The sequence below is a fragment of the Ursus arctos genome, unplaced genomic scaffold (assembly GCF_023065955.2).
Source record: "Ursus arctos isolate Adak ecotype North America unplaced genomic scaffold, UrsArc2.0 scaffold_12, whole genome shotgun sequence".
NCBI classification, from domain to species: Eukaryota; Metazoa; Chordata; class Mammalia; order Carnivora; family Ursidae; genus Ursus; species Ursus arctos.
This window is the reverse complement of record NW_026622786.1, coordinates 41,512,469-41,567,823: the sequence shown is the minus strand read 5'-3', so window position 1 is coordinate 41,567,823 and position 55,355 is coordinate 41,512,469. Positions and strand designations below refer to the sequence as shown.

Genomic DNA, 55,355 nt, shown 5'->3' with positions numbered 1-55,355 from the left:
ATGTAGGATTGGTCCATGAAATCAGGTTCCTAGGATTAGACAAAAGCAAGAATGGCCTAGTGGAAAGGTGCAGTGTACTCAGTGTGTCTTTAACCAATAAAATAGAAAGTAGAACAAAGGAAATGGGGAGAGTATTTTGGGTATGTTTCTCTCAGGCTAACTAGTTGGTTTCTCTTATATGCCTATTTGATTTCTTTTAGGATATGAACCCCTGGAGCTATTGCAGATTAAATTCCACAGGATGTTGGAAATGTGTGAAAATAATCGAGAACAGACAAAATAAAATCTTCATTTTTTTTTTAAGATTTTACTTATTTACTTGAGAGAGAGTGAGAGAGGAACAATCACGCAGAAAGGCAGTCAGAAGGAGAAGGAGAAGCAGGCTCCCCACTGAGCAGGGAGCCGGATGCGGGACTCGATCCCAGGAGCCTGGGACCATGATCTGAGCCGAACACAGACTCTTAACTGACTGAGCCCCCCAGAGGCCCCTCTCGATTGTAATTTGCCATGTTGCTACTTGGAGCAGTAGAATGGCTGATTTGAGCCTATTAGATCACTTGAGGTTTTTGAGGGAAGTTCTGCACTGTTTCCTAGAAATGCTTATTGCTGTTTCTTACTCTCGTTGACTCTTCTGTGTGAGGTTGAAACAGAAGGAGAAAGTGGGAATGGATACAGTGTCATCAACCCATGGGACTGAGAGTGTCAGAAGTGCGTCACTTGTCCAATGACTACTGCAGATGAGGACAAATCTTCCCTACCCGGTGGGAAATCTCAGCCAGCTATCGGAGGAGGTTTCTCTGTGACTGAAAGACAACGGCGTTTGTCTTTGCTGTTGCGGTACGTCTACCAATGAATGCACAGTACCGCACAGCTGTTGCTCAACGCAGGAGTCACAGAGGAGTTTTGAAGGAATAGTGAATTTGTCGACTCATGGCAGAACATTTAAAACACAACCTAACCCGTATGTCAACCAAAGATTTAAACTAGGTTCATATCTGGTTAGTAGGGTGCAGGGTGACTATGGCAGTCATTTTGCCTTGTGGTATTAGTCATGTGAGTTTGCAAGGGAGGAACTGCAGGGGCAAAGTGTCTTCACTAAAACACAAGATAATTCTCCATGGAATGAAAGATTCTGAGTTAAGATTCCAGAATTCTCCTGGAAATCTGATTAGGTATCACGTCGTTCCCATGCATCTCACAAAGTATAAAACAAAGCGTCTGCATGGATGTTAAGGCACCAGGTAGCTGGGCAAAGATAGTGACCAGATTAAATAGTATCAACAAGCCAGTCATTTTTTTTCTTTTTCTAGAAAGAATATGGACAAACGCATTTACCGAAAAATAAATTCACAGTAATCAAATATACCATTTAAAAGATATTCATAGTTTTAGGAAAAAAACCCGATCCTTGTCAAAGACACTGGAAAAACCAGTGAAGTAAGAGGGTTGAGGGAATATCAAGTGAAGTAAAAACAAAGGATGAGAAATAGTTCAGGTTTGCAGGCTTCCTGGGTTGAAGATGGGCTGCAGCGAGAATGTTGCTTTTGGCCTGATCTACTTGACCTGCATGGTGAGGGGCCCTGGCCCAATGACCTTGGTCTGCCCATTACCTATTCCAGCCTTCCAGCTTTTCTGCTTTCTTTACCCCTTCCTACTTTTGAAGAAAAACAAAAGTGCCTCCTTGTTCTCTTTTTGTACCTTTCTTTTTTAACCCTCCCTCTTCATTTTTCTTAAAATACCTTTTTTGATCTTGGTTCAATTTTTAGATAATGTATGTTGCCAGAAGAAAGAAAAAAAGTGAATTGTGTGGCTGAACATGTTATTTCTTCTACTCTTACAGCTTATCTGTCCTGCAAGTAATATTCGAAGACGACCTGCTTTGGTCTTACAGTTTTTATCATGAGCTTGTAAAGCAATGGACTTTATTAAATGCTTTGGGCAAACAAAGGATTTTTTTTTCTCCCTTGCATCCTGGACTTGGCTAAATGACACCCATCACGGAAGATTTTTTAAAGATTTTTAATCATTGGACACTCATCTCTTAAATGGTTCAGTAATATATTCTTGGAATCACAGATGTTGATATTTTTGAGATATTGATTCTGCTTGTGATGTTTTAAAGAAGTTTAAAGAATACCAGGGTCCCAGCAGGCCTACACTTTACAGAATAACCAAGTACATTGATCAGTAACAAAACGAACCCAATCTTGGTGTGTACGTCTTCAATATCAAGTAATCATTGCAGCGCATTACGGAACTCACCAGGGGAAATACATCATACTGAGAACTGTAGAAATCAAGGTGGAAAATCTTAAAAGTGGGATTAAAGGCAGCAAATTCATTTGAAATTTGCTTTTTATTTACAAACCAGCAGTCTCATGAATTGATAAAATAAATAAACACTTAAGAATAATAATTATTTAACAGATTAGGCCAAGGATGCTGTTGCAGTTGGGAGAAACTCAAGCGGCTTTGATAACCATAAATGTTTATTAAATCTTAAACTATGGTTTAGAATCCTGTGTCTGCAAAGCTAGAATTGGAACTGTTTCTGAAATTAACACAGAAATTTATCAAATTCGAGTATATGGAAGATTCCCTAAATCTGACAGATTAAAGAATTCAACCTATCTGTTCTCTGGGAGGACAGTCTGGGCCCCCGCAAGAATGATGAGGACACTCCCTTCCGCACGAATTAATGCAGGTAAGAGAAATGGGACTTGGAGCAGAAAAGGGGAGTGCCTTACCTCAACCAGTGTTGGGGATTATGTTAATCCAGGGGTTTTCACCAAGTTCAATGATGTTAAAGACACAGCGAAAGGCAGGAGTGAGCAAAATGTAAACCAAGTGCAGGATTGTTCCTTATTTCTTGAAGTGTTTATTCTCAAATGGGGAGAAAGCTCAGAGACTTGGGCAACAGTGGTACAGAGTCTGGTATCATGATGATAATAACCTGAAGGGTGGCTCGTCAAGGGCTGGTTAGTTTCTGAAGTCGGCACATGTGGCAATGAGGGAGAATTATTCTTTTTTTTTTTTTTTATTAATAATGATTTTTTATTATATTATGTTAGTCACCATACAGTACATCCCTGGTTTTTGATGTAAAGTTCGATGATTCATTAGTTGCGTATAACACCCAGTGCACCATGCAATACGTGCCCTCCTTACTACCCATCACCGGTCTATCCCATTCCCCCACCCCCCTCCCCTCTGTAGCCCTCAGTTTGTTAGGGAGAATTATTCTTGACGAAGTGTTATATCATCTGTGATGCACAGTATCTGAGGTTTTGTGTATACAACAATATGGTGTACTATGTATATATAATGAATATAGAACTACAGATTAAAGAATATTAATATGCAGGACAATCCTCATCACTATTTACACACTTTTTCTTGCTTTTTCTTTTTTTCTTTTTTTACCAAGCAGGCAGTTCAATCTCAAGTTAACTCTGCAAATGATGTGGCTCTGCTGAAATAATACTTTATTTATTTATTTATTTATTTATTTATTTATTTATTGGGGGGGAGGGGCAGAGGGAGAGGGCAAGAGAGAATCTTTAGCAGGCTTCACACCCAGCGTGGAGTGTGATGCGGGGCTCAGTCTCACGACTCTGAGATCATGACCTGAGCTGAAACCAAGAGTCAGACGCTTAACCGACTAAGCCACCCAGGCGCTCTCATTGAAATAATATTAATAATTATTTCAGTGTAGGTTCCATTTAATGAGTGTCTTCATCTTTACCAAAACTTTGTTGATGCTCTTAGATATTTTATTTCATTTACTACTTAAAACAACACGGTGAGATGGGGATTGTTGAGCAGTTTAAAGATGATGGATCTGACACGGAGAAAAGTTAATCAGGTAGCCGGGATTTGAGCACAGGTCAGTCTCTCGCTGAACCCGACACACTGTCTGTATAACATGGGTGCACATGCGCACTGTATGTGTGTATATAGATACACACACGTGTCCATAGCCCACAGATATATTTTTGGTGCCACTGCATTTTTCTCTCAATTGCGTGACTTCAGAGAAATTGATAAAATATTACGATTAGATTCAAACTGTTCTAGTTCTTACTTTCTGAATTGCTGACTGGGAATCTGTTGGAGAGAAGAACCGAAGTCCTGTGGAAGAATAATGAAGAATAATGAAGAAGCCACTGGTTCCATCCATGCTGATAGCTTGTATAACCCACACTTTACAGAACTTATTGGCTAGAGAGAGATACTAAAAATTGAAGTACCTAATGTTTAATGGGGTTTAATTATGAATCAGGCACTTTATATACATTGCTATGAGTGGAATTTTGTCTCCTCAAAATCTATATGTTGAAGTTCTAAACATCAGTACCTCAAAATGTGACCTTACTTAGAGATAGGGTCACTGCAGATAGCATGACGTTAGCTCTAAAGTGACCTCATAAGGTATGCTTCATTTTTGCCGTGGTAAGTGATCTTTTGACTCTAAAAGTGAAGAAAACAAAAAGTCACATATGATTCATCCTCTTTCCTACTTTGTGTATATTTATGTTTAGAGGCAGTTAGGAGGAAAACATGCTTTTGTAAATAAAGCAAGAGGTTTGGAATCAAAATGAGTTTGAATCCTGTTTCACTATTTCGTGTTGTCATATTTTTATCTAATAATTTGAGGCTCTGTTTATTCACCTAAATGATAGAGATAAAAATCAGTAACCGTTTTTTTTGATTTTAAGTTTTAAGTGAGTGATGGATGAGACAAGTTCATTGTAGAGTGCCCGGTGCATAGTAGGCACCATTATTTCCAGTTTCAAACACAATTAAGATGCATTCATATATCCCTAGCAAGAGATGGTAAACTAGAACTTTATACCTACTAAAACAACAAAAATAAAAAGTTAGTAATACCAAGTAGAGGCAACAATATGGGGGAAACGAGAACTCTAAACTGCTAGTGTGTAAGCAAAATATTTTAAAAATCTGGAGACAATGAGAAAGTGCTTAACAAAACTAAGGAGTTCACATCCTAAAGACCCAGAAATTCTATTACTGGGCACACTGCCAGAGAAATTATTTCACATATGCCTAAAGAGGCATGCATAGGAATGTTCACCGTGACATTTTTTGAAATAGCGAAAACTTAGAAACAACTCTTCTAATGAATAGAGTAGGGAATGGATGAATGGACTGTTCGTGTTGTGAGATACCATGCAATGTCAAAGGATGAATTAGATCTAAATACACCCAAACTGATAGATATCAACATTTCAAAAGTACAGTTTTTGAGGGAAAGGCTAAATGCACTACACTGGATGGGTGTGAGAGGTGGTGGAGAGGAAGACAAGTGAAGTTAGGGGGATAAAGGAGATCAAAGATGTGGGACCGGGTCTGGACCAATTGACAGATGTGTGGTGAACTGAGGACAGGCTATAGCAATCGAATTTTGCTGATCTAAGATTCATACAATAACAATGATCTTTTACATTACTCATCTGCCTCCCTTACACATCTGGGTAAATTTGTTTCGTCACCATTTCTTAAACTTGCCAACAACAACAACAACAATTTATTATCACTGTGATTTTGCCCAAGCACTTCCTTTTACCTAAAACTCCCTCTTCATTTTTCCATCTGTTAAAATCCTATGCATTCTCAGCATGGCACAACCGCTGCCTGGAAGTTTCCTACAATGCCCACTTGCAGGTGTAATTTTTCCATCCTTTGATTGCCTATGGTACTTGACATTAGCATTTCATTGCTTATCTATTGCATTTTTATGCTGGTTTTTATAAACATTTTAGAATTTTTCCTCCTGGAGGAAAGCTTCTTGGTTTCTGTGTCTTTGCATTCTCCATAGCATGGACCCCCTAGAACCTAGGATGTGTTTACTGAATGAAAGGAGACTGGGGAATGAAAATGGAAGGAATATTCACGATAATCCTGAACCAAGTAGGACAAAGACTATTCTCTAATATGACTACATGGGGACCCAGACAAGTTAAATGTTTGTCCAAGTTTCCTAGTCCATCATTACAGCTGGCGATTAAGAGAGGCTAAGTTTACTGATTACTTGCCAGCATGCTGTCTCCACTCATTCACTTCCATGAGTCATATCAGTTCCAGACAGTCATCAAATATGTCAAATGTTAGATTGCTTCCTACTCTGATATGGTTAGTAATATTGCAGAAGAAAGCCCTTATTTTTTTTAACTTTGCTTATATTTCTCTCCAAAGAGTAGTTTATTTTTACTTTTCAATAACTTTCTTATTGAGATGAAAACACTAAGGTCAATTTCAGCATTTCAGATTTACCAAAATGTATGAATGGCTCAGGTAATAAAAATGTTTTCCTTTTAATTTTAAATATGCACATCCATTTTTGTTGTGTGAAGAAATTGTGACTTTTAGTTGAAGACTTCTGACTAATTTATTCTGAGTATAGTGTATTATCATAATAGCGATGTGTACTTCCAAAATATTTATTGAAAAAAAATTATTCAACTCTAATATTATCTTGTGATGATCCCATTTCACTTTAGAGAGAAGTCATCCCCCTAAAGCCTGGTGAAAAAAGCATAGAACAAGTATGGAGTGATTGTCTTATAGTTTGTGACATGGGAGCTGCTTTCTGATTTCTAGGAAGGCTATGCGGAGATGTGAAGAAATATATATTCATACAACACATCCATACTCTGTCAGCTGAATACATAATATACCTCTATATATAATAAAAATTTCCCCCCAATTTTAGACGTGTGACTAATAAGATAATTCATTTAGAATTATTTTTTCTTATTGTTAACTTTTTGCTATTTCTTTTCCTGGTCATTGAGTATAGAAAAGTATTGCTGTATCAGGTGGATGCAAGAGAAATGTTTTCAGCTTAGAAGAAAGACTCATGCTACTTAAATATGGTGAAATACTGGAATAATTGATGCCCATCATTTCGCAGGTAAGGAATTGGAGCTGCGGAGAGCTAGGTGAAGCACCCTCGGGCAAACAGGTGGTGGGGGCGGCGCCCACCTCTGGTGTCTCTACCCTCAGGGTGGAGCTCTTTACCTCTGGCCATTTGGTCTCTCAGTCAAGTGAGCCTTGTCCTTAGGTCTACTTTTTCAGGGCCCTTACCTTTTCACTATTATTTTCCTGACACTCAGGGATGAGTCCTGTAAGCATTCTCTCTTTCTCCCTCTCTTCATTTCTCTCTTCCTACTCCCTTGTTCTGTGCTTCATTTGTTCTACCGGACCTGGGAAATTACTGGCTTTCTAATACATAACTGAACCATTAACACCGCGTTCCGGATATGTGTGATTATGTCCCTGTTAGTCCAGGGGAATTTGCTTCATAGCAGGAGATCACAGCAGTGCTGTATCCCGAAGATGAACTCTCTCCTGACCCACCCTGGCCAATGATCCACACCACCTTTCAGTAAAACTGAGAATCAAGGTCATAAAATGTGTCAAGCACTTAATGTTGATCTAGGCTTTAAGACTCAGCAGTAAGAAAACAGCTAAGTTAGACCTATAGGACACTAAAGAATTGGAGACATAGCTGTGCGTCATGCACAATAATGGCTATGTCAGAATATTTTAGTGACTACTGAATAAGTGTCCAGAATAGAAATATAAAGCATAGAAACAGAAACAGAAAGAATAGAAATAGAAAGCATGAACACACATTTAAGTTCACATGGGTAAAATAAGGTTAAAAAAGTTTCAATGCATTTTTTTTCTTTTACCTTTTTATCTTGACATAATTTCAGAGAGGAAAGTGGCGAAAATAGTGTTAGCTGGCACTCACCGGTGTGATGTGATGTGAAGAGCACTCCAACCTCCCCTCTGTGGCATCTAATCATGAGCAAAACATCAGACAAACTCAAGTTGCAGAACCTTCTACAAAGTACTTGACCAGTGCTTCTCAAAACTCTCAAGGTTGTGAAAGACAAGGAAAGACTAAGAAATTGTCACAGGTCAGAAAAGATTAAATGCAATGTGGAATCCTGGATTGGACGCTGGAACAGGAAAAAGTGGAAAAACTAGTAAAATCCAAATAAAGTCTGCAGGTTGCTCATAATGTACCAATATTGTTTTCATAGTTTTGACAAATGTATCAAGGTCATATAAGATGTTAATATTAGGGAAAACTAGGTAAAGGATATGGGGATTTTCTGTACTATTTTGAAAAAAAATTTTAATCTAAGATTAGGAAATGCTTATTAAAAATATATTGACTCATATTTTGACCATTCTCACCAAGTCTACCTACCAACATAGTCTAACTCATTGTGTTACCATCAGTCTTTCCTGGATTATTATACTAGACCACCCAAATGGTCTCCACGTCTCTACCTTTATCCCCTTCCGGTCTATTCTCCATATAGCAGCTGGAACTTCTCTTGTCAAGATCTTACAATGGCTTCTCATCACCCCCCTTAGTAAAAGTCCTGATCATGGACAATGAGAGCTTGCAAGTTGAAATTACGTCTTTACCTGTATTTCACTCTATCCATGTCGGCCTCCTTGTTCCTTGAACACACTAAGCACTTCTACACTTGCTGTTCCTGGAATACTCTACAGATGACCTTTATTTTTCCCACCTGGAGCTACAGGGGAGCCATACGTGTTTTCTCGTTGACTCCTTTTGCCACGTATATTCCCCCCCCCACACACACACAGATTTTTTTCTCTCTTCTGAAGGTCTAAGCTTTATGCAGGAGCTCAAGTTCATTTCCTCCAAAGCTGACTTACTTATTATCCATTTTTTTGGGAGGAGAGACAAATTGATTTCTAATTCTTGGAAGTTAAACATTGTTTTAAACATAGATTTCACTCATTCCATAAATATTTATTGAACACAGTGAAGAAATAAAAATGTATAAAGTTGCCTCCCCACCTCACTCATTCTTTTACTCTGGATAATTTTAATCAGCAGCCAATTACGTGGTGACAAATCCTATCTTACAAATGACAACAAAATTTCCACTTTTATTAATATTATACAAAAAATATGAAGATTATCTGACTCTTGAGAATGTTGGAGCAGAAGATGATAAAGCTAGAAATAGAGATTTCTGAAAGATGGACATCATGAACAAGACTTGAATTTGGGTAGAAAAAAAAAGGTGACTATTACCTTTGAGAAAGATTTGTTTTGTTTTGTTTTGTTTTCCCTAAATGAGAGGTAAGGATTAACATTAAATTGCAGATGGGGAGAAGAGGTGATTAGAGGGAATGACCACATTTTAATTAAAAATTGCAAAATGTTTTTCTAAATATCAGAAATGAGTCTCATAACTAATTGCTGGGTTAAAAAAGTGTTCAATTTGATTACTCCTTCTCAAGGAGCATATCATGTTTTGGCTTGTTTATGTCCGTTTATTATAGTCTTTGTTTATATTTTTGGCAGCAAAAGAACAGCACCATCAATTCAGAGCATTTCTTGCAAATGATGCAAGCTATTGGACAAAGCATTAGCCACAGATACCGTTTGAAATGGCTTGACCAGAAACTGCTGAGTAATGACTGAGCCAGGAAATTGATTAGAAGATAGATGAGACTTACACTCATCCTCTCAACTCCTCAGTGGCTGAGAGTGGGCATGAAGGATTTTCCAGTGTATTTATGATCTCCACTGTATTTATGATTTAATGACAACCAGAAGGGTGAGTTCTTTAAACTGTAAAGCTTCCTTCATATATTGATGCAATGCCATGCACTGAATAGTGCTTAACAGCTTGCTTTTCTTTTGTTTTACATTAATTTACTCAGCTAGGGCATTGACACACTTACCTTTTTTACTTGACAGCAATCTACAAACCTGAGATTTTAGCAGACATTGATTCCCCCAAATGATTCTACATTCTTCCTACCTAACTGAAACCATTTATTTCTAGAGAAGCTGTGAACAAACAAAACCAATTTGGATTTTCAATATCATCAAATACCACCGGTGGTAGTCATGATAATAAAAAATTAATACAAGATCTAGGAGGCTAAATAAAATATGGATGACTTTCTGAGGGAGCAAATGAAATGGAGAACTGAGACAGTTTCTTGATCATTAGGCCAACATAAGCACTTCAACTTCAATTATATGAAGAGCTCAATTAAAAGAGATTTGCAGAGGAGGAAGGGAAATCATTTAGGTAGTTTCAAGTTCTCTAGAACTTATTCCTATAGCATAATCTAAGTAGTGTGCTGTTAGTCCTGGATAAATTCGGGGAGGCCAGGTGTGTGAAGAATTGATAACCAACTACCTAGTGAATTGGGTCTTCATGTCAACCTGGAAGAAATTGATCACCTCTCGTAATGTTTATCCATTAAAATGATAATTCACCTGGACATAAGGATGATTAAGTTTATGTAAACTTATATTAACAACAACAACAAAAAGGTGGAAAACTCCCAGACCATTCAGTTAGAAGATACAACTAGGGGGTCCTATAGGAAATTATGGCTGATAATTAGGAAGCTATCTGGTTTCTTCAAACAAAATAAAGATTTATATGGACAATTTAAATGTCTAATTGGAAGTTAATCTTATGATTTAAAAAATTTAATTAAATAAAAATTTGGATATGAAGAAAGACATATTAAAATTTACTGACAAGTGTATAAATGTAAACAAAATTAAGAAGACAGTGCTATATTAAAATAGAGCTAAGAACTGGATTGCAAAGATGCAGATATTTGTTTTTTAAGTTTAATCTGCTTTAATATCATCACTAATTTCCATAAGAAGAGCAAAATCGTGTGGGTTAAAGTTCTGAATGACAGAATATTGGATGCAATCTTTATTTCTATAATGTGGGAAAATCCTACAGAGTTAAATGCCTGTGAAGTATAGTTGGACGTATTAATAGAAAATTGGAAAGGAAGAAATAAAGCTAGACTTATTTTCAGATGACATGAATGTCTACATAAAAAATCCCGAAGAGTTTACCGAAAAATCCTTAAAGCAACGGGTGAGTTTAGCAGGGTCACAGAATGTAAAGTGTATACACAGAGGTCAATAATGTTTCTATACACTGGCAAAGAGCAACTAGAATTTGAAATGAAAAAGGAATTAAAATAAGTTAAAAATAAAAGAAAGAAAATGCCTGCCACATAGGAAAAAAATAAAAAAGAATATACCATTTGTAATTGCACCAGCAACATTTAGGTAGAAAGCTAGCAAAATATGAACACAATTTGTATGCTGAAAACTATATACATTAATGAAATAAATAAAAGAAGATTTAAATTAATGGAGAGATATGATGTGTCCATGGATTGGAGATTCAATATTATTAAGATGTCAATTCTTCCCAATTTGATCTATAGATTCATTGTAATCCTAATCACAATCCCAGCCAGCCATTTTATAGAAATTGACAAATTGATTTTAAAATTACATGGAAAGGTGAGAGAATTAGAATGGCCAGTACTGTTCTGAAGCAGAAGAAGATCAAAGTTGAAGGACTCACATGATGTGAATTCAAGACTTACTGATGTAATTACTGTAAAGGGACAGTAATGAAGATGGTGTGGTGTGGGAAGAGTGAGAAAATAGGCATGTATACAGGGCTGGCTTCTATGGGTGTGTGATCTGTGCAGTCAGACAGGCCCTTATCCTCAGAAGCATCCCGTGCTTGGCTTATGTTCTGCTGTCACAGTTCTGAAATTCTTAATAATTTTGAACATGGAGGCTTACCGGACAAAAAATATAAAATCTAATTTAAATCACTTAGCTTCATTTAGTTGATAGTCCAGAAAAAAAAATGCAATTTAAAATTCTATTTTTAGTGCTTTTCTATGTATTGAAGATAAAACAAGAGGAGAAACAAAGGAACCAAGGGTGGGATACACATGTAGGGTTCATTTTAATTTTTTAATTTTTTAAAGATCTTATTTATTTATTTGAGGCGGAGAGAGAGAGAGGAAGGGAGAGCTCACAAAGAGAGAGGGAGAGGGAGAAGGAGACTCCTCACTAAGCAGAGAGCCCTATGTGGGGCCCAATCCCAGGACCCTGAGATCATGACCTGAGCCGAAGGCAGATGCTTAACTAACCCAGCCACCCAGTACCCAGGGTTCATTTTTATTTTCATGTAAAGGTCTGAAGAATTTTTCATGTTGGAAAAAACTTACCAGCCAAAAATGCTGCCGTACCAGCTCATGGATTGTACTACTTCTAGTTGTTTGTAAACTTAGCTTTCACTTGAAGATTTTTGCTGTATTTGTTTTCCACCTCAACTATTTTACTTACCATATTTTAGACACTATTTATTTTTCCTGTTGCCAGAGTAACATGAGCTTTTTACATTTTGAGAAGCGACTTAGAAAGTGATGGTAGCAATTTCCCCAGCCAAGTTTCTTCACAGTCATATCAAGATATAGATCATAACATCACAGCAAGATAGTAACGGCCCTAAAAAGACATATGGTAATAACAATGCTACGTGTTCATTACATTTACTTCATTTTGTTCTGACCATTAGGGGAAGACTAGATTTTTCAACCATGTGCAGTTAGGAGTGAAAACTATGTTCTGGCCAATGGAATAAATGAAATATAGCCGGAAGCTATATATACTCTTGCTGGCTGTTTCCTAAAACCTCTTGCATAATCCTGTACGTCTTTCTTCCTCAAGTGCTGAGAGGATGTCATTACCAAGGTCAACCTTAGGAGCCATGTGTTGAAGATGGCGGAGGCTTTGTCAGCTTGGGTGCCTGCATGACTGTTTAGTAAGGGAACACTCTCCCTCCAGCCCCCTGCTACAATGTATTGGACTGTTGCGTGAGCCAAGACTAAACTTCTTTTGGTTTAACCATTGAGATTGAGGGGGATGCTTTTGTAGTAGTTATTTACCAGAATTAATATTCAGACTAACTGAAGCTTTTAATGAACAAATTGTCAACAAATGAAGCAGTTTCAATTCATTAGCAAAGAAGAAATTATTTCAAGTATATAAAACATTTAGATGATTTTATGAATTGCTTTAATCCAAAATTTAAAAACAGAAAGTTTTCTGTAAATTGGGTCCTGCTAAAAGAAAATGACATTTCAGTGCAGACTCCCAAGTGGTAAGAGCAATGTGTACTATTATTTCCATCTTAGAGATCAATAAACTGAAGCATGGAGAGCCTCATACAAGTTTCTAAGGTTGGTAAGGAGGTAGTGTGGTTGCAGAAATCATGCCTGTCACCCCCATGTGGTATTGGTTTTTATTGCTAGAAGGCACCGTTAAGCGGTTGTGGAGATCGTAGAGCTGTTGACAAATCAACAACCGTATTCTTGTGGCTGTGAAAACATCGAAGCATCCTCGGCAAGAAGAGCACGTGATAATAATGAGTCTCATGATAAATCATTTTGTGCAAACCATTCCAGCTTCAAATTGCTTTTCAATGATTCATTATGCATGAAGAACTCTAGTATCAAGTTTGAGTTTCAGCACTTACAGAAACTTTCCTCTGAATTCATCTGGAGAAACTGAGTTTTCTTTTCCTGCAAATTGCTTTAGTGCTGCTGGCTCAGCATGGCTCTCTATTAGTGCACATTCAAAACAAATAGGCATTTTGGAATCGTCATACCAAGACTGATTAGCAAACCTTAGCAATTCAAATGCAGTGCAGAGATCCAAAGATATGTCAATCATAAACATTTTTTTCAGTTCATGTTAAAATCTTGAATCGGAATTTCTCTCTAATTTATATACAAATAACTAATCTAATTTGAATATAAATAACCCGTTGTAGCAGAATACCCTGTCAACTTTCCTTTATTCGTCAAGTATTTATTATGCACCCATTCTGTGGTAAGGCACTGTTTTAGGTACTGGGGTCGATTGCTCAAAAAACAAACATTCTAGTCTTCGTAGAGCAAATTGTGAATGCTTTCCTCAGGGACCAATCCATTCTAATGCCACTGGAAGAATTTGGAGCTCCATTGGCTTTCCCTTTTTTCTGCAAGAATGCCAAGCACATGGTATTCGCATGTAATGGAATGTTTCAGGGAACGTTACACTAGCGTGTTCCATTTTGGCTCCAATCAGTGACGCTCGTGGTAACCCTCTTGTTGCCTTTGGGAGTATAAATCACTTCTGAGTCACAAAAGCTATTTTCCCCTGAGGAAGAGACTGGTCAAAGTTTGTGTCTTCCTTGGAGGTAATAAAGATTTACTCTTCAGAAAGTTGAAACAATGGAGGGCATGGATGAACCAACCTTTAATATGTGGGTAAAAATGAGATCTCACCAGGAGGTTGCTCTCTCACCAAGAAAAATATAAATAAACCATGTGTATCACATAGTGTGCATATCATGAATAACATACCACGGGTATGGCACCTGGGTGGCTCAGTCAGTTAAGCATCTGCCTTTGGCTCAGGTCATGATCCCAGGGTCCTGAGATCAAGCCCCACATCGGGTTTCCTGCTCAGCCTGTTTCTCCCTCTCCCTTTGCCTGCCATTCCCCCTGCTTGTGCTCTCTCTCTCTCTCCCTATCAAATAAATGAATAAATAAATAAACCCAAACAAAAAAACCATACCACAAGTGACTAGATCGGTAATTTTCTATTGCTTGGTTGTTAGACTTCCCATAGCCCAAACTTCCAGAACATGGCCACAGAGCCAAAAATATGTGAAAATATTCTTTTTAAAAGGCTTATTACAGTCCTAACAAGGCCCCCCTGATGTATCCCCTGACCTCTGCTCACCATGTTGAGCTGCACTGGCCTTCTTTCTGTCCCTTAAACAAGGGGGACTTGTTAGCTCCAGTGGCTTGGCTCTCTCCTGGAAGGACCCTTTCCCAGATCGGAAGTGATGGTTGGTTCAGTTTTCTTAATCAGATCTCTGATTAAATGCCCCCTTCTCAGACAGGCCTTCCTTGAGCAGTCTGACTGAAATACTGTTTTCCACCCACTCTCATGCCTCCATGCAATCAGATCTCTTGTTTATTATTCCCATGGAACTTATTACTCTGCCATCTTGTTGGTTAGTTTGTTGGTTTTTTCCACACCGGTTCACCACTCTAAAAGTTAGGTCCCATTAGAACAGGAATTTTTTCTGTTCTGTTGTATCCTTGGCAGACAGAAGCACAGCTAACCCTTAGAAGGAGTTCAGGAATAGTTGCTGAATAAATGGGTATAAGTTACATTTCATAGAAACGGGCCAGACAGCCCCCGAAAAACTCTGTTTTGCTTGACTTCAAAGTTATTTTGTTTATAAATTTGTTAAACAGAAAAGCATGTCAGACTACCATCATCCAATTGATATTGCTGGAAGTATTTCAATATTTCGGCCAGAATTTAACCTAAAACATAATTTATTCTCACCTTAGTATATGTGAGTATACTAATACATCTAGTTAGAGGAATACAAACACACTGTGAATTCAGCTGGAAAGAGTCAGCAATAGAGGCAGCTTGTGGTTAATAAGCCATGATCTCGAACCAATTCTGTCAAGAAGTGATTATTGGAAAAAGGTAGCACTTTCATAGAGAAATGGCAGCTGGAGGAGAATTTAGATTTAACCACATGGCCTCAATTCTAGGCAAGTATGGTTTTATCACAAACGTTCTTCTACAAAGTTCTGAACATCTGCGCATAGAGCTCAATTCATTTGTGATGCAGAAGTGGAGCAGATTAATGGGCAGCAGACGTTTACTGCGTTGACTTCTATAAGCGAATCTCTTTATCTGTGAAGTAGATGGACTAATTCTTGCCACTTCGGATTTTTGTGAAACTAAAACAAAACTACAGATAATTCTACTGAAAAGACTTTAACAAGGGTAGGGACAAGGTTAAGGGAACCAATGAATGACGTTGAGGAGATTAGTGGCCCAGCAACAGTGGCAAATGGTTATGAGTTGAGGAGGCTAGAAGGGAAAAGGGGAGTGTCCCCAGAGTCCAAGGAGAGCTGGAGCCATAAAGGAGGGTGCAACTGGCAGAAGTTGAAGTCCTGAGAAATTTAGTCACTGCCTGAACGTCCTAATACAAATGGAGGAGGGATAGGGAAGAAATACCCCACCTTCTCTCTTTTCCTGCCCTCTGATCTTCTATTGTTAAGCTACACTACCCGGGGAGTCTATGGATGCAGATCATTGATGTCAGCCTACCTGGGCATAGATTAGGGTAGAGAAAGATGGAAAAGGATTAATCACCTCCAGGGGTAAAAGCTATGTTATAAACATGAAGACACTGAGCTTGTCAAACTACACAGTTTATAAATGGTAAGGTCAGGACCTGAACTCATACTCTTTCCATGATAGCATTAGAATTAATTGACTCAGGGTGAAAAAGAATGGGTCTAGACCAGCATGCAATCAAGAGGGACAATAGTGGATAGATTAGCTAGAATGACAAAAAGAAGGGAAGGAAGGTTAAGGGTGGATTCCAGAATAGACAAAGTGAATAAAAGATAGTCTCTGAGGCAAAGTCAGAGTCTCTACCTTACATCAAAATAATCTCACCGTGATTGAAAGAATGGTAAACAGAATTTGTAAGCAACAAGGATCCTATAATAAATCAAAGGTTAAGTGTATGGTAGGTGTTTAGTAAATACTTGTAGAATGAATGAAGACAAATATATTATAGTGAAGGTCATGAGGTCTGCAGACAGGACCCAGGCTCTACAATTTAAGTAATCAGGAATAAGGGCTTCATTTTCCTTGTCTGTAAAATTGGAGTAATAATGGTAACTACCCCATGGGATTGTATACATTGAATAAATATAAATTGAATAGATATAAATATATGTATGCTCATATATTGCACGCATGCATTGCTCAGTAAAATGCCTAGCACAGAGTGCTGTATAATTGTTATCTATTTTATATTCGAACTAGCTCAGTGTTAACCCCAACCATCATAGGAACATCATGTGTGCAACTTTTGAGCAGACTGTATTGAGATGTTCAGAATTTTCTCAGCACAAAAATAAATCTACTTTGTATATTTTAATTATCTTCAACAGTATGGCCTACATGTCTTTAGTCAGATCAAAATACACATTGACACCACAAATAACTATAGGTCACCACGTGCTCTGATTTGTAATTGAACACTCATTGTATTAGAAGATATAAATGATTTACTATTTTTTAATGTTAAATGAAAGGTGTTTTGTGATTTATCCTCCTTGCTTTCAATACCCTGGACACCAGTGCTTCCAAAAGGACCGACTCGATGGGTGCTTTGTCTTCATTCGGGCCACCCAAATTCTTCTGTGCCTCCTGGCACTTTTTAAAACAAATTTACTGTCTGTAAGAAGATTCTGATGCTGGGGCAAAGTTTCATTTAATTCATCACTCTACTTTATAGCAATATCACATATTTTATTTGCATTTAAAAACAGTGGAAATTTCGGTCTTTTCCCTGGTACATGAACTTTTATAACTTGCATATTTTTGTACCACACTTGTAGCTGTCATTATGGTTTATTTCATAATGGAGTCTTAAGTTGTATCTTTTTCGACATGGAGATACTTTATTCAAACATGCATTCCATTAGGCTTTTATCTTTATTTTCCCCCTTTGACAAAGAAATGCTTTGGGAGATGTCGTTGGTGTCTCCAGCCACATCCTCTCCGCCCACCTTTGATCTTGGCAGTGATCTGGTGGATACTTCCTTGCTTCCCACTTCAAGCACCATCTGTATCTCGTAGCTTTTCTACCTCAAGGCTTTACCTAAAGCCCGGGGAAGCCTGGGATTCTGCCTTAGAGTTGGGGGCTTGGGGTGGGAAAGAAGTGTCCCTAGGTACAGCCCCCAACTAATGTGGATAAATACAACAGCCTTTCAGGAAGGACAGTCATGTTTGTCTCTTCTTCCTCAGCCTTAGTTTTGCAATAAATGGAATAGTTGAGATGAAAGTAACTTGGAAAGGTTACTCTCCATGGAAAGGAGACAGAGCAATTTAACTACAGTCAATTGGTAACTAGTAGGAAAGGCCAGATCTCTTAATTTTTCAGAAGTTAGAAACACTGCTAATTAAACTTTTTGAAATGAAAAAAAAATTCAAAATAAAATGTCTTTCTTTTAGTCTGGATTCAGCCTTAGGATTACCATTTATGAAATAAAATTACAATGCCAGTAGCTGGCTTTCCTGTATGTTAGCCAAACCGGTTAGTATCAAGTATCTAGGAAAAAATGTAATGAAAACGTGCAGGATCTAAATGAAAAACACAGTCTTATTGAGAGATGTGAAAGAATATTTGAAAATTATAAAGATGCAAATTGTCCCTAAATTAACTGCTAAAATTAGCACAATACTAATGAAAATTGCATTTCTTTTTTAGAAACTGAAAGGATTATGAAGTCCATTTGGAAAAATAATTAAACAAAAATCGTTACCAATGAAAAACTGGAAGAGATACTTGCTAAAGCAGATATTAAATGTATTACAAAATTACAGTAATTGAAACCCTGTCGAACCACAATGAGATACCATTCATACCTACTGAGGTGACAATAATAATAAGACAGGAAATAACAACTCTTGGTGAGGATGTGAAGAAACTGGAGGCCTTGCACATTGCTAATGGGAATGTAAAATGGTGAGGCTGCTATGGAAAACGGTTTGAAGTTTCCTCAAAAAGTTAAACAAGAATTAGCATATGACTCAGCAAATCCCTTTCTAGCAATATATGGAAAAGAATGGGGAAGAATTGAAACCGGTATTCGCACAAAAACTCGTGTACCAATGTGTTGACACAAGGTGGAAACCGCCCAAATGTCTGTCAGACATCAGTTTGGGCCAATATTTATAGAATTGTGAAGAGGAAATTTTTGATCAAAGAAAATTATATCCACTCAAATTATAGTTCATAGATGATGCTAATTAAAAGATAAATCCAGATGCGCAATAGTGCAGAGAATATAGCTCCGAAAATATACTTCTCGAGAAATACGTCCAGGCATGCACAAGTCAGCAGAGAAATAAAGGTTTATAATCCAAAAATGAGGAGCTTGAGGTATTAAAGGAATGGGATGAGCATAGAGAACATTTCAATACAAAATAAGTATTTACAATACAAAATAATTCTATAATTATTTTGTATAATTTACAACACAAAACTTACTTTTGACATTTACAATGTTTTAAAGCAATTATGTTAAATATTGCTTTAAAACATTGTAAATATCAAAAATAATTCTTAAAAGAAAAAACATGTAATACTGAAAATAATAATTTGATGTGACTAATATATATTGAACTCACCAGATTATATTTCTGATATAGGATGAGGAGAAGGAAAATTAAGTAAATTCCCATTTTGCATAGAGTGGGGTAAAGCAAATTCACTATTGATTTTGGTGATCAGAAAATTATAGTATTTTTATTTTTTAATCTTAATGTGACTAGCAGCGTATATTAAAGTTGTGTATATCTCTGTGAAATCACTGGAGTAAAAAAAAGCTAGGAATAGTTAGCCTATGAACAAAACACAAAAAATTAACAGTATATTTTCTTAAAAGAGGGACTATGACATAAGAGAACAGTTATTTAGTTATGAGAATAGACCCAAATGGGTTAATCTCTCTTATTACATAGCAATGTTCTCATATTGATTTTAAAGGCTATTTCAACAATAAATTGTGTGTAAAGGTGCATCTAAAGTAGTGACACAGGTGATTAAAAAATGAAGGGATGATGAAAATTTATAAGGTAAGTAGAAACAGAGCAAAAGAAGCAACGTTAAATGTCAAAGAAAGGATAAATCAGGGCAAATTATTAAACATGATAATTTTATATCAAAAAGTATCATTCACAATGACGATATAATAGTCATGAACCATTTTTGCAGAATATGTGTCTTTGAAATATTTCATGTAAAAATGTGTTGGAAGTATACAGATAACGTGATAATAACAATTGTGGAATATTATGAAACATGCAAGTAATGAAACAAATTATATCCAAAGGCCAGATATTTCAAAAACAACATCAATCATTTAAAAATTTGTGTATATTAAAAAAATAAATTATTATGTACAACCACCTAAATTATTACTAGATACAAAATAAAATCCAAACTCAACTTTACACCAGAGAAAGTAAAGTGAGACTATTTCATATCAAACATGACATGTATCCAAAGAGCTACTCCGCAGCACATCCAAAACCTTAAATATTTAATAGTGCAAGCGGATGAAATTTAAAAATAAACAGTTGAATTAAACATCTAACAGATGAAATTTGAGAATGAACAGCAGAAGAGTTATTGAAAGCATTATGGACTGAAGGGAAAATTCTGTAGGAAATGTAAAAGTAATCTCATTCCAAAAGTCAAAGGAAGAGCACAATGCCAAAAATGGTACAGAGTATAGAGCAAATAAGGAACCAAGAACTTGGAAAATAGTTAAAACAAGAAAATTGATAAAATCTAAAAAAATGTTACTTGTCTGAGGGAAGCTCAACAAACCAATGTTCTTGAAAAGCCTAGCAAACATAACTGGATTCAAGAAGAAACTACAAAAATCAATAATGAGAAGCTAGATATAGTAGCACACGTCTAAATTATTTTTTAAAATTAAGAAAATATTATACACAATTCCATGCTATGTATGAAATCAACTGGATAAAGTTGATTATCTTTATTGATTCCAATTCTCCCCCATCGACACACACTGTAAAGAATGAAGAATATTTTACAGCGCAAGAAACCCCGTTGTTAACTATAGGTGCCATGTTGTAGAGCAGATCTTTACTCCTTGTTCGTTTTGCATGACAGAAACTTTGCATATGTCCCAACTCATCAAGAGCTTGCATACATTAGATGCATATTAGTTATATCTCAATAAAGCTAAAAATGTGAACAGTATTTAGTCTTTTATAAGGGCACAGACTGAATTCGACTTCAGAATCTAGATACTATTATTGTTTACTTTGGCCAAAACATTGTTTGATCTATTATTTAACTATTTCGTCTCCAGTCTCTCTCTAATAATAATTTTGCATACCGTATCTCTATCTACCTATATGATAATTTATTTATCATCTGTCTCTAATCTCATCTTTCATAGAGTGTTGTACATATAAGCCATCCAATATTTGCAAAACTGTTTCCTTGAAGCAGTTTGCTAGTTCCTAAGGTGGAGATCATTTGGAATAAACACCAAAATATATACTTGTTCTGGTAAGATACCAAAGAATGAGCATAAATTTTTTCGGTCTTACAGCATTATGCCTCAGTGGTCTTAGCTGGAAATTTGGGTTAAAATAAATGACCTCAGTGGGAAGTCCATGCTTCATTTGTTCTCAGCTTTCCTAAGGCATAAATAATGAAAGACAAATTTTAACTTCTCAGTATTTCCAATGACGTCATCAGGCATAAAAGCATGGCAGTGAAACAGAGCATTAGGAAATGAGCAGGCTCTTTGTACCTCAATAGAAACAGCATCTGTTGGATCCTGATCTCTGCACTCTGTGTTCTTCAAAACAGGTGCTTAATTTTCCTGCTAATAAGTCTGTGTAAATTGAAACATGATATCATCTTCATGGGAAGTACTGATTCTTCCTTCCCTCGAAACAAATATTTGTTAAACTCTTTCAATATCTCCTAATTTTAAAAGCCTTGTATTAAAACTACACATTAATCATTAAGCTCATGGCAACTGAGTGGCCAATATTACTTTTATAAGAATAGAAAGCACAATGAGAATTTGAAACTTATATCGGGTATTATTAACTTAAAGCACCTGGCAGTTTTAAGCACAAAAGAATTTGTACTTGATTTCTTTTTAAAAAAATTTTTATTATTGAAGTATAGTTGACCTACAATGTTATAGTAGTTTCAGGTGTACAACTTAGTGGTTCAACAATTCTGGTTGAACAAGGTTCTCCATAAGTGTAGTTACCATCTCTTGTTACAATATTATTGACTATATTCTCCATGCTGTACTTTTCACCTCTGTGACTTATTCATTTATTTTATAACTGGAAGTTTGTGCCTCTTAAGCCCCTTCACCTATTTCACCCATCTCCTTACTCTTTGGCCCTCTGGCAGCCACCAGTTTGTTTTCTGGATTTATGAGTCTGTACCTGTTTGTTTGATCATTTGTTTTGTATTTTAGATTCCACATATAAGTAAAATCGTATGGTATTTATCTTTGTCTGTCTGACTTATTTCACTTAGCATGCTTCTCTCTAGGTCCATCCATGTTGTCACGGATGGCAAGAGCTCATTCTTTTTTATGGCTGAGTAATATTCCACTGCACCTATATACCATATCTTCTTTGTTCATCTATTGATGGACACTTAGGCTACTTCTGTATCTCAGCTATTTCAAGTAATGCTGCAATAAACATAGGGTGCATCTATCTTTTCCAAATGGTGTTCTCATTTTCTTTGGATAAATATCCGAGAGTGAAATTATTGGATCATATGGCATTTCTATTTTTCATTTTTTGAGGAGCCTCCATACTGTTTCCCATGGTGGCTGCAACAATTTACATTCTCACCAACAGTGTACGAGGTTTCTTTTTTCTCTATATCCTCGCCAATATTTGTAATTTCTTGTCTTTTTGATACTAGCCATCCTGACAGGTGTGAGGTGATACATCATCACGGGTTTGATGTGCGTTTCCCTGATGATGAGCGATGTTGAGCATCTTTTCATGTGTCTGTTGGCCATCTGTCTGTCTTCTCTGGAGAAATGACTTTTCACGTCCTCTACCCTAATCAGATTATTTGTGCTTTTGGTGTTGAGTTTACATATTTTGGATATAACCCTTTATTGGATAAATCATTTGCAAATACCTTCTTCCATTCAATAGGTCGCCTTCTGTTTTGTTGATGGTTTCCTTCACCGTGCAAAAGCTTAATTTTAGCTTGATATAGTCCTAATAGTTTATTTTTGCTTTTGTTTCCCTTGCCTGAGGAGACATATCCAGAAAAAAATGTTACTAAGGCTGATGTCCAAGAGATTACTGCCTGTGTTTTCTTTTAGGAGTTTCATGGCTTCAGGTCTCACATTTAGCTCTTTAATTCATTTTGGGTTTATTTTTGTGTATGGTGTAAGAAAGTGGTCTAGTTTCATTTTTTTGCATGGAGCTGACAGTTTTCTCAACATCATTTATTGAAGGGACTGTCTTTTTCCCATTGGATATTATTGCCTCCCTTGTTGTAGGTTAACTGACCATACATAAGCATGGGTTTATTTCTAGGCTCTCTTGTTCCACTGACCTATGTGTCCATTTTTGTGCCAGGACTATACTGTTTTGATTACTATGCCTTTGTAGTACATCTTGAAATGTGAAATATTAGCTAGAGGTGATATGGACATAGTAGCTGAGCACGTGGGTGGCGGAAGACTAGCGTGGGATGCACGGACTCCCACTGTAGTAGGGTGACAAGTGGACCAGATTTTTAAAGCTGCCCTGGTGCTGTGAGGGCCAACAGCACTGTGGTACCTTTTCTTCCTGTAAGGTCCGGGTGCTTGGCTTTTCTTGAATTCTTTTGACAACTAACCAGTGCCTATGATTCCTACTTCTCTCATTTCCCTGTGTAGCCGACCAACTAGATCCTCATTAACTGAGTAAAACTCTGTATTTTGCAAAAAGCCTAAAGTGCGGGCATGGACATGGACACACACACATACACACACACTCACTTCCTTAAACATTCTTCCTAGATTCTAACCAATGATTTAAAGTGACACTAAACATTTATGAAATCATGAGAGCATTATCTCTAAATTTGAGACAAGTAATGACATGGAAGCCATTCTGAAAGTTAGTGAATTGAATGAGTCTCACCAAGGTTATTTACCTTATATAAGAGGCAAAAAAGGATAATATTCATATTTTAAAAAATAATAGTAAGAGCTGTGGAGTATACAAAAGTTAAGTTCTAGATACTTTGACATTTTAAACGAAGTCATGTTAAATATACTCAAACACATTTAATATTATATTAGCAAAGATATGAAAAAACTGGAGAGTATAACTGCCTATAAAATACCACTTAGCTAAATCTCCACCTATTCTGCCAAACAGGTTTGGCTGCTAGAATTGACTTGACCTATCAGGTTACTGGAAAAAACAGACTTAAGTCAGGCAAAGAACGCTCTGTCTGCCTTATAAAAAAATTGTCAAAGTTTTGGTCTTTGAGCCGGCTTAAAAGTGTTTCTAAAATGGTAACATTTTGTTTACATAATCTCTGTTTAATTAATGTGTTTTATATAAATACCAGCATTGGTTCAAGTAATACAGAAATGAACAACAACAACAAAAAATCCAGTTCCTGATCCCTAACAACAAGAAATTGTTTCTGATTCCTGCAACTTTTACTCTCTGGGGAGGGGAATGAGATAAATCTATAGCATATAAGGTAGATTAAACTGTACTCTCTGTTTAAGGAATGGCTCTTTGGGGACGTGTTAGGCTGTGGGAGTTGAGGTATGCATCATTGAACACTATCTAAATAAAACCTGGGATATGCCTTCTACTGGAATTTCCAAAAATCAGCTCGCAGATGGAGAGAGAGGAGGGAAAGGGAAGGGGCTGAACGAATTAGGGTGACTAGCGTTCTTACGGAGCCCCTCAATGCTCTCAGGTCTAACAGCCATGAAACACCATGTGCATGTTTACCATCTAGCCTTGTACAACCAGAATGGAACCTTTGGATGTGTGCGCCAGATCCGATCTTTCCTCAGTTTCCTTTTGGTTCAGAGAATGACACCTCTAGTCAATTGCTTAAGCCAAACATTTAGGAGTTGTCTTTGTTTCTCTCCTTCTGCCAATCCCAAACACAATCCATCAGCAAGGTTTCCCGGCTTTACCTCCAAAGTATTTTCCCTATCTTTTCATTTATTTTTATCCTGACCATTACCACCCTATACTAATCCATCATAACCACTTGGATAATAACCCAGTTTTGCCACCTTCCCTCGCAATCCATCTGCTTCTTCCCAGCATTCATAATACTGCTTTTAATTCATCAAGCAGATAATATCTTCCACTGGTAATCTTCAGTGGCTCCCTAATGCACTTGGAATTAAACATAAACACCCCGACATGGCTAAGTCAGGTCTCACCTCAAATGATCTTTTTTCAAAGAGGTCTTCCCTGACAACCCTATCAAAAATATCTTTTTTCCCTGTAACTCTCTATTGCCCCAAGCTTGCTTTTATTAGCTTATCAGAACATCTTGCAATGTGATAGTAACTTACTAATTTATTTGTTCTCTTATTTATTTTCCATTTTTATCCCACTGAAAATAAGGCTCCTTGAAGGTAGGAACTATGCTTGTCATATTCAAGGTCCCCATCCCCAGCTTAAAAAGTGTCTAGTACCTTGCAGACACTCCATATATATTTGGTGAATGAATGTTTGAATGAAAAAAATGAAGAAACTTATAAAGGAAGCAAGATTATCATGAGGTACCATCATAAATTAGTCAAAAACAGGTCCTAATTCTCTTTGTGAGGTAAGTTTGCTAGATCCAAAGGCTTGGGTCATGCTGCAGATGTGGGATATGCAGATTTCAGAAAAAAAAAAAAAGAAAGATATTTTAAAATATAGTTGGACAAGATAGAGAAATATAAATTCACTTTACAACTATTTGGATTCAAATTGCTCTGTTCTTAAGTATATTATTTCATCAGATTGATGAATATTATTGAGTTATTACTTTATGCTGGACACATCATGAGATCTGAGGTATTCTGTACATTTGTGTCTGACATAAGGTTTGTGGAATCTAGTTTGATAACTGAATCAGAATGAAAATATTGTAGTAGGTAGAAATAATTGTCTAAACTTAACAAAGCAAATAAGGATTAATGTAGGAATTAGCAGAGTCCTAAATGTGGATTGTACGAGTACTTTAAACATGACGACACTCAGAAAAAAAGCCATCTGGGGGTGTTACCTAGCTGTCAGTGTAAGAGCAGTTAGAGACAGGATGAAGCTGTTAAAAATACCCCAGGTGCCTTCGTGGAAGTTTATATTCTGTCCAAAACCAGAGAATTTTGGTTGTAAGAAGCAGAGCAAGAAAAGAGGCTAAAAATGACAAAGAGTAGGTTTAAGTATTAAATTCAGATGCATTTTTCTAGTAATCAGATAACAGTTTTTGGAGAAACATGTTCTAGTACTTGTTGGACGACTGTTTTCAGAGTAATTATGGAGAAACTTCATGCTGTATATCGTATTCTGTACATTTACAGATTTTCAGCAAAGAGCGAGCCATGCTGAGCCCTTCAAAGATGAATAGGTAAAACACATTAGAACACCGACAGAATCTAGAAAATATGGACTATCATAAATAAAGCAGTGTAGCAAGAGAACCCCCTTGTGGCCAGAGAATATTTATTCCAAATGAAGACTGTAACTAGAGCTAGTTAGATTTTTCTTATCACAGACCCAGCACACTTCAAGCGTGAGTTCATTGTAGCCCATTCACTAATATGATGTCATCATGTTTTTCTGCTTTTGTTTGCTTTTGTTTTCTGTTTTAAAACAATTTGTTGATGCATAACACACACAAAAAAGTATATAAGTCACCAGTGTATAGCTCAATGAATCATCACAAATTGAACACACCTATGTAATGGCGCCCAAGATGTAGAATAAGATTATTACTAGCGCCCAGAATACTCCCCTTATCCCTGCTTCTAACCGTTACCCCTGCAAGGGCAGCCCTTATTCTGATGCTTAACACCACAAGCAGGTTTTGATTATGCTTGAACTTTGGTAAATCCCACAGTATGCACTCTTTCCCCATCTGACTTCTTTCACTTAACGTTTTGTCTGTGGTATTCGTGTCTGTATACTGGGTTGTCGATATTGTTCTTTTGTTCTCAGCGCTGTAGAGTGTTCCATTTTGTGCACATACGCTAATCTGCTTGTTCTATTGTTAATGGGCATTTGAGTAGTTTTCAGCCTGGGAAATTATAAACAGCGCTGCTAGGAACAGTCTTGCGCACGTCCTCTGATGAATATGCTGATGAGAAGGCGTGGGCGCTAGAATTGCTGAGTCATAAGCTGTGCGTACTCTCAGCCTTCACTGATACTGCCTGGGAGTTTTTAAAGTCGTCGTACCCATTTCTGGCTCCACAACCAGAATTGCCATTGTAACCACGTTCTGGCTAACATGTGATTGGTCTTTTTCATTTTAGGTGAATAGTGGTATCTCAATGTGGTTTTACTTTTTCATTTTCTTGATGACTGATGGAAGTAGAGTATCTTTGCATATGCCTACCGGCCATTCAGGAAGTGCTCATTTCTCAATAGAAAATCACTGTGTATGATTTGTGGGTGTTGAAATATTCTGGAGATGAGTTCTCTGTTGAATATAAGAATTGAAAACCTCCTCTCCAAGTCTGTGGGATGTATTTTCATTCCCAGTGATGTGTCATATGATAAGAAACCCTGGACTTTAATATTTTTCACTTTATCAGATTTTATGGTTACCACTTTTTGCATCTTATTTAAGAATGTTTCGTCTACTCTGAAGTCTGGAATTGTTCTCATATAGTTTTCTTCTAAAAGTATGATTGTTTTACCTTTCACACAAAGATTTGCAGTCCATCTGGAAATTTTTGGGTACGGATCCAAATTAATTTCTTTTTTGTAAGGCTATCTGGTTAACTCAGAACCATTTATTGAATAAACCACCATTTCTTATCTGTACCGCAGTGTCTGTCACTCATCAGGTGACTGTATGCGAGTCTGTCTCTGGACTCTGTTCCGTTCAGTTGGTCAGTTTGTCTCTCTTTCATCAATAACCCATTGTCATGTTTATGATGGTTTTACAATAGTTTTGTAATAGTGAGTCCCCAAGTTTTGTTGTTCTTCTTCTGTTCCGGTTATCAGTTTATTGCCTCCTAGTTCCAAATTTATCCTTTGTTGTGGAGTCTCTGAAATGGAAACGGTCCCTTTAAATGTTTTTTCCTTGCCTGCTGGCTCAAAGTTCAGTTTTGTCTGTAGAGGGCACTGGAGAGACATTGCGAGAGATGGGTTCTGCTTCCTGGTTCTGCAAGTTCTGAAACGTGGGGCTTCTTCCGGGCGCAGCTCCTGCTGCACGCACAGCCATCTCAGCGCCAGGCCCCTCTGGTGCGTGCAGCACCCTGCAGCCCGCCGCGTTGCCGGGGAGTCCCCCTCGAGCGGTTTTGCGGCCCTGTGACTCCAGCGAGACACCTCTCTGAGCAGCTATCCCTAGCATCGGAGGGGGTGAATTTCCAGCCATTTTCACTGCTGCACCGCAGGCACTTCTTTGCCATTTAGTGAGCCAAGGCCATAGCCAGGGCTTGCCCGTACACCTGCTGGGGCATCTTCCTGTGTGTCCTATTTCACCCTAAGGGTAAGAGTATTCCTGACATCTGCTCTCTACTATAGTTTTTAGTTTTTTACTTCTAGCTAATCCCTCGTCACTACCATACGCTGTTACTATAAATGGTTCTTTAAGTTAAACTTTCCCAGATCTTACTGTGTGGTTTCTTTCTCCTGATGGTATCCAGGCTGATATAACATCTTCATAATAATGTCTTCCAACATGTGAACATGCTATGTTTTTCTGTTTAGTTAGTTCTATTCTTGTAAATTGTATGATACATTTATTCCTAAATTTTTCATCTATCTTTTGTATTTTATTATTATTATTATTATTTTAAGATTTTACTTATTTATTTGACAGAGAGACAGCCAGCAAGAGAGGGAACACAGCAGGGGGAGTGGGAGAGGAGGAAGCAGGCTTCCTGCTGAGCAGGGAGCCGGGTGCGGGCTCAATCCCAGGACGCTGGGATCATGACCTGAGCAGAAGGCAGATGCTTAATGACTGAGCCACCCAAGTGCCCTGTATCTTTTGTATTTTATTATTGATCTTGCTGTTGTTCTTATATAGGAATCTAGTAGATTTCTGGCAATTTAACTTTTATCCACTGAGCTTGCTAAATTTACATATGAATGCTGATAGTGTGTCTGTATATTTTTCCTTATTTTTCACATATACAATCATGCTTATGTAAGTAAATAACTGGATTTATTTTTTCCTTTCTAATCCTTTCCGTATACTTTTTATTCCTATATCTTCACTTACTGCATGTCTAGATTTGAGACCTTCAGTACAAAATTGACTAGAACTGGTAATAACAGATAGTCTTGGTTTTGGAAAATTGTTTCAGTATTACACCATAAAATATGCATGCTGGATTTGCTTATTACCAGCCGCTCAATTGGATTTAAGAAAGTTCATTGTATTCCAAGTTAAGGTTTTTAAAAAATAAAAAATTTTTTTTTTGTATTTTTAGAGAGGGAGAGAGAGTGGTGGGGCAGAAGTAGAGGGAGAGAGAGAATCTGAAGCAGGTTCCACGCTCTGGTGCAGAGCCTGCCTGGCGGGGGGAGGAGGGGCTCAATCTCAGGACCCTGAGATCATGACCCAAGACGAAATCAAGAGTCAGATGCTCAACCAACTGAGCCACCTGGGTGCCCCTTAGGTATTTTTTTTTTTTAATAATGAGTGGGTGTCAGAGTTTAAGTGTTTTACTCTTGAATTGATATTATCATATTATTTTTTATCTTTTTTATTAATATGCCAAATTACATTACTTTTGCAATATAAAAACACCCTGTATTACAGCAGTGAACCTGTCATTGTTGTCGGTTGTTCTTCCTGAGACTAAGTGTGAGTTTGAATCAGGTCGCTTTTCATCTCTAATACAGAAGAATATGATTTTAATAAATGATAAAGTAAATGTTTAATCATAAGGAAAGGGAATGATTTAATCATAAAGAAAACATTCATTTTTATTATTTTTATTTTCTCCAAGAGACACTTTTCTTTAGATATGCTCTACCTCCCTTTAGAAAAGTAGATTGTGTCAAAGTGACTATTCCCAGGCTCTTCTTTCATCTTTGGGGCTTCTAAGCTGTCACTCATCTATTTCATTTAATTAGTTTCTAATGTATAGCAAGCAGCGAGGGCATGGCAGGCAGAGGCAGGGGAAACTACCGCGGAGGAAGGAGAAGGCCAAGGAAGGAAAAGGCTGAGAGGGCAGAAATAGAATAAGAAGGAGCTATGAGGTGGGAAGCCAAGTGGATGGAAGGAAAATGAAACCTTCGAGACAAGACAGTACTGGGAAATAAATGGCCCCAAGTTTGTACCAGGAAGAGGCTGTGGAAGATGAACAGGGAGGGTGAAGAAGGCGAGGGAAAGCGGAGTCACACTTGGACATCCCGCAGCTGAGGTAACTCTGGCTCCCTGGTCTTCCTGACCGGCCACATGACCCGGGCTACACCTGCTCACTGCTTTGAGAGGCGGCTCCCTTACCCAGCTCCAGGAGTATCTCAGGGGACAAAAAAAACTTGGGCCATTTCAGTCTTTGAGGCCTGGAGCATAGGATTTAGGGCTTTACTCCAGGGAGGCCCAGGAATGATTTCAACCACTCATTATCACCACCACCCTAGGACTTGGGAATGGGAATATCCTCTCTTCATATTTCTCCATCTTCCATTTCCTGCTCTTTAAACAGCCTCTATATACTTTTTAAGATTTATTTCCTTATAAATAAATAGCATTCGCAGAACTTTATGAAAATATCAATATATATATATATTTTAAAGATTTTATTTATTTATTTGACAGAGATAGAGACAGCCAGCAAGAGAGGGAACACAAGCAGGGGGAGTGGGAGAGGAAGAAGCAGGCTCCCAGTGGAGGAGCCTGATGCGGGGCTCGATCCCAGAACGCTGGGATCACGCCCTGAGCCGAAGGCAGACGCTTAACCGCTGTGCCACCCAGGCGCCCCTTTAAAAATATATTTTTAACTGATGAAAGGTATGCACAGCAGATGTTGTAAGTACTCTAGTAGCTCAAAAAAAATGGTCGTGTTACCTCCTAATCCAGCAAAGGTGACATGAATTCATCCTGTGGTTTTTCTGTGCAGGTAGCGTTTTCATATTCTATTGCCCATGGTCTAATTAAAAATATTTCAAATAGAACCAGAGGAATATTATGTATTTGCCTTCAGTTCTTTAATGCACCTAATCTTATTCTTAGGTTCATGCATTGCCTCACCTAATCTCGTTCTGGGTTGGTTTTATGAGGGTAGAATCTATGCCTGTTTATGTCCCCAGGGTTTAACACAGAGTGTGTTATACTGGTGCTCAACATATTTTTTATTAAAAGAAGAAAGAATGGATGGATGGATGAATGGATCAATGAATGAATGAGTAAATGCAGAAGGCTAAAAACTAGTCTCTTTGATTCTAGTCTTGTCCTTTGTTATAGTCAGAAATCTACAATGGCCCCCCAGTGGCCTACCTCCTTGTACAACTCCCTCCCCTGGAGTGGGGCAGAGATGTGAAAATGGTGGGCTATCACTTCCATGATTCATTTATTGTCTTCAAGAAAGAGATTCTCTTCAGTGGCCTTGAAAAAATTGGGCGAGCCTTTAAAAGAAAGGGATTCTTTCTGAAAGCAGAGACTCGAGGCATGAAGGAGATTTGACACAGGGAAGATTCCGCTGCTGACCTTGGAGGATTCTGTTGCTGCCATCTTGTATTAAATGAGTGCAAAGGCTGTTGTCAAGAAACTGAGAGCAACCTCTAGGAGCTGAGAGTAGCCTCAGTCTGGCAATCAGCAAAGAAAAGGGGACCTCAGTCTTACACTTGCGAAGAACTAAATTCTGCCAGTAACCTAAGTGAGCTTTATATCAGATTCTTTCCCAGAGAAAGATGGGACCACAGTTGGCCAATGCCTTGAGTGAGGCACCCTGAGCAAAAAATTCATTTGAACCATGCTGGGTTTCTTGATCTATGGAAACTGTGCCGTAATAAATGTGAGTTGTTTTAAAGCCTCTAGGTTTACGATGTTTGTTACGAAACAAGAAAAAACTAACTCTTCTTCCTAAGACTTTGAATTTTGATCATGCCATTTTTCTCCTTTTAGAATCTTCATATTGTCTTCATGATAAAATCCAACTTAAATAAAGAATTTTAAAATCCTTATCACTTCCCTAGTTTCATTTCTTGCCAGTTTGATGCTGCAATCCATTCCAGGCAGGCTAAAACCTTCAGAGGTCCCTGATGACACCGTGCTCTCTCTTGCTTCACTTCTTCCTTATACTTTGTAGGGGCCCAGGGCGGGCCGCCCCCAGATGTACCACAATGACATATTGGTTATTTTGAATTGAAGCTACTTGGGAAACCGTTGGTGCGAGGACACATAGACCCTTCTCTGACCCCTAGAAAGCAGGAAATAAATCTCTCACATGAAAAATATCCTCCCTGTACTAAGAAGTAAAAAAAATCCTTATCACCAAAGAGAGGGACTTTAAAGCCAAGAAAGCAGTAGGAATAAATGACTGTGTGTGTGTGTGTGTGTGTGTGTGTGTGTGTGTGTGTGTGTGTGTGTATGTGTACCAATCTATAGAGCTATGGCTATGTCAGCCCAATTCCACTTAAGAGTTCCTTACTAATGAAAGTTCCCAAATATCTCTTTTCTTTATCCTGCCAAGTTCTCACAAATTTATTGTCTCTTTGTCTAAATTGTACAAAAACTGCCTGCCTTTGTCATTTCTTCGGGTCTCAATTTTATTATTGGGCCGCCATGCACATATCCTAAAACTGTTTTTTCCTTTTGTTAATTGGTCTCATGTCAGTTTAATTCCTAAACCAGCTGGAAAAACCTTGAAGGAAAGAAGGCAGTTTCTTCCTGCCCTACAATTTCATGTCTCAGTCTAAACTTTGATCTGCTAGCTTTTACTAGTGCCCTGAGACTGGGTGAGTTCACTGTATCCTGGTCCCCAGGGGATCTGGTTTTCACCCCTTTTGTAGCATAGAGAGCATGGAACTACTGTCTGCGTACCTGACCGCCTCCCTGAGTGCACAGCATGTGATTTGAGGTCAGTGTTTTTATCTTACTCAGCATTACCCTTCCCCAGGGTCTAAGGCCGTGTTGAGTGATTGAATGTGTAAACGGGAAAAGAAGCTGTACACTGCGTTATAAATGAATTCAGGAACAGTCGAATCCTCATCTGCTTGTTTGAGTGCAGAAAGACTTGGTTTTAAGTACCAGCTGGTGTCACCCCTCTGCTCTGCTCATGGGCTTAGTTTGGGTGAAGTCCCCTAGTGTCCTAAGTTTCGTTTGCATACTTTGAGAAATAAAGATACTAAGAGTGATCACTGTATCATATTGTTTCCAGAAGAAACGAGGAAAATGCATGCAGTTGCACAGTGCCTAGTCCGTAGTTAAGTGTATAGAAATGTTAGCTATTGGTTTTACAGCAGTTTTTTATTAATTGCCATTTCCTGCATGTCTACGTGTGTGCTACAGAGGGGACCAAAGATCTTTCTCCTGTGTTTGGCAGAACTCTTTTTTTGTCCTTTTCGTTTTTGCCTTCTCTTTGTTTCTAGCAAGGAAAAAGAAACTTAATGACAGGCCCCATGCTGCCTGCTGATTGCTGCTTTGAGTTTCACTTTCCTTTCTCTCCAACAGGAAGTCACAAGTCTCAGCAGAACCTTCCAGTCTGCAAACAGGCTGCTGGATACGTGAAACAGGGCAGCTAACACTGCATGTAAGCTCCATCCAGCTCTTAAAAACAGGTAAGCGACTTTTTGCCACCCAATGTTTCCTAGCTGTGTGTAAAGAAAATTGCCTGTTTGCCTTTCTTTGAGGAAGAATTTCAGAGGAAAATTGCTGCTAATGATCATAATTTCCTCTTGAATTTGTTTTGTTTTTAATGAACATTTCAAACACAGGGAATTCCAGAGAGTAAGTGAACTCTGGTGTAATCTGACACAGTTCTGTCAGATTTTAAAAAATGACTTGCTTTATCTAATTAGAATAGTTTTTTACCCCTGGAAAATAAAAGTGTTACAGATGATGTTGAAGTTATCTGTGAATCTCTCCTGCATTCCTTTCTCTTCCCTTCCTTCCCTGAGGGAAATATTATCCAGACTTTCGAATAAATTATTGTTTTGCTGATTTTTATGCTTTTGCTATATATATGTAAGTGTCTAAACATGATCTTGACTATTGCTTTGTGTTAACAGCTTATTTAAATGATATCAATGATATCATACTAAGTGTATCATTCTCAACTTGCTTTTTTCCACTCAAGATTAATTTTTTGAGCTTTCTCAATGTTGATACAAATAGGTCTAGTTCAGTCACTTCAATGCTCTTTAGTATTTCATTGTGTGAATATGACAAAATTTGTACATGCAGTCTTCTAATGTCATCCTAAACAGTGCTGCTATGAATGTACTTGCTCCCAAAAATGATGTGTGTCTCTCCAGATAAGGTGATATTATTGAATCTCCATATCCGAGTCAACTTGGTATTGCTGGACTTTTGTTTGATGTGAAATGATATCTCATTATTGTTTTATTTCCAGTTCTTTGTTTCTAGAATGGTTGAACATTTTTTGTATGTTTATACTTCATTTGAGTTACCTCATCTGTGAATGTCTTCTTCATATACTCTGACGGCTTTTCCATTAGAGACAGTTTTTCCATTAGTGAGATACACACACACACACACACACACACACACACACACACACAGAGTAATATTAGCCATAAAAAAGGAGGAGATCTTGCCATTTGGGACAACATGGATGGATGTAGAGGGGATTATGATAAGTGAAATAAGTCAGAAAGAAAAATGCCATCTGATTTCCCTTACCTGTGGACTCTAAAAAACAAAACAAATGAATAAACAGTATGGGTTTATTTCTGTGTTCTGCTTTTTCTCTTGGTTTTCTGTCCTTTTGTTTCAGTTCCTCTCTTGTGTTTATGATGAATGTGAGTCACTGAATATAAAAAAAAAATGAAGCTAGAAAGATGTTCTCTTCACCTAGACAAGATTTGTTTTGCATCTGCCATGGTGCTGGGGGCGTAAGCAATCTTCATGTATAGCAACCCAATCATAGACTGAAATTACTTCGGAGATGCAGTTAAGTCCGTCCATTTCCAGCCCATCCTTCCCTCTTCCCTGTAGCTCTTCAGAATTCTTGCCCACAGGGGCGCCTGGGTGGCTCAGTCAGTTAAGTGACTGACTTCAGTTCAGTTTGTGATCCTGGAGTCCTGGGATTGAGCCCTCCCACCTCCCCCAAGTCAGGCTCCCTGCTGGGGCGGGGGGGGGGGGGGGCAGGGTGGGAGGGTGGCAGGCGGGTCCTGTGGGTCGCTGCTCTCTCTCCTCGGCCCCTCCCCACCTCGTGTTCTCTTCCTCTCTCTCTCTCTTTCTCTCGCTTTCTCACACACTCTCTCTCGCCTATAAATTAAAAAAAAAAAAAAAAAAAGAAAGAAAGAAAGAAAAGGAAAGGAAAAAAGAATCCTTGCGCATGGATGCGAGGAGGGTTGTCGAGGTATCCTCTTTGTTGTGCTCTGTTCCCCTAGCTCTGGGAGTCTAGCAGAAGTTTTGCCCAACATTTCAGCATTTCTGGCACCCCTTCTAAAGCTAACAGATGCTCCTGTGGGAAATGTGCTCCCAAATGCCGAGCTTACCTCTCTGTGTTCACTTCTTTTCCAAATCTTAGCCCTTCAGTGCTCTCAAATATATGTATTTACAGTTTAGCCTGTGTTCTCACTTTTCTCCTTGAAAGAATTGGCATGGCGGCTCATGGCTTATTCCGCTGCTGTAGGACCTCAATGTCTGTTAACTTTCATATGTCAGTTTCCTTCTTTGGGAACTGTTTTCTGTGTAAATTCCTTTCTCCTACCTTCTAATTCATGGGTTGGCCAACTATGGCCTGTGTGACACCCACCTATTTTGATAAAAAAGGCTTTATTGGAACACAGTCATGCCCATTTGTTCACGTATTGTCTCCGTGTTTGTGTCACATTGGCAAAGTTAAGTAATTATGGCAGAGACCGTATGGCCCACAAAGCCTAAAATATTTACTCTCTGTCATTAAAAGTTTGCTGATCACTGTTCTAATTTATTAATTTTACTTTATTCTTTAGGCTTCCGTTAATTGTGTCTACTGGCTTAAAAAATTTAATGATATCTTTTATTTCTAAATTATCTAATTTTTTCATAGGTACCTACTATTGTTCCATTTCTATATTTTTTTGTTTGTTTTTGTTTTTTTGTTTGTTTTGTTTTCTGTTTTGTTTTGTTTGCCTTTTAATCCAAATAACATGTTTTAATTGGGCCAGAGAGAAAAATAACACACTGGAGCTAGAAAGAGAAATCTGTGCTTTAAACCACTATGATATGCTAACTAGCCTCTCAACCTGTTATTGTTTTTCTATCAGATACAGAACAATGGCAGTGACAACCAGACTGACATGGAGTGAGGAGAAAAGTCTGCAGAAGATGCTTGGGAACGTGTCCTTGAGACTTCTTTATAAGTCTAGTGTCCATGAGAATAAAACTTCTAGTATTCTTGATAAGTGCACTTGTCAGGGACCCACTGTAACAATAATTTACATCCGTAACACTACTGTTGGGGTCTTTATGCTTGGGCCTTATTCTAAAACATATGATCATTTAAAAAGGCCCAATCCTTCCTTCTATTTTTCATATCAACGGAATATTGCAACTGAAATGAGAACTGCAGTTTTAGAAACAGAAACTAAAATTGCTTCTGGACAACTGGTGTTTTATTCCTCTGGCCAAGAGGTGTTGTCTGTATGTCTAAACGACACCAAGCTTTCTATAAATGACTCATTAAGCAAAGCTTTAGGAGTATATAACCGTTCTGATATCAGTTATTTGGAATGTGAAGTTTTTCGAGTCGAAGGTATGTTAAATGAGATAATCCTACATTCTGATTCTAGTCTTTCTTTGTCTTCGTGGGTCATAATTGAGCTGCAAGAACAAGGAAAAACGAGAGGAACGTCAGATTTCACACCATCAGATTTCTCTTTCATAAACTTCAGAATGAAACCTAGGAAGCATAAAGGTCGTGAGGTATTACTCAGACAGTATAGGCAGCTTTGAGCAAAGTGAGTTGAGAAGTAGAAGTGGAGACATGGAGAGGGAGAACCAGCGAGGGCGAGGTTTATTTTGGCACAGTGACCCCTCTGGGTCAGCTCTAGGTCTGCAGGCATAGTTAGGTGAGAGTTTCCAGAGTGAGTTATTGTGTAGGGAGGGAGGTTAATTTTCCAACCCTAACTCCTAACTGGACAGCTCAGCCCTGGTTTATGTAAGCAGACTCTCTGCCCCATTTAGAAGGTAGACTTGGGCATAGTTAACCAGGCAAGTTAAAAAGCTTATTATTCTATGTGTGTTTCCTACAGGAATTGAGGATGATACAAACTACATAAGGAAGATAACAAGAGCCATGAAGTAAGTTAGGTTCTTGGACTATCTATTAGGCATCTTATTTAGAACGCTTCTGTAAATGGCATAGGAAATGAAATAGTAAAATAAAAACCGTATAACTTGGAGTGATAAAAGTGAGTTATAATGTTACTTATGTAATATGTTCGAGGCAATTTACAGCATCAACAGAGACAAATCGCTACCAACTGTGAACCTTTAAAAATCTACCTGGTGTGAGTTTGGCTTTATGTTTCCCTTTGGAAACTTGCTGGACTCAAAGTTTTCCAGACAGAGAAGTCTTGATGACAATTTCAGATAATTCCTCCAAAGCCTTTCCCTGGGAATAAAGCCTTTGGGGGAATTTCAGTAAGTTTTACAAACAAAGCCCCCTTTCCCCAATTTATAGATAAATACCTGAATTGCATGTATTTTATTTCTCCTCAGTATAATAGTATTACTGAAATAATACTCATCTTTAGCGTTGCTGACATTTGTCAGATTTGTGTGGTCTAAGGCTCATAGTTGAACGATGATTTGCTTGCTGGTTAGTGTTTCTTTATTCGGACGGATACAAGTGCATTCTCTCCGAGCACAGAATGCATAACCTTAGACCGTTTCAAATCATGTGATAGATGTTAATGCCAAGGTAATAAGTAATTAAAGCATACTTTTTAAGGGAAGGAAAGAAGCAGCAGAACTGTCCTGTTCCTATGAAAGTTTGGCCCTTGTCTTGAAGTACCGCGTGTTATTTGACAGGCACAGAAATCCACTTCTATCTGAACTCAGAACCTACAAGCCCTGTGTAGACTTTGTTTCCAAAGTTCGTATTCTCTTGCTGGGTCCAGTTGGGTCTGGAAAGTCGAGTTTTATCAATTCAGTGAAGTCCGTTTTCCAAGGCCGTCTGACTCGCCAAGCCGCAGTGGGGTCTGATGTCACCAGCATTACCGAACAGGTAAGTTATTCAAGGATTTCCTGAGACTTTTGTTTTATCAATTACAGTTATTAGGTTTGTTCGTTTCTTTGCCATTTTCTCTTAGGACATTAACCTCCTCTTGATGTACAGACAATTAAATGCTAAATCAAATGTAAAAAAGGAGTAAAAGTTTGATTCAGGATTCCCTCCATTGAGTTGTGTTTCACTGAGAGGCTTTCCATTTTTATGCATACAAGAAATAGTTAGATGAAGAATGCTTTCTGGTACTTGTAAAAAAAAAAACCACACTAAAATTTTGAAAACTTTGTAGAAATCTCTGTCCATTATATTAGAAGTCTGTTTTTACTTATGTCCCACATTGTTTTACCTGGGTTGAAATTCTTTTCTCTTTGTTTTGTAATAAAATAATGAAAATTATGTATTAGAACACTTCCATTTTACAAGACCATTTTATAAGAAATGATCGTGAAAAGCAAGACAGCAATTCACTTTGGTGGGTCAACCTTCAAAGGGTAAATCTATCAGCGGTCCTACAAACACTATCTTACTTGTAAACAAATGTAAGTACTCATACCATTTTTAAAACTGTTGCTCTAAAGATCTGCCAATTACTGTGGAAAAACCTTCTTCCTTTCTGTGCTCGTCAATGTTACACAATCAAACAAAAAAAAATTAAGGGGAATGAATAGGACGTTTCATAATCAGGCTGTGTTTTTCTGTGATTGCTACAAGCAAATATTGTTATCTTCTGATTGAAAATATGCATGCACTGTCAATGCAAAATTTAACATAAGACAGTAATGGTTCATTTTAGTTGTGTGTCACATTTAATAACTAAAAGCATTTTCTAAGACTTTCAAGAATCACAACTTATTTCTTGGTGTTGGCTAGATTCTATGTGACTGGCTTTAGTTTGGTCTATTAGCCTAGCCTGGGAAGCCAAAGCAAGGTACCGCAACAGCACTTCAATATGCTAAGCATTGATTGGTATGTTTCTGTTTGTGAGATACTGTGTTGGCAATAAAGACCTAAATACGAAGAGGAGTTGGTTTTTTTACTCAGGGATTTCAGGGTAGGTAATAAATAAGTCCTCCTCAATGTGATCGGTGCTGTAATAGAGGTACTCATCAGCACAGGGCCCAGCTCCCTCCTTCATGTTGAAAGCTCCAAAGGCCTTGCTCTAAGGGAAGACGTAGGTGCTTAAGTCCAAAGGAAATGCAAATATGACTGTATAAACTGAAGAATGCAGGACAGGATATTCGTCGGGGAAATAGCATATTGTATTTCATTTCTCAGAGACACTTCTCTTTGAAGAATTAAAATTTTTTTTGAAGATTTTATTTATTTATCTGACACAGAGAGGGAGAGCACAAGCAGGGGGAGCAGCAGGCAGAGGCAGAGGGAGAAGCAGGCTCCAGGCGGAGCAGGGAGCCCGATGTAGGACTCGGTCCCAGGACCCCGGGATCATGACCTGAGCTGAACGCAGACGCTTAACCAACTGAACCACCCAGGCTCCCCTGAAGAATTAAATTTATGAAGGAAACAGATTAATGAAAACTATGAATGTGCCTATTGATCTTGAAATTGTACCATGCACTTTAAGTGTGTAACTCTGCTGCTTTGTGTAAGTCCTTTCACGTGGAGGCACCGGTAAGTCCCGTTCACTTGGATCAAAGTATCTAATGGGATTGCTCCTGGCATTGGACTTCTGGACCAATGGGAGCTTTTGACTCCAGTACAGATTACAACAGGTCATAGAGGGGTTCTCAGCCTCCCGGTGTGGAATGGGAGCTTTGTGATTCAAGCGTTGTCTGCTATCCCTGAGAAGTACTTCTCTTTGGGATTCTTCCTAAGTCTTCCATAGTCATGCCTCTGTGGAAGTATATTTGACCAATAAAAAATTTTCAGAGTTCTGAAAAATGCTCTTGGGATCAGACTGAGTGTGATTATTTAGGAAAGAAGATTTGTTAAAGTGGAGCTTTGCAGAGTGAGGTTTGTAGACCCCCAAGTGTCACCGAGGGCATTTTAGGGGATCTGTGAGTTTAAAATTATTTGTGTAATAGTACTTCGATGGTTTTGCTTTTTCTAGTGTATTGACATTTGAACTGATCATACACGTGTAGTTTTATTTATTGTCTGGCATCCTGAATCAAGCAATGGCGGCAAGCACTATTAGTAACCGCTATGTACGTTCCTAGCACTTGCGGTAAACAACGTGCTAGTTTCATTTAAGAACGTAATTGATGACTAAGTAACAACCATTGATTTTATTTAAACTCAACTTTTTATTATTTTATATTATTATATGTATTATTATTTTTACTATTTTATATACTTATAAAACAAAAATATTACTTTAATGTTTTGTGTGATGAAATGGGAAGTACATATATTCTAAGTCATATCAAGATATGGTGGTTGTCAAGAAAAGACACTGGTGTGATTGAGTTGTGAGCTGAACTTTTTTCATGTAACGTCCTTTATAATTGAGAAGACATTTGACAGACTTGCTTATTTGTACTTCGGTATTTGGTAGCCATTTATGGACAATGCGCAGGGTAAGCAGATTGCTACAAGAGAAACCACCACCCAGCAATGTTTCTTGCCAATGATAACATCTGAGCTCTTAAGAAAAAAAAAATTAGAACTTTGGGAAACTTGTACCCACCACTTGAAGCTTCATAACTTCTCAATACTTGAAAACTTACCTGATGAGATTAATGGTCCTAGTAACAAATATGATGTTTTAATATTGTGTGGTGAAATGTGCCAATATTTGGAAGATCTTATCTAGATCCAATATTTTCTTTTTTTTTTTTTTAAAGATTTATTTATTTATTCGATAGAGATAGAGACAGCCAGCGAGAGAAGGAACACAAGCAGGGGGAGTGGGAGAGGAAGAAGCAGGCTCATAGCGGAGGAGCCTGATGTGGGGCTCGATCCCATAACATCGGGATCACGCCCTGAGCCGAAGGCAGACGCTCAACCGCTGTGCCACCCAGGCGCCCCATAGATCCAATATTTTCAAATGACTGAATGCATTGGGTTTGTAAGTCATGCCTGGATAAAAAATATATTCAAAGCATAAGAGAGATCAATGAATTTAATGTAGCTGAGTATGAAAATGTCACAAATTCCACATTGCAGCCAACCTTTGGAGAAATTATCACTTACTGAGCTTTGATGCATTATTAATGAGGAATAGCCACAATTCTCTGAAAGCGGTTAAATTAAATACTTTCTCCTTTTCCTACCACTATGTACATGTGAGGCTAGATTTTCTTCATACACTTCAACCAAAATGATATATCACAACAGATTGAATTCAGAGGCAGATATGAGAATCCTGCCATCTTCTATTAATCCAGATAGTAAAGAGAATTGCAATAAATTGATCCTGCTCTTTTTAATATTTTTTTGGGAAATATTTCTTTTTCATAAAAAATGGCCTTTCGGTTAACATGCAATAGATTCATAATTGTATTTTAAAATGATTTAAGAAATATTTAAATTTTTTTCAGTTTAAAATTTTTAGGATGTTAAATATCAATAGATATAACCTACATAAATGAAATATCTTTGAGATTCTCAATAATTTTTAAGAACATCAGGTGATCCTGAGACCAAAATGTTTGAGGACCACAGTGTTAAAATATTAACCACTCTCTGTTCTTCCTATTGTCATGTCTTGAGTGCTAGTTAAAGAATGAATTTTTACTTTTGATATACTTTGTTTTATAGTATAGGATATATCCTATTAGAGATGGGAAATATGGGGACTATCTGCCATTTAGTTTGTGTGACTCCATGGGGCTACATGAGAAAGAAGGAGTAGGATTGTGTATGGATGACATACCCTACATCTTAAAAGGTTGCATACCAGACAGATACCAGGTAAGAATTCTCCAATCTCTAAAACATTTAAAATCAGTTTCATCAATTATTTTTGTTAAATTTTTACTCCATAAGGTGCTTTCAACTGTCATAAACTGTTTTCAACATCAATCAACACTACTCTACTTTAAATGAATAAGTATTCATATAAGTAAAGTAGAGTAATTTATTTTCTACAGCATTAAGAAAGAAAGCCTGGGATGCGTGGCTGGCTCAGTCAGTAGAACTTGTGACTCTTGAACTCAGGGTCGAGAGTTTGAGCCCCTGAGTTCGGGTGTGGAGATAACTTAAAAAAAATAAGGTGATCTCAAAAGAAAGAAAGAAAAAAAGAAAGAGAAGAAAAGTGATACAGCTAAAAGGCGATATTTTACTCATACAGATTCAAAAGAAAGGATAGGAGGAGATTGTATTTATAACCGTCTTTATTGTAAAATAGATAGGAAAGTAATAGTTTAATCTCATGCACTTTTTTGCTCAATTAGACGAAATCTTGGAACAATTAACCACTTTTTGTTGAAGTGTGATATTACTGTACTGTAAGTACTTAGGTTTCACTACTTAAATGCTACCTAAATGCCCACATCCAAAGGTTGGCTCTGCCACTAGTTAGAGGAGCACCCGTAAGCAAGTTACATACTTGTTTCCGTAAGTCTTACTTGTTTATGTGTGAAATGTAGGTCATAATAATGCCCATTTCATAGTGTGCCTGAGAAGATAAATGAGATGATGTACTTTCCATTCTCAAAAGGTCAACCATTATTATCCCCTTTCTTTTAGGCATGGGCTGTAATACAATCAGCCTCAATTTCTGAGCAGTGACTTCAGTGGCCTCTCAGTGGTGCTTGATTGGAAACCTTAACTATGTACTCATATATTAAAAAGCCATGATTAAAAACCTAATTTGTGCCAGATACTATGCTAGTTACTGGACACACAGAGTTGACTAAGAACATAATTCTTATCCCCACAATCTAAGGAGACAGAAGATACAGGGAGGTGGAACAGAGCAGAGAGATGGGAGAAATCGTGAGCCTATAAAAACCTTCATTATTCACAACAGAGAAGCAGTCAATTCAGTCCAACATTGAAACATATGGGTAAAAAATAATGAATGTAGCCCTTTACTATATTTTTATTTTATTTTTTAAAGATTTTATTTATTTGTTTGACAGAGAGTGCAAGCAGGGGGAGCTGCAGGCAGAGGCAGAGGGAGAAGCAGGCTCCCCGCTGAGCATGCGGGGCTCAATCCCAGGACTCTGGGATCATGACCTGAGCCAAAGACAGACGCTTAACTGACTGAGCCACCCAGGAGCACCCCACTCCCCTTTACTGTATTTTAAAATCTATTTTCTTAATCCTAGAAAGATTATTGTTCTGTGGTAAGGAGATACTAACTTAAAATTTGGTATTTCTTCTGTTCATTTTTGTTTCTTTTTCTTCTGTGAAATTCAAGAAATTATAGTATTTTATTTAAAAATGCATTTTCAATATATTTTCCCCTCTCCTTTTTTCTCTATTCATTGTCCATTTAAATACACAAAATGTTTAGAAAGAAGTCTTAAATGATGTGTAACCAATGTCTGTCTGTCTGTCTGTCTTTCCTTTTTTCTTTTTTTCTGGAGACTGGGATTTGAAATTAACTTTTTAAAACATTGTTTGTACTTTCCTGAAATATTTCCATTGTGGATAGTGTAAAGTATGTGTAATTCTCATTTTCACCAGTGCAATGAAGTGATTTTTCTATAAGAAAGATAAAATACTACACTCATAGTGGAGAGGAAGTATGGAAGGGGTACTACTAATTAACCTGGGGGGAAGAGTGGCTGCAGGGAGGAAAGTTTTGGGTTGGAGGTTAGTGGTAGTCACATTTGAAGCATGACTGTATCTTAAAGAACTCAGCGAAGACTCTCTAAATGTTATCTTATATTTCTATAACAGTTGAACCCCAATAAACCAATTACGCCCAATCATCCTAACTTCATCAGCACTCCGTCACTGAAGGACAGTATTCACTGTGTGGCTTATGTCATGGATATCAACTCTATCAATGATCTCTCCTCTAAGATGGTGGCAAAACTCAAACAAGTTCAAAAAGAAGTCTTGAGCTGTGGTGAGTCTCATTGTCCTTACCAAAAAACTTTTATTTTGAAATACAGATTCACAGAAAGTTGCAAAGAGAGTTCAGAGAGGTCTTATGGACCCTTCACCCAATTTCCTGAGTCCCGGGTCTGTTGGTGGCAATAGCAGGCAGAAGTCATTCACATGTTTTTTTTTTTTTGTCACATGTGATTTTCCAGTGGCTTGATAGGATAGTCACCTCCCCACATTATGTGACCTGACCAGGAAGATCAAAACCAGAAAATTGACACTGTTATAATATGTGCGTGCAGCTCTGTATTGTTTTATCACATGTGTAGATTTAAAAGTAGTGAGTGGGTCTCCCTCACTTACGGTCTACGTGCTTTTCGGTCTGTTGCTTTCTCACCGGATGTCAGCAGTTGGGTTTGTGTGGGAGCCCTTTAGGGTTGGGATCTCTGTTCTTTATCATCTAGTGTGGAGATTTCTTTTTCAGGATTTTTAACACCAAAATTTTTAATTTTAAAATACTTAGTAAGCTCTTAAAATAATCTATTTCATATTAGGCGAGTTGGGATAGTTTGTAATTTTTAGTTTGGTCTATTCTATCTAAGTTGGCAAATTTATGTGTGTAGAATTGTTCATATCATTTCCTTATTATTTCTTTTCTGTCTGTGGGGTCAGTTGGGATATCCCCTGTGTCCCTCATCATATTGGGGATTTAGGTCTTTTGTTTCTCTGTGTCACTATTTCTAAAGGTTTGTCAATTTTATTGATCTTTTCAAGGAACCATGTTTTTGTTTCATTGATACTTTAAATTGTTTTCCTGTTTCCAATTTATTCCTTGATTTCTGCTCTTTAGGATTTCTTTCATCTTCTTGATTTGGATATAATTTGCCTTCTTTTTTCTAGATTTTTGAGGGGAGGGACTTGGATTGTTGATTCTGGACTTTTGCTTTTTTTCTATTGTAAGCACCGAGTACTACGTATTTTTCTGTAAACACTTCTTTAGTTATGTACTCAAATTTTGATATGTTGTATCTTTATTATCTTCCAGTTTAATGTATTTTGTATTTCCCTTGAAACGTCCTTTATGACTCATGAATTATTTAGAATGTGTGTTTAGTTTTTAAGTGCTGGGAGGTTTTCTTGTTACCATTCTGTTATTCACTTACAGTTTGATCCATTATGGTCAAAGGGTGCACTCGGATTTAAATTCTTTAAATTGTTTTTGAAGTTAAACTATGGCTTAGTCTATAGTATATTTTGGTAAATGTTCCATGGGTACTTGAAAATTATGTGTATGTTCTACAAATGTTGATTCGATAGATTTTCTTGGTTTTTGGTATGACAAGTGATTCTTGATTATACCTTTAATATTTGGGGTATTATACTATGAGACTCTGGATCTTATTTGTTAATTTTTCTTTTTTTTTTTAATAAAGATTTTATTTATTTGAGAGAGAGAGAGAGAGCGTGCACAAGTGAGGGGAGGGAGAGGGACAAGCAGACTCCACACCAAGTGCAAAGCCCAAGTCAGGGCTCCATCCGAAGACCCTAAGACCATGACCCCAGCCAAAATCAAGAGTCGGAGGCCAACTGACTAAGCCACCCAGGCGCCCCTGGATCTTATTTACATCTTGTGTCTTAGCAGACCTCTTTCGACACTGTGCTTGTGGAAGTGCAAGTGCAGGTTTCCCACTGGCCTTGGTCGATTCCTATGGGGGGAAGCGAACTTCATTATTGCTCCCCATATGACCTTCACTGATACCAAAGGAGGCTAGGAGCCTCCTTAAGACTGGGGGAATGGTGATTAAAGTTTCACTTTCTCGGTTGGCCTGCTCTGACACTGGAAAAGAGGGAGGAGGCACCCTGTTACTGATGGTTGAGGTGGATGTCCAGGATCCCCAAGTAGCTTCCATTGATGCCATCAAGAGGGACATAGCACAGTACAGGTATGAGTCCTGGCTCCCTACCTGTTCTTCTTCTATGATACTATCCTGGCAGAGTGTGCAGGATGGAGAAGGGAAGAGACGTTTCTGTGGATGGGACTGAGGCTCTTTCATGATGTTTGGCTGGGATAGTGTGGCTATCGTGTGAAAGTTTTCTGTCTTGCTAGGTTGTTCCTTTTCTCATGCTTGGCTAGAGACAACAGACTTCCTGCCTTCTCCTCCCTTCCCTTCCCTCCCCCTCTTCCCTTTCCTTTCCCTTTTCCTTTTATTCGTTTCTTTCCTTTTCTTTTCAACAGCTCCAACTGGCTTTCTCTAGTAGTACACTTCTCCAGCAGCCAATATAGTATTTATGGAATAAAAAGAAAACTAGAGAACTCACAACCATATTGTGATTGTAATAATGAACTAGCAAAAAAGGTAAATTAAGAAAATAGTCTTTTACAATTATATCAAAAAGAATAAAATATCTAGGAATAAATTTAACCAAGGAGATGAAAGACCTGCATATTGAAAACTGTAAGACATTAATGAAAGAAATTGAAGAAAACACAAATAAATAGAAAGATATTCTGTACTTAGGAATTGGAAGAATTCATATTAAGGCGTGCATACTCTCCAAAGCAATGTACAGATTCAGTGCTATCCTTACCAAAATTCCAATGGCACTTTTTACAGAAATAGAATGAACAATCCTAAAATTTGTATGGAACCACAAAAGACCCCAAATAGCCAAAGTAGTCTTGAGAAAGAAGAAAGCTGGAAGCATCATGCTCCCTGATTTCTCATAGTGATTTAAAAAGTATGATATTAACATAAAATTGGATCAAGAGAACAGAGTAGAGAGCCCAGAAATAAATCCACACATTTTGGTCAAATAATTTATGACAAAGGGGCCAATAATACACAGTGGGGAAAGACAGTCTCTTCAATAAACGGTGTTGGGAAAACTGGACAGCCACATGCAAAAGAATAAAACTCAACCACTATCTTACACCATACACAAGAATTAACTCAAAATGGATTAAAGTCTTGAATGTTAGACCTGGGATCATAAAACTCCTAAAAGAAAACATAGGTGGTAGGCTTGTCGCGGTAGGTCTTGGAGATGATTTATTGAATTTGAATCTGACATCGAAAGGAAAAGCAACAAAAGCAAAAATTAATAAATGGAGCTGCAGCAACCTAAAAAGCTTCTGCACAGCAAAGGAAACCATCAGCAAAACAGAATGGCAGCCTACTGACTTGAAGAAAAGATTTGCAGATCATATAACTGATAAGAGATTTGTATCTAAAATATATAAAGGGGCACCTGGGTGGCTCAGTCAGTTAAGTGTCCAACTCTTGATTTTGGCTCAGGTCATGACCTCAGGGTCCTGGAATAGAGCTTCAAGTTGGCTCTGTGCTCAGTGGGGAGTCTACTCGAGAATTCTCTCTCCCCCTCTCTCTGCCCCTCCCCCACACCTCTCTCTCCCTCCCTATTATAAATAAATCTTAAAAAAATAAAATGTATAAGGATTCATACCAATCAAAAACAAAACATAAAAACAATCTAATTAAAAATGGGCAGAAGATGAGTAAATAGCTTTCCAAAGAAGACCTACAGAAGGCCATTAGATGCTCAACATCATTAATTGTCAAGGAAATGCTACATAAAACCACAATGAGGTATCATATCACATCTGCTAGAATGGCTGTTATCAAAAAGACAAGAAATAACAAACATTGGTGAGGATGTGGAAAAAAGGGAACGCTTGTACACCATTAGTGGGTATATAAATTGGTGTAGCCATTATGGAAAATAGTACAGAGGTTCCTTAAAAAATTAAAAATAGAACTATCATACATTCCAGTAATTCTACTTCTGGATATTGACGTGAAGAAAATGTAAACACTAACTCAAAAAAATATTTGCACTCCCCCACCGTGTTCCTTGCGGCACTATTTACAATGGCCAAGATATAAAAACAACCTAACTGTCCATCAATGGATGAATGGATAAAGAAGATGGGGTACACACACACACACACACACACACACACACACACACACAGAGGAATAGTATTCAGTCACGAAAAGAATGAAATCTTGCCATTTGCAACAACATTGGTGGACCTTAAGGGCATTATGCTAAATGTAATAAGTCCGACAGAGAAAGACGAGCACTGTATGATCTCTCCTATATGTGAAATGTTTAAAAGAAGAAAACAACAAGCTCATAGATAGAACAGATCAGTGGTTGCCAGAGGTAGGGGTTTGGGGGTGGGAGAAATAGGTGACAGATGAAGGTGGTCAAAAGGTAAAAAGACATTTAAAAAAGAGGATTGTTTGGTCCTTTATACTCTAAGGCCTCTTGTTTAGTCTATCAGTAGAAACACCACTTAATATAGAAAGCTGTGCAGTTTAATGTACAGAGGATTGTCTTAGTGACTAAGTAAATCTAGATTTTTTAATAGTCATAATTTGATCTTGAGAAAGTTGACTTAAGTGCACTGAACTTTAGTCTCCTATGTCATGGGAATAAGTTCTGAATCTAAATATTGTAATAAACATTAGATGTGTTCAATGTAAGTACATAAGCATACACAGATCTACTTCAGTGTACAGTGGGCTTATTGTAACTCGAAAATGCATTTAATATACCTAACCTACCGAACAGTGTAGCTTAGCATAGCCGACCTTAAACATGCTGGGAACACTTACATTAGCCTGTAGCTGGGAAAAATCATGTAACACAAAGCCTATTTTATGATCAAGTGTTGAGTATCTCATGTAATTTATTGAATGCTATAGTAAACATGAGAAAAAGAATGGTCGTATGGGTACAGAATGGATGTCACTTTATCAGTTGTTTACCCTGTGATCGCATGGCTGACTGGGAGCTGTGGCTGCCACTACCCGGCGCCCTGAGAGATACTGCATATCGCTAGTCCCAGAAAAGATCAAAATTCAAAATTTGGAAGTATGGTTTATACCAAATTCATAACGCTTTTGCACCATTGTGAGGTTAAAAAATCTCAAGTTGAACCATCAGAAGTCAGGGACTATCTGTATAAGCATGTAACAGCTCTCCAATTATGGTGGGTTTGGGATAAGACCGAGTTACAGAAGTGCTAAGGTTTGAAATGATTTTTTTCAAGGACATCTGGCCACAATGTGGGTGACATGAGGGTGACAAGGCTGTGTGCTAGGGTCTAACTGGGCTGATTTAGAGCCTCAAGAAGACATTGCATTAATTTTGAAAGAGAAGAACTGCAGTTTAGCAGAAGTTGAAAAGAAATTATATGTGACAGTTGAGAACTGCCCTCTACACAAACCAGGTTTTTTTAATTGGCCAACCTTGCTCGTTTTTCCTCTGGGACTTGGATGAAGGGAGGCTGGTAAGAGCAACCATTCAGTAATAGCCATCACAAACACAAGATTTATGTAAGGGGAAAATCCTAAAAGCTCTGGTAAAGAAGTCTCTCAGGGGTCTATCCTTGAATGGCATTTGGAAATCTCAGTTTTATACTTTTTCCTGGGGAAGCATTTTTTAGTAAAGCAGAACTTTGATTCAGTTAGAAGCCAACTGGGAGAGGGCAAGAGGTCCTTAGTAGAGCTGTGAAATCCGTGTTCTTTGCTTTTACAAATAGTCACACATAACCTTCCTCACTTTCTGGGGTCGTTTTTCAGTCCTCAGTGTCCAGCAAACACCCCCCCCCCCCCCCCCCCCCCCGCCGATCACACACCATTTGGAACAATAACTGATTGCAGAATAATGTGAATTTAGTTGCATTTAGAAATGATCTCTCATGCTGGAAGAAAAAGATCATTTCTCCTATTAGAAGAACTTCAGGTTCCATACTGACATTTACTAGGGATCTTTCATTCTTTAGATCTTCACCCTACAGAGAGCTGCTTTCACTCTTACTTAAGTACCGTGTTGAAACGTAGCTGTTTATGATACAAAATAACTGATTTTTCTCTTTGATATAGGTAGAGCATGTGTCCTCTTGCTTACCAAAGTGACTAATTGCAGTGAATTTCTTCAAGACAACTCTTTAAAAATGGATAAACCTGTGACTTCCCAAAGCCAGGTAAAGAATATATGTCTAGCCAGACATTATTGTAATGGTGTTATATTGTGTGTGTGTGTGTGTCTGTGTGTGTGTGTGTGTGCGCGCGCACACTCATACTATATATTCACTGGTAAGTGAAGACATGGATCAATTGTCTGGTTAATTCAAATTTATGTCCTACTTTAAAACAATAATTATTTGTATTATAATTATATTCAGAAGAGAACTTATCAAGCTATTGCTTTTTCAGTTTCTTTCTTGAATTATATTTGAATTCAGTCAATTTTCAGATATGAGTTATGCTTATTAATTTTTCCACAGATAATGCATGTCAGCAAAATGCTCAGTGTTCCTATTTATAATACCTTCATGGTTGAAAATTATACATCAGAGTGGGAGCTGGACCCTTTAAAGGACACTCAGATCCTCTTTGTGCTGAGGCAGATGTTACGGGTAGCAGAGGACTTCTTTGAGGACTTGCCTTGAGGAAACAGGTAATCTGGCCCCTTTCTGCCCCTCTCAGAAAGCCTGGTGCTTTTTGAAAATCCCAGAGTTCTACCTCCCCGGATGGCTGATGCCCATTGGGTTGCTCTAGACCTGAGAGCCACGTTAGGATGTGTGCTTTCTTTCTATTCTTTTTAATTTTGTTTTCAGATAAAATTGTAGGAATGTTCCAGCTCTGCATGTGACATCGGTTGCCTTGGTTCTGATACTTGGCCCAATCCTGGATTGGCAGGCCCCGATGAGAGACAGTCTCTGCCGACAGCCTCCTTATGACATCTGCTTTCATTCATGTTTTGCCTTCAGTCCCTGACAGCATCTAACTGATGGTTTCTTCCAGGGTCAGTAGTACCTCAAGCTGAAAGGTCGACCCTGAGCAGTGGTGGGCCAAGATAAGCCCTACGGCAAACCACCATTTGGGATTTTAATTTCTGCGACACTTTTCTCAACCTCCCCAGCAAAATTGACTATCCCCTTACTTATTTGTCTATAGCACCTTATTTAGAACTCTGTGTGAGTACTAATACATTGAATAATAATTTAAAAATGGTTACATGGATATCCACTTCCCTAAATACATTGTGAGTTCGTTTAGAAGCAGGGTTTGGATTTTACATACCTTTGTATTCACAGAACTTAGCACAGGGCCTGATAGCCATCAAGCATGTCTGCCATTATGCATCCCTCCCAACTTCCCCAGAGTGAAAACGCGTACTGACAATTTTTCTCCTTCTAGAAGGGAAGACGGGAAGAGAATGAAATGCCGGAGAGAAGACATGGACACAGAGGAGGGAGAATGTTTCACTTATCTCTGGATGAAGATACGAATTTAAGCTAGTTACAAAGAACAAATATATCTTGAGGACTTACGTGTTATTTCTGTGAAAAAACAAAGTTTCTTCCTTTAATGAACCCATACCTGACTTTAATTAATTGAATTCCAAGCTATCCTAGCCATGTCTCCCAAGTAGAGTGATCAAATGAGGTTACTCGTGCAAGTCAATAAGAAAGTTCTCTTATACAAGTGCCCCCAAATGATTTTAAATTCCTCTGGGTAGCTGTAGAAGTTAGGACTATTAATAAAGAAAAAAAGAATTTCAGAAGATAGGTTTTAGGTTTTCCCCCTAAAACCCTAACTCTCTTCTCCAAATTTCTTAGTATTTTTCAAGTGAATATGCTTTGGTTCAATAGTTATCTCTATTAAAGCCATCTAATGTACTTTTAGTCAGAATTATTGTCTTCTTTGGGAAGTCCTGGGTACGAAGAGGGCAAGAATTCCTTAGGAATAGTTGTGGAAAAAGAACTATTTCCTAAAGCAAAGCTGCAGGTAAAGCTGAGCCCCAGTGGATGCTGAGGAGCCATGATTCAGTGGAAGAGATGGGTGGGGTCTTTAAAAGAGAGGAACAGAATGGTCACAGGTACTGAAGAGTAGAGCCAGAAGTAGATATTGGAAACAAAAGAAGAGTTCCCGCCAGGATGATTATTCAATGGATGTAGGGAGCAGCAAGTCCAAAAATAAGATGTGTTTGTCTCCATGTAACCCACGATAATAATAAGCCACGACCATTGTTGGTTAGAAGACCGAAGGTGATTGAAGGCCCACCACTGTGCCTCACCATCTATAAGACCAGAACGCATCACGCTCCAGGAGTCAGCAAAAGTCTGGGCAGAGGAAGGTTTTGCTAGATGCCAAACTGGATTCAAGGTGGAACTTCTGTACTCTGTTTGAAGGGGTAGGGTAGAATGCTGTCACGAAGGAGATGGAGACCTTGAAAGGAAGAGGAGTGATGGAGAGATTGAGAGAGATACACAATGAGGGACTGTCCAGGTGAATCAACATCGTTTGAGAGTATACATGTTGAGGCTAAGTTTCCCTTTTTGTATCACAGAGGACAGTGTTAGGTAAAGGATGTCGCAATTCCTAATCCCCTGGTGCTGTACTACTTTGGGGAATACTCAAACATTTAATGGAGTTAAATGTATCTTTGGGGTTTAGGCTGGAAAGGATTGGGAAGGGGGCCTCAAAAAGGGAGAGACTTATCTGGGAAAGGACCTTTCCTGATTTTGAGGATTCTGCTGATCTTTCTTTACCATCCTAACAGTAGGACTTACCACTTTGCCACACTTCAGAGGCCACCCAGGAGTTTTGAAAGTTTACATAATTTAAATTTGAGCTAGAAGTACAGTCCAGGCAAAGTCACTGAAATATCTATTAGCCAGACAGTGCTAAGGGACGTAATGATAGAGCATAAATGTAGTGGGCGGTAGACTATCACCTGAAGTGAGAGGGTTGTTGCAGACAAGCCTCAATACTAGAGACTGTGTGGTGGGTGGGTTGTGGCATTAAAAAGTGACTGTTTTGAACTTAAGTGTGTCTATTGACAGAGGAATGGATAAAGAAAATTTGGTAAATGTATTTATACACACACACACACTGGAATATTATTCAGCCATAAAAAGAAGGAAATTCTGCTTTTTGAGACAACATGGATACACCTTGAGGGCATTGTGCCAAGGGAAAGAAGTCAGAGAAAGACAAATACTGTACAATCTCACATGTGAAATCTTAGAAAGCCAAACTCATAGAAACAGAGTAGAATGATGGTTGCTAGGGGCTGAGGGGTGAAAGGAATGGGGTGATGTTGGTTGAAAGGTACAACTATCCAGTTATAAAATGAAAGTGTTCTGGGAATTTAATGTACAACGTGGTGACCGTAGGTAACAATGCAGTATTATATACTCCAAAGTTGCTAGGAGAGTAGATCCTCAATGTTCTCACCATGAGTACAAGAAAGGTAATTATTAGGACGCCTGGGTGGCTCAGTCGGTTAAGCGTCTGCCTTTGGCTCAGGTCATGATCCCAGGGTCCTGGGATCGACCCCTGCATTGGGCTCCCTGCTCAGTGGGGAGACTGCTTTTCCCTCTCCTTCCCGCTTGTGCTCTCTGTTGCTTTATCTGTCTCTCTCTCAGATAAATAAATAAAATTAACAAAACAAAAATGGTAATTAAAAAAAGAAAGGTAATTATTTGAGGTAATGGATATGTTAACTAACCTTATGGTGGTAACCATTTTGCAGTATATACATGTATCAAACCATTGCATTGAATACCTTAAACTTACACAATTTTTATATCAATTATATCTTTTTGTTGGTTTTTTTCTGGGGATTTTTATTCATTTATTTGGTATTAAAATCCACTGCTTCTTGAGTAGTACATGAAGTCTGAAAACAATCGATGTTCTTGAGTCTTATTTATTTATTTATACTTTTATTTTAATTAATTTTTTTGGTAGTTTATAGTTTTCATTTAAATTCCAGTTAGTTAACATATAGTGTATGATGAGTTTCAGGAGTAGGATTTAGTGATTCATCACTTACATATAACACCCAGGGCTCATCGCAGCAAGTGCCCTTCTAATCCCCATCACCCATTTAACCTGTCTCCCCCCGCCCCACCTCCTCTCCAGCAACCATAGTCAGTTCTCTATAGTTAAGAGTCTGTTTGTATCAATTATATTTTAACAAAGCTGGAAAAAAAGTTAAGTCCAAGTGGCTGTTTCTGATAGAAGTTTGTAGCATTGTACACATTCAGCCAGCATCCACCTATTTAATAAAATACCAAGAGGGGTATAATGGTGGGTGTAAGCCCGTGTCTTTTTTAGAAAGCTAAATTTAAAGATTATATGTTGTTTTTTCATAAAAAATGCAAGTTCATATTGAGTACAACAAAATTGATCGAGAGACTCAAGAAAGCCCCCAGAGCCTTCAGAGACCAGCTGACGAGTCACCATCTTGAAGTGACAAAACTCAGTCTGATGCTTACGTAGCTACTTGATAGTACGGCTGATTGAAGTCTTCATTGGTGTGTAAAAGCTGTGGGAATTTGGAAGTCCCCAAATCCCATCCCAAATGTGGTGAAACTCTGGGCCAATTTATAGAGAGCAGTAGATTTAAGTAGATCTGAGTTTTGCCATCAGTCTGAGGGAGATGGAAACTGGCATACCAGCTGCAAATCTTTGCAAAGTCTTGTTCCGATGTTGGAGAAAATGCAGACCTCGGGGGTCAGCCAGACAATGGAATTAGGATTACGGCCAATATCCAGCCGCACGCCCCTCACATGCTCTCCCAACACAGCTCGCGTAATGGATTCGAGCTGCTCCAGACTCCAGGATGAGAATGACAGTGTAAGCAAAACTGCAGGTAGAGATTGTAGGAGTGGGGGTGGAGATGGTGAAGAAGAAGAGCAAGCGATGTTAAATAATCGTGTGTAAATACAATCGTCAAAGTTATGAAAACGAGTGATTTCTTTTTGAGAGAGAGAGAGAATGCACTTGCACAAGCAGGAAGAAAGGGGGAGGGGCCGCGGAGAGGGGAGGGGGAGAGAGAATCTTAAGTAGGCTCCATGCCCAGTGTGAAGCCCCATGCAGGGCTTGACCTCACCCCCTGAGATCATGACCTGAGCCGAAATCAAGACTAGGACACAACCAACTGAGCCACCCAGGCGCCCTCCAACACCGGTCTTTAGGTGGGACCTATCACACCTCTGAGTTCATGTGGGGGGTTGGTGTCTTCCAAAAGCTCAAGGAAAGGAGAGCTGGGAAGATTAATTTCTGGAAGGTGCTTGTTCATTCAAATGATATAATTTATGAGCAAGGGCTACCTGAATTATTGGATTATTTGTGTGTGTAGGGGGAGAGAGGCAGGTTTGAAACGGTGTCTTCAGTGCCAAGTCTACGGGATCTCTTAGAAGATGAGCTAAGTACCGACTACCAAAT

At 38.1% G+C, this 55,355-nt stretch overlaps 1 protein-coding gene across 4 annotated transcripts; it reads left to right on the top strand.

The window, feature by feature from the left end:
• Positions 1-27,864: 27,864 nt before the first annotated feature.
• On the top strand, positions 27,865-51,796 carry IFI44L (interferon induced protein 44 like). 4 transcript variants are annotated; one of them, XM_026497739.4, is made up of 11 exons: positions 27,865-28,256; positions 33,390-33,496; positions 34,675-34,850; positions 36,155-36,642; positions 37,142-37,190; positions 37,923-38,118; positions 41,842-41,994; positions 43,933-44,104; positions 49,995-50,095; positions 50,399-50,571; positions 51,315-51,796. In XM_026497739.4, the coding sequence occupies exons 3-10, from the start codon at positions 34,846-34,848 to the stop codon at positions 50,561-50,563; spliced, it is 1,329 nt and encodes a 442-aa protein (XP_026353524.2). In that variant the 5' UTR covers positions 27,865-28,256; positions 33,390-33,496; positions 34,675-34,845; the 3' UTR covers positions 50,564-50,571; positions 51,315-51,796. The 4 variants fall into 4 exon arrangements, with proteins under 4 accessions (XP_026353524.2, XP_057166522.1, XP_044239645.2 ...); XM_044383710.3 differs by lacking the exon at positions 27,865-28,256 and adding an exon at positions 32,489-32,796; XM_057310539.1 differs by having other exon boundaries at positions 27,912-28,256; positions 33,390-34,850.
• The last annotated feature ends 3,559 nt before the right edge of the window (positions 51,797-55,355 follow it).

Coding starts and splice junctions, on each gene's coding strand:
- IFI44L (XM_026497739.4), top strand. Junction 36,643..37,141: donor TGAAGTTTTTCGAGTCGAAG/GTATGTTAAATG, acceptor TGTTTCCTACAG/GAATTGAGGATGATACAAAC. Junction 41,995..43,932: donor GCATACCAGACAGATACCAG/GTAAGAATTCTC, acceptor TTTCTATAACAG/TTGAACCCCAATAAACCAAT.